A 71,659-nucleotide genomic window follows, 5' to 3' on the forward strand; every position below is an offset into this window, starting at 1 on the left:
AATTCTTCGGATATTCGATCTTCCCAGGTATTCCTTTTTCCCCCCACTAAGAGTGTATCTTTGTGAAAGTACATTTTGTAATGGGTTGTTGCTGCTACAAAGACAAGCTATTGAATTTTGTATAATTCATCTTTGACTTACCAAAGTAATTGGTTACCGGTAAATCTAGTAACTCTTCTGCAAAGTCTCTTTAGTTTTCTTTATAATCAATCACATTACTTTTAATTATCTGCAAATAGCAATTCTGCTTCTTCCTTTACGATCATGACCCTCATCCATTTTCACACCTTTCGTTGGCGACTAAGCACCTCCAGCAGGTGTCCTTGAGTAGCCCCTGACTGTAAGGGACCCTCCGACTACTCTCAGATCAAGGAAGCTCATTGCTGCCGTCCGGCAGATACACGATTAGGTTCACATTCGTCCCTTGGTTTGCAGTCCCCTTTCTTCATTCATGAGTTTTATATTATCAGTGCGTCTGCAGCCTGTGTTATGGTGGACACAAGTTCCCTCAACGTCTCTGTTAACCAGGTAAGTTATACTAATAGTTTTTCTGATATAAAATATCCTGGCTATATTGGCCTCAATTCTCCTTGGTCACGATGTGCCTTAGTGCTCTTGGTACAGCCGGCCCTCTGTCGGCCTTCCTGCCTCCGCACGGCTTGGGTCAACCACCAGGGGGCCCCAGGTGCCCCTGACGACACCTCTTCCTCTCACTCTCAGCACTCAGCACCCTCAAAATGAGTTTCAACCTGCCCTACATCTTTGTTGATCTCCATTACCAAAAGAAGCCCAGGTCTTCTTGATGGCTCTCTGTCACCCAGAGTCTCACCTCTATGTGGTGACACATCTCCTAACACACCTCAGACTTTCATCGTCTTCAATCTTACAAGTTCTTCCATGGCCCAGAGTCGGCAAAATGCTCCACACCTTCCACTCTCTCCTTGAACTGCTCTAGGAAACTGCATTTGCTGTTTGCCTTGAAGGCCTCTTAAGTGGTAGATGTTTTCTCTCCACACTTCTCCTGCCATCCGCCCTGGAGCTAAGGTAGGTGGTTGTGGCAGACTGCATTCTACAAAGACGACCACCTCCTTGCACATCCCGTCCCGTGTGCTCTTTGCTCGACAATTAGGCTGACACGCTCCTGCACTGGGCGTGGAGCCTACGCTCTCCTCGCTTGAACTCAGACGGACCTTTGTAACTGCTTCAACCACCAGAATGGAACAGAAGTTTTGCCGCTTAACTTCTAAGGCCAGGAGATAAAAGGCAGGACAACTCCTGTCTACCTTTCTCTCTTTCAGGGAGCTTGCCCTGGGAGGCCAGCCCCACGCTGTGAGCAGCCCGGGCCACCTGGAGAGCCACCTGGAGAGCCACCTGGAGAGCCAGGTGCGGGGACTGCGGCCGGCAGCTCCCGCCGGGCTCACAGCTCGCTGCTGGCGTCAGGGAGGGAATGAAACGTCGCATGTTTTCAGTCTTTGTTTTCAGGATGGGGCCCCGGTCCTCGTGGAGTAAAGATTACTGTCTCCTTGGTGGCTCGTCTGAAGTCTTGACTCACAGAAACCATGAGAGATAATAAAATGATTATTGTTGCTTTAAGTTGTGAGTTCATTTGTTGTGCAACAGTAAATAGCAAATAGGAGCCCTTGATGTTCCCCACGACCGTCTCCACATCAGTATCCCGGCTTCTTCCTGATAAAGCCCAAGACGCTGCAGCTGGTGCTCCGAGGGTGCATCACGCATTACTCGCATTTCCCGCTCTCCCTCACCCCTGGGACAGTTTAACAACGAATTTTTCACCTCCTTTTCTAGCAACTCATGATTTAGACTTTTTGGTTATATCGATATTCTCATAGAAGATGCTCCCAATGCCCTGGAGCCTCTCATTTCCCTGAGGTCTCCACTTCTAAGAAACTTGTCCACCATCAATGTCAGCCTCTGTTGTCATCGCTAGTGATCGCAGTCCCTTCACGACCTCAGCTCCAAGCTTTCTATTTTCTGACTATGCACCACTTCAAGTCATTCCGACGTGCTCCCCCCTACACCCCAGTTTCAGCAGCTTTCGTCCCAGTGAGCCTTCCAATCAACTGACCGGTGGCCTTGTCATTGTCTTTCAAATTCCAGTCGTGCCTCGCTTTCTTTCCCGGCTTGGCGTCCTGCTCCATCACTGTAATCACTCCCACGCCTCCTGCCGCGCTTTCTCTTCATTCCTGGCAAAATCCGCACCTCGTTAGTTACAATTCTCCCTCAGCTCTACACCTACAACCCAGAAGGTGAAGCAACCAGGGGAAAACAGACGATGGTGCTGACCGGTCTCACCTCAAAGTCATGACCAGTACACTTAGGAGAGTTTTTGGTGCTTTGGGCCAGTCAGAGTCCATTTCCTTTATCTTTTTGATCCCCCATTCTTCTGGACATTTTTTAAGTTCCCAAACCCCCTTATTTCTCCTTACTCTCAAGTGATGACATTTTTTAAAAAACTTATTTCTATAAGAAAATTAAAAAAAAATTAAACCAGAACTTTCACAGCTCCAGCCAGCCCTGATCACCTCCATTTGCAGGCACATTTCCTGCCATCCCTTTGTTACACCGCATGAACTCTCTGTGCGCCTAAACCAGCTCCTCTGTTAATGTAATTGCTTCCATTTCCTCTTTCCAACTAAAAGCTCACGCTCGAACCAGTTCTCCTTTGTATCATTCAATTTCCCCTCTACTGGGCCTTTTCCGGCAGCCGGCATGTAGGCTTAAAAAAGCTCCTAAAGAAATAACTCCCTTGACCCCATATCTCCCTCCAGCAATGTCTCACTTCTCTGCCCATTAAAATTTTTCTTTTAAAAAATATACTCTGTACTTTCTTTCCCCGGTTCACCGTCTCTCACTCTTTCTCGAAGCTGCTCCACTCAGCCTCCCTCCTGCTCGCCCCCCGAAGCCCAGGGACGGGTCCTCTGCGACCTCCAGCTCGGCAATTCCAACGACGACGTTCCGCTCGTCTCTCCACCGGGACAGCAGCGTGCAACGCGATTTTCTCTTCTGTTCTGGCCTAACGGGCACGGACTTCCAGGTATAAGATGAGTAAGTTCTGGGACCTGACGCACAGCATGTTGATAATAGCAACCAACACTAGCGTACGCTTGGAAGCTGCTAAGGGAATCGATCTTAAAAGCTCTCCCCAAACACACAGACGAGGAAACTGCGAGAGGCGATGGGCGTGCTAACTGACCTTCTTGGGGGTAATCATCTTGCAGCATAAGCGTCTATCAGATCACCTCATTGTAACACCTTAAATCCACACAAAGCTGTGTGCCAATCATATCTCAATAAGCTGCGGAGATTTTCCTTTCCTTGGCTCCTGGGAATGATGTCAGTTAACCCCCCATCTCATCACATTCCTGCCAACCACTGTAGAATCCCTTGGGGGAAAACTCCCTAAGAGTCTGGACCCTGTAGGGGATTATTAAACAGAGGCCATTGTTTTAGAAATAGGAATTATCTTCATTCACATAAATGAAACAAGTGAACAGGTATCAGCTATTTTTTTTCCTTTAATTTTTTCCCCTCCTATTTGGCTACCTGAGAAATACGGCATTTTGTGGTCAGCAGGCTTCCCCCTTGCTGTACGGATGCAATTTCATTTGCTGTTTTGTATCGTAAGAATGGAAAGCGCACAATAGGACGTGGGGAGGGCTTTCCATTCGGGTTTCACAGGAGGATGTGTCCGTAAAGTGCGAACAGCTTCAGGTGGGCAGAGTGTTCTCTCTGAGGCCACTCGCCTGACCCCACCACTTACACAGGCCACACCTTTTCCTAGAAAAGATTTGTGGAACCTTCAACGAAGACTCAAATCCAAGTAAATGATAAACGTTAAAAGTGGAAGTGTCAAAGGAAAAATTAAATGGTGCCAAGAGTGAGGCAAATTTGAATGAACTAGGGGTTACAAGCTTTTCAGCAGACAAAACAAAAGGAAAATCTCTTAATTATATGATTCAGTTTCCTGGAAGTAAAACTCAATTTTCAGAAGGCGTACAACTAGTCTCTTACGGGCGCGGGAGAGGACTTCTTCTCGGGTAATCGCTACGTGCTGTGCATAAAATCATCCAGCAGCATCACTGGCACAAGCTTTACTAGTTCGTTTACAGCTTCTTTACCGTTCATACCGACAGTTATTACATGGACGTGCTACGGCTCCGACGTGAACTGGAATAACAGCAGGAATTCTCGTGGCCAGTGGGCTGTGGTCCAGCCCCGCTCTCAAGTTTTTATTTTTGTTTACTTAGAAAATGAATGGCGAATGTCAACAGAGGAAGGTGGCCATCCTTCGGAAGCGCGGATGACCTCCACGGAGCTCCGGGCCAACGCTGGGTAGCAGTGTGTTCAAGGTCATGGGCCCGACGTGCAGTGCGGGTGCCTCACCCATGTCTCCAAAGGGGACCAGTCCTCATGACTTCACACGTAATGACTTGTCGGTAGAGCTGATGTTCTCTTTTGAAAGCTTGAGATTAACAAGGCATCTGCCTATATAAAAACATGCTTTTACCTGTTTCAAAAATACCATCTGTTTCAGGAGGACAAAGTGACCAGGGAAACAAGAATGACCAAAAGGAGGGTGGCTCATGGAGTGAGAGCAGAAAATTACAGCTGTGTTAGGGGATGGGCATTGGCCGAGGAGTTCTGACACCTCACGTCCACACAGAACAACCGACTCACAGACAAGTTAAATATTTACTGAGAGTGGGCAAGGTTATGGCATCGCTTTGGAAGCTGAAGATACTTTGGGGAGTTCTAGATGGGTCCAGATGAAAACCGGATGCTTTTTCTGTTCATGCTTCTAAAGTGCCCCCATGTTTCCAACACCTTGGATTTTCCATTTCCATTTTCGGATGTGTTGTTAAACCTATCGTTGTCGAGAAAGCGTATTTGAAATACTGGAGTCTTCTAGATTGTGTTCAATTAAACAAATCACCGGTGCATAACAAACAGCCTCCAATCCCATAAAATCACTCCCGCCTTGTTAAAATCTCATTTGTTATAGGGACTCTTAAAGACGTAAGGTGCCTCCGAGGAGAAATTATTACCACTCATATTGAAACAAGAAAGAAGGCTCCCTATAAATCAACACCAGCGGGGATGGTCTTATTAAAAGGGACGCAGAGGTCAATTGCTAATTTCCAGCTGACAGCGTAATTTAGTGAGGCAACTGCGCCCTCACGGTGGCTGGTGATCACTCACGGAGGGAGCAGGGGCTCTGCAGGCAGGTTCTGATGGGAGCAATTTGCAACAGCAATAAAATAGAAGCAACGTTTCATAGATCATCTTGTTTTAGATATTTTCTTTTTTAAAAACAGCTTTATTGAGGTATAATTGACCTACGAAGAACTGCGTGTATTTAATGTGTAAAGTTGGATGTTTGGACATGTGCAAATGCCCATGATCCCATCACAATCAAGGCGATAAACACATCCCACGCTTTCCAAAGTTTCCCTGTGTCTTCCAAAGTTTCCCTTTCTATCTTTTGTGTGTGTGTTATTTTGTGTGTATGTGTGTGCGCATGCGGTAAGAACACTTAACATCAGATATGCTCTCTTAACAAATTTTGAAACAAACAATACTGTGTTTTTAACGACAGGCACTGTGTTGTACAGCAGATCTCTAGCATTTGTTAATCTTGTGTGATCGTAACTTCGTATTCCTTGAAAAACAACTCCCCCCATTCCCCACCCCCCCCAGCCTCCGGCAACCACTATTGTATCCTCTGATTCTATGAATTTGGTGATTTTAGATTCCTTGTGGAAGTGGCATCATGTAGTCTGTGTCCTTCTGTGACCGGCTTATCTCGCTTAGCACAGTGCCCTCCAGGTTCGTCTGTGTGGTCACAATGCTAACACTAAATTATATATATATATATATATATATATACTCTTAATCTTTTACGAGTTTGGTATTTCTTTTGCTATCTTACAGGCTATTTTAATAGAAAATTTGTCAAGTGTGAGCCGGACATCGGTTTGACCTAAACCTTGATTCGGCCTCTAGCAGGGACCTGCGTGATCCCTGACGTTACTGGTTTTGTTTCACAGTTGGGAGAACACTGAGCTCAACCGGGTGCACTTTTTGCCATGGTTCAGGTTCACACAGGTAGCAACAGGGTAAATCTGGTGTTTTTAATCCCGGTGCTCTTCAGCTGTCTTCCACGTGATGATAAAATGACACTCATTTTTTTTTTTTAGCACATCAGAAACTCCTTCACATCCTTTGTCTTATTTGCTTCTTGCAGTCGCCACACGAGATAGGCAGGCAAGACTCATAACTCCCCCTGACAGGTGGGGAATTGGGGATCAGAGGGTAAGTGCCTCGTCACGGCCACGCTGCTTCTCCGGTGAAAGGCATCATTTTTTTGTAGGAAGGAGCCTGGTATGGGGAGAAAAGACACCAGCCTGGGAAAGGGCGTCTGAGAGGCCCGTCTTTCCCCATCCCCTGCACTGTCACTTAAATTCCCGGAGTCTGTGGCTTTCAATGAGAACGAGACACCTGAAATGACACACACCGAATACAATAACACCTTACGTACAACCCCAGAGGGATAATTTGAAGCTTGAGATCATAGAATGAGCTGCGAGCGGGGGAGGCCAAGAAGCCGGGAAAAGTGACAAGCACAGGAGATAACAATGCTGAAAATGGAGAGGAAAGGCAACTTTGACTGTTATTTGCATTTCTTTCCTTTGCTGGAACCCTCTCTGGGTATATAATTGGTCACAGACCTAGGACATTGTTGGTGGCGAGGGGCGTGTGGACGCGGTGCCGTCCAGGACATTATTACACTTCCCCTCAGCACCTGCGTCACGTCTTAGAGGGACAGACTGCCCAGGTGTCACCTGGGGAGAGACACTCTGGAAACAGCCTGAGATGTGGAGCCCTGGGGTTTGGGCGATGGGCTCGGGGATCGCAACATATTGGCTTGTGTTGAATCAGGGGGTCCTTGGCTGGACCAGAGGGCGTCTGGGAAGAATCACTGTCGAATCAGACTCAGATGTCGGGTGACCCAGGCCCTGGGGACGCCCGGGGGCCTGCGGATGTAATTTATTCTCTACTGGCAAATTCTGAGCAAAGCCATACTGTGAACTCGCTCAGCGCATTCACCCGTTTCTGACCGGGTTACGCAAATTAAGTGACTTTTTGAAATTCCAAACTGTGCTTTATATATAGCTGTAACTGTGTGCTTATTTCTAGTATGTCCTTAGATGTTTACGACAACCAGGTAGACAGTCTAAGACACCCGCGGTCTGGTGCCTGGGAGCAAGAGGCCAGGAAGCTGTTCGCCCTGCGTTCTCTACGGGGCGTTTGGAGAGGACGGCACAGGATCTGGAAGGAACAGCATCTACTCCAGTCTCACTTGCTGCGGCTTTAGCGCATGTCGCCTCTCCCAGGTCGCACGCTGTCAAAGTAATTAGTTTTTTTTTTAGAAAAGATTTTTGATCGAACGTCTTCCGGTGATGCTTTTAGATCAGTCTCCCGGGGCTATTTTTACTGTTGCCCAGCGCCGAGAGCACGCTCCTGTCTTCGTAATTTCATTTCTATAAATTTACCTGCTCGGGCCCAAATGCACCCTCTTCTCAAATTTGTGAGAGTTACTCTTTTTCACCCTCACTCCCGGAAGGAGTAGAAGGAAGGTGCTCACAGCACTAGGCAACAGGAATATATGTGATCTGAAGGCATATTTAACATCGCCCCAGTTAGGTGGAGTTTTAGAAGCTTGTATAAATCACAGTCACTACCTACGAATGGCAGGTGAGAAATGCAAGGACGCATCACAACAAACATTTGAAAACAAAATGAGGCTCTTGCAAAAATAATGATAATAATAAGACATCCCTGTGTTACTATAGTAAACTATTTTAGTCTGTCAGTCTTATCCACAACGGTCAACACATACACAAAGTACATGCTTTAAGAAAAACCTGCATGAGGGTGACGGGGAAGTGAGCTCAGTCCCAAAGCCACCAACAGCGCACGCAGCTAACACTTGCTGCATAGCCTCAGAAATTTGGAATATAAATCCAAATCGGAAGAGTTTGACTATGCTAAGACTGACGGAGGTTCCTGGGCTGTCCAAAGCTGAAGACGCCTGCAGGGGGTTAGAATACTTGGAGCTCCATCCATTGAGCTGAGACAATGAATCAGGTGTTTGCATAAACAGCCTAATCAGGGCATCTTCTCCGTTCCTGATCTTTCCCTTGGTCTTTTCCTCCCTCCCTCCCTCTTGATTCCCGTGCAAGCATTGCCTTTCTGCTCCAGGCAGAGCCTGCACTGCTATTGAGGACTCAGAGATACAACTCAAAGACCAAAGTGGGAAACATCCATCAGCTGCCTCCTGCACGTCCCAGCCCCGCCAGAGATTGAACCTTCAACCCGGGCCCTGTGCCCTGACCTGGAAGGGAACCCGAGACCTTTCGGGGCACAGAATGATGCCCAACTAACTGAGCCACGCTGGCCAGAGCTGTAGCATTTATTAAAAGGACTTTTATCCAATGAACTGTCTTAGCGTCTTTGTCAAAGATCATTGACTATATTTGTGTGGGTCTATTTCTGGGATCTTTATTCTGCTCCGTTGATCTATTGGTTTATCCTTTTGCCAGTGCCGCACCGTCTTGATTATTGTAGCTTTATTCTAAGTCTTGAAGTCGGACAGTGTCTGTCCTCTTGTGGGAGGCAGTTAGATAAGAGCAGAGCAAGGGCGATGGGCCAGGTACAGAAGGTCACCAGGATGGAAAGCCCTGGGTGCTTTAGCAAAGGACAATTGTAGGGTGAGACCTCTCCTCCAGGGTGGCCTTTCCTCCCTAGCATATCGCTGGTCACGTGGTTTGGACCCCCTGACCCTTCCTCCCTAGAGATAACATCTAGGCCTCAGTTGTGTTTCAGCTCCAGGCCCAGAAAAGCAACAAAACCAGCCACAGCTGACCTCAGGATCAGCTGCATTGAATGATGGCCCCACCCTGTTGCCGACCAATCAATCAGTGGAGACCACAACCCTGAAAGGACACACCTGGAAAGCTGCTGAATATTCTATTGAGATCTTCCCCTGGGACCTCCCATAAGATCGCCATGCTTAAAACCATTAGGATGGAGGACCCAGCCCTCTCCCTCCCCGGACCTTGCCCCCACTCGCCTTTCCCTTCCCCCTTCCCCCTTCCCCCTTCCCCCTTCCCCCTTCCCCCTTCCCCCTTCCCTTCCCTTCCCTTCCCTTCCCTTCCCTTCCCTTCCCTTCCCTTCCCTTCCCTTCCCTTCCCTTCCCTTCCCTTCCCTTCCCTTCCCTTCCCTTCCCTTCCCTTCCCTTCCCTCTCCCCTCTTCAGGCTCCTTAGCATTACCTTCCTCACTCCCAAGCTCCAAGGGCCCTTCCTTTGCCTCTAGAGCTTGTCTCCTCAGCCCATTTCTTCTACAAATTACTTCTTCCACCTCAGTGATTTTACCAAATAAATGTCCTCTCATAGTTCGGGTCTCGCCTCTGAATTCTTTCTTAGCCAGAGCCCAAGGACCGAGGCTGCTGAACCCAAGTCTGGTGTGAGCACCGAACTAATACCCGGTGCGGTTCCGCGCCTACCACACCCTGACTTTGTTTTACTCCAGCATCGTGGTGACCTGAGCCATCCTTTCACTCGCTCGCATGGTGCTTCCCCAGAGGCAGGTTCAATGCCGTATCAGAAAACAAGCCTCATGTTGACGACACAGACATTGAAATCTGGGCCATTCCCTGAAACAACCTTGTCATCAAAGTAACAGTAGAAGGAAATACTTATTTTTCATTTACTGTGTGCTAGAACCTGGGCATATAAATCACTTTTGGAAACTTGTGTTAAAACAGGTAACAGGGCCTGTCTGTGGACTGCTTCATGATTTCTCGGTGCGGTCACACAGCTTCCTGCACACCGTGGGGTCTGTCAGGGGCTCAGACTTTCAGCTGAGAGCAGTTCTTCCAACCACAAGTTTTCAGAACTTCTCTTATGTCTTCCAGCAACAAAAGCGACAGAAAGTAGTGACATTTCAGTTAAGGTCAAACAGGTAATTCAGGTGATAAAACTATCTTCACAACAAATTTAATGTTAAGAATACAAACCATATAAAAAATAAATTTTAAAAAAAGGGCCCTAAAAGCTTCTGGGAGAAAAACAGTTGACCAAACCAGAGATAAAATTCAGGTTGGCTGCAGATATTTTATTTTCTTTATAATGCTGGATAGCAAGGGTCACCTGGGAAATACATGTTGACAGGGCATTGAGTTGATGGAAAGAGCACGTCCTGTCTATATTTCTCCCAAGTTTATTTCAAATATATTTGCATAGCTCTATGGAAAGTGTTCTCTTATAATTTTAATTCCCCCTATATCACTTGTCTTTTCCCCTTTTCTTCCTCTCTTAAATATTTTTTTCTTTTGTCTAATAGCTATTTACCTTTAGCTAATTTTCCAGCTGGGGTGTTGATGTCTTTTTTTCCCATATTTATGATCCCCTTAAATGTTAAGGAGATAATCTACTTACTTGTTTCTCTTTGCCTGCTATCCTTTCAAGTTGTTGCCTTTCAAAAATTATCTTATAAAAATTTTGTTGGTTACTTTCCTTCATGATTGCATAGTCATAATGTTTTATGCTTAGACGATTTTTTGACCATTTTTTACTTCTTTTTTCCCCCATTTAATTATCTAATCCACCTATAACATTCATGGATCCACAGTGAACAGTGACCACGCAGCCACCTCTCAATCAAATCCTAGTTGCTGACCGAATGACCCCACACTCCCAGCTGCTCCCTCCTACGACCTTCATCCCGTGTTACTTTTTAGGTCACACATGGGTACTTTCTGGAGCTTCCATTTATCTTCCTGTCACTACATGGGGCCAGATCACATTATTTTAATTATTTTACTTTCAGTATCTGGGAGATTCGCTCTCCATTCATTACTCTTTAAAAATTTCCTGTGGCTATTTTCCCTCATTTCTGCTCTAAGATGAAGTCTAAAGTCATTTGGCAAAATTGCAAAGACAAAAATACAACAAAGCAAAAACCTAGCTGGGATATATCGGGAAATGCACGGCCGCGGGAAGGATTGCCATCTTTATAAAAACTCGTCTGGAACATGCTACGGTTTCCAATTGATTAGTTTTCTTTTGTGCTCTCAGTATTTTTTATTTTTTTAGTTTTCTTTATTTAGGTCTGGCATCCTTCTTGATATTGTCATTCTTGTTTCATTTGCTTGGGTCCTCAATGTGAATGCATTTCTTGTTCCATTATATTTTTCTAACTGGCCTAGAGGAGAGTGCTGTCTTGGTCAATTTATATTTATCTCCTATCATATAATCAATCGCTAGCCCTAAAATATGTCCGTTTACCCTCCTGTGCTTTACAGCAGATAATTATTTGCCTCCAAATTATGATAATTAGGTTCTTCTCCCTAGTTTTTTTTGGTCTCATATTTTTGTATTTTGCACCAGCTAGATGATCAGATCAGTGTTAAATGTCAAAGAGCAATCACAGGGACCCTGCTTCTATTTCTCAGCTTAATAAAAGTGTTCATGGTGTTTAAATGTTAATCCCATGTTTTGTTGCTGCTGTAAGACATATCTCATTCATTTTATTGAGAAAGTATCTTTCAAATCAAAGTTTACAAAGTTGTTTTTAAAGAAGTTTGGGCTTTATCACGTGATTTTTTGTCTAAAGAGGTGGTCTTTATTTTCTCAGCCACGTTATAGTCTTCCCTTAGATTACCTCTCTCATCCTCTATGAACACACACGCTCGGCTCAGTGACCGGCTTCCCCACGCACAGGCTGTCCGCGTCCCACTGCCAGGGCCCGACCTGCCCGTGGCAGGAACATGCTGAGCCCCTGACCTGGCGCCACGCCCACGAAGGCCTGGGAGGTGGCAGTTGCTTTCCTTGGATCCCTTCCATCCTGGGAGGACGGCCACTTGTTCTGTCTGGAGCACATGAGCCTCCGCATGGGAATGCTCTTCCCCCGGGTCACACCGTTGCCAGCGCTGTCATCCCAGCATCGCCTCTGCTCGGGGAATCTTTCCACAGCAGGCCTGTGCCCAGGACGCCTGCCCACTCAAGTCCCTGGTGCCGCCCAGAAGCGGCTGGCCTGACAAAGCGGAGACGTGGCCCTCGGAGGACTCGGGTATGCCCTAATTAGCACCAATACCCAGAAGATGATCTAGGACTTGAATCAGGATCTGACGCGTGGGGCCGATTTTTCCAAAGCCAGCGCACGGCTTCCAGGAACGAAGGCTGGAAGAGGGGGTGGCTCCTCCTGTTACACCATTACCCAGCCACAGAGGTTGGGCCCTCCATCCCTTTTACACTCTGCTCATTTGGAGATGTTGGTTCTCAAACGAGGGATGCTCCAGCAGGTGACAGACAGTGGCTTCAGGACATTGAAAACTGAGATTGCCACTGGCCATGTTAAACTTTTCATGCCCTTGAACCTGCCATAGATGACCCTAGACATGCAGCTTGTGCTCTCTCTCTATAAAATTGATTTCAGAGAGAGGAAGGGAGAGGGAGAGAGAAACATCAATGATGAGTCATGGATTGGCTGCCTCCTACACGCCCCCTGCTGGGGATCGAGGAGCCTGCAACCCGGGCCTGTGCCCCGACCAGGAATCGAACCTCGATCTGCTGGATCCCAGGTCGATGCTGAACCGCTGAGCCACACCGGCCGGGCTGCAGCTTGTATTCTTGTGTAAATTTTAGTGTTGGTCTCCTGTTATGTCTTAACATTTTATTTTCTTCCATTTTTTAATTTTTTTTTAGTTTCTCACCCAGAATTATGCCTCCTGTTCCTTATTTCAACAGCTTTCTCTGATATCTGCTCCCTAAGGTTTTTTCTGTTAATCATTCATTATCTTTATGTTTATCTTTATTTCTTTTTCTTATCCTCTGGTTCATTTAAATGAACATTTTTACCTTCTCTGGTCGAGAATATAATTTATACTATTTCTCATTTTATAGCATTTAAGAATATCCATTTTTATCAAATTCAGATTTTCATTTACAAAGTGTTAGTCTTGTTATTGCTTTTTAAATTTTTAGTGAGATTGAATATTGTCATGATTACCGGGTCTCTATTTTTTCTCTTGAAAAGTGTTGGTTATTTGCCCATTTTTAAGATGAGATTTTTTTCTTTTGCTCACTGTTTACGTTTTAAAAAAACATGGAAGGATATTGACTTGGACATATCTTGTATGTTGAAGTGGTTTTTCCCTTAGTCTTCCTTTGATTTGGGTTTTTACCTACCTACATTTTAAGCTTTATACTGCCGTTTAACGTACTCTTTCCTCACTTTGTTTTGCTTGAATTTTCCCCCAGATAATTAATCAGTTATTCCAAGTCTGCTTACAGAACAAACCTCCCCCAGTGGTTGGGAATGATGTCTTTACCCTATGCTGATGTGCACCTTGTGTTATGTGTACAATTTTGATTGTCAAGGATCTGTTGTTGGGCTTTTCAAGTTTTGGATGTCTTCTAGGTATCTTAAAAGAAGAGCATTTTTCTGGTTGTAGAATTATCCGCAAGTTGAATTTGGAGCACGGTTTCCTCATGAAACCATAATGCCGGTGGGTTGAGGGCTCAGAGTTTGGCAAGAGTGAGGAAACTGAGAGCGCGACGTTTTATGCAATTACTTGTATCTTCAGGGTCTTCTCAGATGCTTTCTCACGTCTCGGGGGTGGTGGGATGTTGTGGTTTGCTGGGCTTTACAGGCAACGCTAAGTCCTGATAGGTGGCATAATTGCCTGGTGTCCCACATTTATTTAACCTCTACCAGCCGGCAGTGGCAAATGGTTTCTTAAAAGTAGATGAGTCACTTGCCACTGAAGGCAAGACTTTCCTACAGAAGTCTAGCGATGCTTATAGTGCTTCTCCCAGGAAGATGTGTTCAGCAGGTCCCACAGGGGATCCTGAACTTAAAAGGGACCTCACCATTGGACCTGTATGGTTCTGAGTGTTGATGGGCAGAGCTATTTCCTTCATGGCCTGGACCAGATCAAAGGTCTTTTTTCCTCCTCTGGTTTACACTCAAACCTGGAAAACTTTCAGGTTCCTTAATACATGAAGCAGAGGAGCACACTAGGCTGTGGCAAGCATTGTTTCCAAAATCCAAATGGGCCCATGAAACCTGGGACCATTGGTTAGTGTGAGGAAGGGTGAGGTGCGACATATTTCTTCACCTTGGATGGAATTTTCTAGCACACATCAGGCACTGATTCAATTTTCCTTTCTTGAATTTTGCCAAATGGAATCTGGCCATATGTCTGTCCTTGTGTCTTCAGTCAATCAAGTGCTAATTACGGCTTTAAGGGCCATCCATAACCCTGTCAATAGCTTTAGGATAGCCTTTTACTTATATATTCTACTCTCAATGGTCAAGTGTGTTCTTTCCAATTACAGATCATTACAATGCTTCTAAGAACATCATTATATGGTAGATACAGGAGGGATGGTGGGCTCTATGGTCTTGCTCTTCACTTCTGACTATAAAGGAAAAAATATTCAATGTGTCATAATTGAGTACGGGGTTTGCCACACAGTTTTGAAAATACCCATTACCCAGGTAAGGAAGGACATTGCTAATCCTAGTTTTCAAAGAGTTTCTAGTCATGAATGGATGTTGGATTTCACCAACACCTTCCTATCACCTACTGAGCTGCATGCATGCTTTCTCTTCTCTGTCAGTGTTGTAGTGGAAACATGCGGTCCATATCCAGTGGGCCGCGGCTCTTCGGTGTGTTCAACCTTTCCACTGCCGACACCTGCAGCTCTTTCCCCAAAGGCGGTCTTGGAAGTTGCACAAGGCTCTTCTGCTCATGCCCAAGGCAGGCTTCAAGTGCCTGGAAGTGAACCTTCCTTCCTCCTCCCCACAGGGCCGGCCACCTTCAACCAGGGACTGGTAGGAGTTGGTATTTACTCCAGGTTCTCCTTTGGATGGGACACGTCTGAGGCCTGTGTTTTATACCATTTGCTTAGCTCCCCGCGGGCTGGAACTCAGGTGGCCCACGCTGACGGCTGGCTTGGCAACACTGTCTTCTTTTCTCCGTCTTACCCCCCTTCCTCTACTCGCGGTTCTGGAACCTCCCATATAAATCCACCTCACTCGAATCCTGGCCCCACTGTCTGCTTTGGGGCCACTGTCTGCAATTTAAGACCACTGAGAACCTCATTGTCGGTTTTTTCCAATCTGGCGTTCCTGAAGTAAAACACAATTATTCCATGTGGCGTATTATACATTGATGGCCTTGTTCGGTTACTCTAGAGGATTTTTGCACCCATATTCATGAGTTAGATGAGCCTGTAATTGCCCTTTCTCACTGCCTCTGTGGGGTGTGCGAGCAAGGCAGTGCTAGTCTCGTAGAACGAGTCGGAGAGGGGCCAGGTTGCTGTTCACTGGAATGGCCTGTGAAAGACTGGGGCTGTCACGTCCTTGCGTGTGTAGAGGTATGCTTGAAGCCGTCACGGCCCAATATTTTTTAGATTTTGATTTTCCATCCTGTAGAGTGTATGCATATTATGAAGCCTCCAGGGCGCCGTTTCACCCCGACCTCCAGACCCTATCGGGTGATGCGGTCATTAGGAGGCCTGAGGGGCTAGTGGGGAGGACTACGCTGGTGATTCAGGCCCGGAGGAAGGTCAAAGGAGCGGTGAGGCAATTCATAATCTAATCATTTTCGGAATCAATGAATGTGCAGGGCCATCTCCAGAAAACAGATACACATCTACAGAAATACAGACATGGTTTCAGTGGGCTCACGGGCTTCACCATGCTCACTTACTAACTCAGGTTGAGAGCCCTGGTTTTAGAAGATATTCGATCTCCTGCTTTATCCTCAAGTGTTTTCATCAGCTTGTTTCATTTGTAAGTCGTTAAGAAAGAGCCAAAGATTCTGACGTGGATTTAGGCAAGCAATTCAACTTTTTATGATTTCATCTTTTAAAAAGACATTACTTAACCTTGGAAATCAAGGTCGAGAAAATCAGATACCTTGTTTATTCCATCTTTATTTGCTTCTATAGTCCTAGTTACATACAAAGTAATAGTCCCAGAGGGATGCAATATAAGGTGAAAATGACTGGAGGGTCTCCTTAATTTGTTATAGCTTCTCTGCCATGTTTTTTTTTCCTCAAAAAGGCCAATGGGTCAGATTTTTGGTAGCATAGTGACAAAGACGTCTTATTTTGGACAGTGACACAATGAGTCCACTGAGAGTTTGCCCCCAGCTAGCACATGCCCCTTATTATGAGGGAGCATGGTCAACATCATTGGTACAGACACAGATCTATCTTGCCTTAGAGCTGACCAATCTAAGGGCCTGATCTTTGGATAAACGTGAATTACGTGGTGGATTTTCCTGGACTGACTGAATTTGAATCAGTCTACTAATTTATGCTTGAATGTATAAGATCTTTAAAGTCCGGATAGACTTAACACATAATATTTATCTTACCATTATTTTATGCATTTTAAGTATTAAACTTTGAAAGAAAATAAATATCTAAGTTAATAAAATAGTGCAATCAAATCCTTTATTTATTTTTCTCATTAGACTGAAATAATAAACCAAATGACCAAGAAAAATGTCAATCAAAGGTTTAGCATGAAACATTAATTCTCAGAAGATAATGTCAAGAATATTATGAAAATATGCACATTGCCTGTAATTGAATTGCAGAAAATCAAATGCATTTACCTTCGAAAAGCAGAGGTATTCATTGCCTTCAAGCTTCCGCTTAAGACCTTAGGCTGGGAGCTGAGGGTCTTCTGGTTTTGTTAGGAAAGGAAAATGGAGCATCTCTCTGGAAGGGAAACTTAGGTCATTCCTGTCTCAACCCGCATCCATTCCACAGTGGATGTGGACCGTGCAAACAGTTCTGCCCACTAGAGTAGAAAACAGGTTCTCAACAAAACAGTCTAAATGACCATAAAACCAAAAATAAGCCCGGAGCATTAAAAATTATAATCCACTTAACAAGCGAACACCGAACACAAGATCTTCAATCAGAAATTTGTCGTCCTTTGCATATCTATTGAGCCAACGACCACATTTTAACTTTTAATGAGGAGACATTAAGATGTCATCAGGAGCAAAGAACAGAATGACAAAGCTACAGAAATTCACAAAGCTCGAAGGAAGCACACTTTTAGCCTCAGCAAGAAGTGCTCTTCCGTGAAGTCAGGGAATCCCGGTGACCCCTCTGTTTTCTCCATTCACCTCCAAGGCAAACTTTCCAGGAGCAACATTGCTTTTCGACAGTAACAATGGTGATTATAATAGCGGACAGCTGTCAAAACCAGAGTGTACATTCTTGAGTCAAGAGACCCTTGGACCTCAATAAACACCATATATTAAAGAAACATAGCAAGTTCCAACAAGCATACACACAACAAAATCAATTCATTTATCAGAGACTGATACAATTCTGAATATGCATTTTCCAGAAGGAGGCAGAGGCCAACTGAGGCCGCCTGCAGGTGTCAAACCTGTGGAAGTGAAACAAGGCATTACAGGGTCCACACAATCTAAGGATCATGTGAGAAACAAACGCTTTATCAAAAAGAGTTGGTCAATGACCCAACATATAGATATTTCTATGCATATATTTATATATATAATGATAAAAACCAGCTTGCATGAAGGTCATAGTCTATCTATTTTGAAGTTATAGCACACATACTAGAAGCAATGTACAGAATTGGTCAGGTTTGCATATACAGCAGTTGCAAAATGAATTAAAATACATTGAAATAGAGAACACTCAAAATGTATTTATATAAACCTCCCAGGATGGACAGGGATTGGCCGCAATCAGTAACTTGCCACCATCATCGAACAAGAACTGTAATGAAGAAAAAGGGGGAAAAATCCAAGAAAAAAGGGAAAATTAAGAAGAATTCTTTCTTGTATTATTTCTTATCGAAAATAAGGTTCTCCTTGCCTCGCAGCGTCGATGACTTTGCTCCTGCCCCCCCACCACGGGGGTGCCGCTTGATGACAGTTTATGCTCTGTAGTCTTTTGATCTGTTTGCTTCCTGCAGATAACGGGTCTTTTAGTAGGAAATGGTGGTTTCTGTAGTAAATATTTACTATCCCGGTGACATTCAGGCCAACCCCTGAGCGGTCGGGCAGTGAGATGATGCTTTAAGTCGCCGGAAGGAAAGGGGGGAAAAATAGATCCTGCTATTAGAAGATGTCCTATCACTTCTCACTAATTCTCTTGAAATGAAAGACCAGTGATTTGCCCAAGAAAACAGTATGAACAAAGCGTGTGAGAGCCTCTTCGTGTACGCTCCGGAAGCAGGTGCTCCTGGTCTAGGAAATTAGCCTATTGTGGGTGCGGAGTGGTGCTTGGAGTTTAGGGTCAACTTTGCTGTCCGCTCCGTAGAGTTTACAGGCGATTTGCTCTTTGCTTTAAGAAGAGAAAGTGATATTGGAAAAAAGTCAGCACTTTAGACTAAAGCAAAGCACCCTTCACAAAGCCACAAACAAGAAGCAGGACAGAAAGTCCATGGCTTGTAGCTATCCTGGCACCTGCGGAAGAAGTTATAAGATATTCGCTCATCTTGAAGATTTCCAACGCTCCTTATTAGGCTGTTTTAAACACATACACATATATATTTAATTAGCTGGCCAGCTTGGCTCTGGTGCTCATGAGTGTCTTGGCATGCACTGCAAATGACAACACATACAAAGCAGTTCAGTCCCGGGAAGTGGGTCGGGCTGGTGTGTTTTCAAACAATGCCACTCCACAGTGGGGGACAGCGAGAGGAGCGAGCCCCAAACACCTCCCCCGTCGCTCCGTGCAGGTCGTTCCCTACCGTCAGGGGCGGGACCTAGAGACACAGCCTGCGTCACTGTCACTGCCGCCTGAGCCTGAGCGGAAGGGGGCACAGCCCAGGCCCAGCCGGGCCTCCTGGGCAGGGCCTGCGGCCTGGGTCGGCTGCGTGTGGCCGTTCTCCTCCAGGGGACCGTCCTTCTCAGGGTTTACCCTTAACTCTGAGGACAAGCTAGTGCTCTCAGGAACTGACAATTTTTGGAAGAGCTTGGAGACTGTGTAAGGGGGAGAATTCAATTGTATTTTTGCAAGTTTTCTTCATATGTTTTATCTAATAAGCTTCTAGTTACATAATGTGTGAACTTCCTTGATCAGTAGGGAAACAAGAATACAATCAGGCTCAAAGCATTTTTTCTTTCTTTCTTTCCTTTAATTGGAGAAGCTTAAAAGGGTTTGAAGGGGGTAAGGGTGGAGAAATCCAACCTTGCGGGTATTTCAGCTAAATCACGTTAGGCCCACAGTGTCACCGAAAACAATCGAGGCAAAAACTTGTACTGTCAACACGTCACTGTGGCGGGAATGTTTGGGGCTCGGTTCTCCAATGATCACCTGGTGGCCCCGCCTTGCCGTGTTTCTGTTAGGGTTCTTTAGAGCTGTCATTGATTCATTTGGTAGGTGGGCCATACGTTAAACACAGTGTGTCCCCACAGAAACCTAAGGACCGAAGACCCAGAGGTTAGCGATGGGCCTTGGGAGAGTGATCTTTCTCTCAAGCTGGGCACTAAGGTTCAAAACTGTGACAGTGACAGCACAGTAAACGTGCAGCTCTAAGAGCAAAGGCCGTGCAAGGGAAACACGCTCCATCTATGCAGAACCCAGCACCGAGCTTCCAAAGCTAACCAGCGTTCTCGCTGTCCTTTGAGGGGAGATTCTTGCCCAGGGATTCATCTTTCGAAAAACCCAAAAGGGAATGATTGATCACAGGGCTCCCTAGGTAGCCAGTGGCACGGATGCAACGTCTGATATTGAACAGGAGTTTGAAAATGCCAAGACCAAGAAAACTAAGTAACATGGTTCACTCTTCAGAAAAGGTATTTTGTGAAACCATGGTTCCCTTTCAGCGTGGGCATTGCAAACTGGCTCAAAGGCACCGAAACTGTGTGGTCATCTCCCCTTTCTAAGGCAGTCAACCCATCAGAGGAAACCCCTCACCCATCATCCCTGTGGGATATACAGGGAACATTATATCTTACATAACGTTCATTATAACATTTCCTACCACCCTATGTCCAGCATGTGCAAGTTAAAACAAAATTCATGTGAGCAGTGTTATTGCAAAGGAGTCTAATAATTACACAGAAAAGAATACATTTTTTTACTGTTCATGTTCTTTTTCTTAAAAAATTTATCTTTGTTGTTAAAAGTATTACAGATGTCCCCTTTTCCCCCCATTGATCCTCCCTCCCCCCAGGCCTTCCCCACATTATTGTCTGTGTCCATGGGTTATGCACAGATGCACGTAAGTTCTTTGGTTAGTCTCTTCCTACCCACCCCCTTCCCTCTGAGATTCATCAGTCTGTTCCATGCATCTATGTTTTAAGGCTCCTCAAACTCTGACCTGCCGTATTATAGCCAATATACCATCGTAACATAGTACTCTCCTCCCCCCGCCCAAATTATTCATCCACTCCAGGCATATCCATTTCCTGGCATATTTTTAATTAAGTGACATTTCCGTCAGGCCAATTACAAAATTTTCCTTTCCTGCACAGTAAATTAGAAAGCAAATCACTGATTGTTTGTCTCTTCTTTCTATATTTTATTTATGCCTTGAATGAAGAGGTGTGTACTTTATCTTTGTAATCCCAAACACGTAGACAGTGAAATTCGAGAATCTAAAATGCTATAATTTGTCCTGTGAACGCGTCTCAAATAGTCGTCATAGTCAATTTCATTCAGAGGTTCACTATCCTGGACATAACATTATTCACTCTTCTGAGTACAAACCTTGTTTATCAGACACACTATGGTCTGTTTTATAGACAGTTATTATTATTTTTTTTGTAAAAAGCAAACTTTGGCCCCTCATCCTGCTCTATTCTGTCACAGGTAGAAGCGTTTTACTTTTGTGAACGAACGGGAGCCAGGATTGTAGTCAGGAGCCGTGGGTTCCAACGGTCTCTGCTCCACTCACCTCTAAGAGCCCAAATAAGGTACTTAGTTCTTCCATGTTTTCTAAAGTGAGCGGAATAACTATTCATGTATTTTTTTCCTATTAGTATGCCAGAGAGTGTGTTGGAATAGCCCTTCCCTTCCCTTCCCTTCCCTTCCCTTCCCTTCCCTTCCCTTCCCTTCCCTTCCCTTCCCTTCCCTTCCCCTCCCCTCCCCTCCCCTCCCCTCCCCTCCCCTCCCCTCCCCTCCCCTCCCCTCCCCTCCCCTCCCCTCCCTTCCCTTCCCTTCCCTTCCCTTCCCTCTATGCCCAGGCCAAGCAGGACGGCCCGTTACCCCCTACTATGACCATGCATTTAAGCGGCTCTTGCCCTGACACAACCTGCCGTCCCCTGTGTCTGTCCCCACCAGCTCCTTGCCATCTCTCGTCTCTGACCTTCAGCCGTCCTTCGGCGTTGCCTTTCCTACGGCCGCCGCGTGGCTCACACTGACCTGTAATCCATCATTTTCATATCGTATCGCAGTGGTGACCCTACGCACTCCTTCAAGGCCACAGGGGACATTTACGCATCAGTTTTCATTACACTCAGTGTCTAACACGTGCCTGCAGAGCCTTTAAACGTTTGCCTCCAACACAAGAGGCTGTGCGAGGAGGGACAGGAGATGCTATTATCTAAGAGCACGAGCAGAGACGCCCGGGCGGGGAGCCGCCCACGGAACCTGGAGATTTCTCTCCCCCCGAAGGACGTTTCCTGACCTCCTTCGACTCCTCGTGACAAAGATGCCTGTCGTTTGTTTTTTTTTTTTAAAAATATATCTTTATTGATCTCAGAGAGAGGACAGGAGAGGGAGAGAGAGAGACAGAAACATCAATGATGAGAGTCATTGATCGAGCCCGCAACCCGGGCATGTGCCCTGACCGGGAATCGAACCCCTGGATCCTAGGTCGACGCTCAACCGCTGAGCCCCGCCCGGCCGGGCCCTTTCGTTTGTTCTTACGCTTAATTATTTGCGCAGCGCTCTCTCGGGCCTGATTCCCTAACCCGTTTGCTCCGCGCTGCAAGCGGAAGAGCCTAGGAAGCCTTCCCGTGAGTCCCAGGAGCTAGAAACCCAGCTTCCAGGTCTTCACACCACACGCAACACGCAGGCAGCCACACCGCCTTCCCTGGGATGGGACGAGCGGGCCTTTCCCAAGACGGTGTCTGACCGGTGAGAGTCTGGCCAAGAGAAACATGGAAAGAAGTCTCTAAGATTTTACCTTCACGATTACAGTGATTTCACAGAATAACAGCAAACTCCATCTACTTCTTAAAAACAAAAAACACAAAGAAACGACAGCTCAGTAGTTGAGACCGTGGTACCTCAGCCATCAGGTAGAGACGTTGCGCAGTTCACCGCCATCTCATGATTGTCATTGTCACTGACTGCTAAGTCCCCGAGTCCCCGCCCCATTGAACTCAGCACAGGGTCCCAGACTGAAAAGTCCGCCTCGGGCGCCTCACCTGTCAGCCAGAGGGAAGAGCTTAGCTGCTTTAGCACCTCCCTCTTCAGACTGTGCCATCTGCTCTGCCGAGTCTTCCTCGCTGGGCCGACCGGCCGGAGGCTGGAACGCGGGGCCCACTGAGTCACGCTGCACCCCCTTCCTGCTCAGGACTGGGCATCTCCCGCGTGTCAGGGAAGGTGCAGTAGGCGCGTCACATGCATTGTGCTAGTTCAGCTCCACCCCCTGTCACCCCACCGATCAGGAGCGTGGGGCTCAGCCACAGGGAACAGCGCCCCCTAGGGCGCAGGCAGTAAAGCAAAGGAACAGGAACAGGAAACAGCGATGCAGTCAGAGCGCCTGGATGCAGATGAGCCCCCCTCTGTACCCCCGGGGCAGGCAACCTGGCCCCATTCACTGTCTCCACGTCTGCTAAATCAGGACCTGAAGCTAATATTTATATGAACACTAATCTTTTCCGAGAAAATGCACTGGCCGTAACACGCTTTAGAGAAAAACATTATTTGATATAAAACTTCTTTTCCCAACTCTGAGCTCATAAATACTGGATATGAAAACATCAGCCTCCTAGTTTTCCTAAACATTAATAATAAATGCAGTTTGTTTTGCTCCATGTAGTGGACCAAATGTCTTATGATTTAATAATATTTTGAACTTTCCATATAATAGACTTTTAGAACTTAAAGGCTCCTCCACATTCATTTAAATACTTGGGTGAGAGATGGCTTCACCATTATTCTTACACGTCTTCTTCTTTCTAAGAGCTTGTCTTTTCCAAGCTTTTTACTCAAATTTCATAGACTGGGACCAAAGATTTAGCAGATTGTTCAAAGTGCCACCATTAGTGATGCAGAGAAACACCCAGAGCTCTTGGCTACCAGGAAAGATCATCGCAATGGGGCTTGAGTATTTAACTCAAGGGACTGAGTGTTGACCAAGACCTAGACAGGTTACCCCACCTAAAGCTCACCAGCTTCCAAACACCCACTTTCTCTGGGCAGTGAATCTCTGATGCATTAATTTCCAACAAGAGTTCAACTTGTAAGTGGTTTAGATAAGATATGGGAACAGTCACAATTCAGGATATCTGTAGATTTAGGTACAATTCTCCATCTGTTTTTCTGTTTTATTTTTGGTTTGAGCATCTAGCAGAATCGAAAGAAGCAAAAAGAGAGAAAGACAACAATTTCTCTCCTGCTGGGGCTCCGTGGTCTGACTCCAGAGCCTTTATTTTGTAAAATCGAGTATTAGTGATGCTTATCACATGAACAAACCTACAAATGGAAACCCCCCAATAATGAAAGGAGCCACCATCCAGTGATGTTACTTTGCCCGTGAAGAGGCCCGGCTTATACAGAATGGGGTGTCCAGCTCTGGGACAGACTAGGCTTTGACACACCTCTCCTTTGTCACAGACGCCAGCTTCCAGAGCTAAAGTAGCTGCAGGAGAAAATCCGAGCTGGCTTTTAGTGCAATTTTCATTCCAGCTCACACACACTAAGCCACCATTGAAGGGGAAAAGTCAAATAATAGCATAATTCTATCCTATAATTTTTTGAAAAGTATATCTTTCTATTAGAATTTGTATGGGTCCAGTGCCAATTTCTTCCAGAAATCCTCTATTTTTTTAAAATGTGCTTCATTATGACCCAATATACAAACTGCTTATTTTATTGAGCCCGGGCATGCTGGCAGTCACCGTTTAAATGTCCTTTCCTGCTTCCCCTTAGTCAGCAAATGTACATTCTCTGCTAGTTATGAGGCCTCTTATTGCAGCTCAGGGAAGGAGGTGCGGCTGCCCACGCTGGCAGGTCTAAATGACAAGGAGCATGGGGACAGCCATTCACCTCAGAATGTTCCTGACTCTCTCATTTACAATGAGTCCCTGCAGGCTTTCAGGATTTCAGTCTCCTCCAGTGACTCAAAAAGGGGACACATCAAAGTGATCCTGCCTCCCACCTGCTAGACCCACAGTGCGCGTTGCAACAGCACAGTGTCACTGTAGTTTTCTCATCCAGGTAGGAACTGCTCTGGGTGCAGACAGGACGATGGTGATGATGATGACAATGATGTGATGACAATGATGATGTAATAATGACAATGATGGTGACAACAAGGATGACGATGATATGATGGAGATGATTATGATGTGATGACAGTGGTAATGGTGTGATGATGATGACAGTGATGATGATGATGTGATGATGATGATGTGATGATGATGATGTGATAACAATGGTAATGGTGTGATGATGACGACAGTGATGATGATGATGTGATGATGATGATGTGATGACAATGGTAATGGTGTGATGATGACAGTGATGATGATGTGATGATGATGTGATGACAATGGTAATGGTGTGATGATGACAGTGATGATGATGTGATGATGATGTGATGACAATGGTAATGGTGTGATGATGATGACAGTGATGATGATGATGTGATGATGATGTGATGACAACGGTAATGGTGTGATGATCATGTGATGATGATGATGACAGTGATGATGATGATATGACAATGATGTGAAGATGAGGTGATGACGATGATGATGATGTAATGATGACGATGTGATGCTGATGATGACAACAATGATGACAATGATGTGATGGTGATGACAATGATGATGTGATGATGATGATGATGTGGATGGTGGCAGCAGTAGCTAATATTCCTTGAGCACCTGCTATTTCTTTATCCCTGACTGTGGTCTCCGAGGCTGCTACAATGGTTCTGCTGATGGAGGAACTTTGCTGAGAGGGGAATGCAAGGTGGCCAGGTTTCCTCAGCAGGCAGGTGAGGCAGCTGAGGTTCAAAACCAGTTCTGTTGGACTCTACAAGCTACTTCGCGTCATCTCACCTGGCGATTCGGCACACCTGGAAACCTCGCTTTCTCAACTCTGCCTCTTAGAAATGTGTGGGAATGTGAGTGGCTTTGAGGAAGGGGAAGGAGAACATATCACTGAGTGGAGAAACAAATGAAATATTTTCAAGCAATGATGCTTTCATGACATATTTAATAACTGCTTAATGCATAAATAAGGATAATTTATGATTAGCTCTGCATTTACAGGTATATAGATAAATGCTGTTAAAGTGATTGAAACTATTTACTCATGGAGCTTGAATGAACCTGCCTCCAGCATGTATGTTTTCTTATTAATCAGCAAACTCGATACTCATGATATGAAGGTAGATATCAATCCACACCTTGCCGGAAGGATCGCAAATCCCGTATTAAGGATTGCCCAGACCTGTGTTTGCCGCACACGGTTGAAAAATGCCCAATTTGTTTAAGGGCTTAAATAAGTGCGTTAACTTGGGGACGGTACTGGAGGAGACTGTGAGGAAAGCTGGGACCCATGTGGGGTGACTTTGCCGCAGGCCCCGAGGCCCCGGGGCACTTGTCCCAGGGGAGGGTAGGAGAGCTCGCCCCGAGGGAGGGGCTGGGGCTGTTCACTGTGGAGCAAAGAGGCCAGAGGGATGTGTGCTCCTATCGGAGCCACCACTGTCTGACGGGAGAGACAGGCCTGGTCCCACCCACACTGCCTGCAGGTCATCCTCGAACCCGTCGCCAGCCCCACCAGAGGAAAACTCCTCACCAAGGAGGGAAACACGCCTTGTACTTAGGGAAATGGCAGCCGAGAGACTCAGTCAAAGATCCGAAGTAAAAGAAAGAAGGAAAGAGACGGAGTTGTGACTATGGTCTCATTTTCACACATTTTCTTATATAAACGGAAATAGAGAAAGCTACCACCATACTTTACAAGCACAGCGATTTGCTAAGTTAAAAATTAATTTTAATTGTTCAGCAATTTTTTTTTTGAGGAAAAATTGTTTGAGGACCTAATGCCATAGGATACAAAAAAGCACCAGTGATACAGCTTCAGAAAACGCACTTGTTTTAACATGAGTAAGATTTCTTAAGATGCCCACATAGTTTCCAAGTTTGAGTCAATGCTTTCACCCTTTTCACTAAAGTAGCTATTTCAGAATTATCTGGATTAGAATATTTTATACCTTATCCTCATAACAGAAATTTTCTTAGCCATTGGAATGAAGCCAGTTGAAGCCAGAGATAGTTGAAGATTTTAAAAATCCATATCCTACTTATCAAGGCAAATAAAATGATACAACTACATGGTTGCAAGGGACTGCTCCTCAGACTTCCTACAGGGGATTTTTTATGAAACATAATCTAAAATAGAGGAATATTGTTGTCATAGGTGTGGAATGAGGGATAGCCTAAGGGCTATTTTCTAACCCTCTCTCCCCATTGATGCCCAAGTGGTCTGGGGTTGTTTCCTTAAAGATCGACCAAATTACATAAAAATGTATGTATCTTCTTAGCAATATTCCCTCATAAGAGCTCTGTCAAAACATAGCGTTCAATTCCGAAACATGTATTTAACTCTAACGACGTGCTAAGCACAGTGCCAGGTGCTTCAACACCACCAAAAGCATCGGCCCCTGCCCCCCGCCCCCGCCCCCGCATCGGCGTTTTATTGAAACTGTTCACTTCCTCGAACCTCATTTGGGCAGCTGTGCGGGAAGTCTCACACCCCCCGGGGCAGCGGGGTGCCTTGCGGGGCACAAGCTTTCTCAGGACCGTTACTTTATTTCTTTAAAAACTTTTATATTTTCAGATCTTTGGAAGGAGAGTGAGTTTTTATGTTCTAAAGTTTTTTATTTTTCTATTGAGTGGTTGTGATTCTACTGCTTGGTCCCTAAATGCAGCATTTCTCAAGTCATCTCTTTACAATGCCAAGAGAAGTGAGAAAATTGCCTTCATAACAAATACATTTTTTAATCAGAAAAATGAAATATGAAATATTTTCCAAATGGCTGAAGAAGATGCTGTTAAGGACGTAGCTACAGGGCTTGGCACCTTTGTATTTTGAAGTCTGCGGAATCTGACTGCATTATTTAATCTTCATTACAATTCCTGTGTCCGTGAAGGTAATCAATGTGCTTCATTTGAACTTCTCATTTTTACTTTTCCAACAGTCCCATAGTGGTAGGCCACAGGGAGCGAGCAATTCTAATTCTTAGCTTTTAAAAAAATTTATCTTTATTCTAACTCCTAGCTCTCACAATTCCCTCTAATTCAAGCACTCAGAGTTTAATTTAGATCTTATATTGAGTCTGTTTTGTGCACACAAGGCTCTGAATTCATGCAAAATGCTCTCTGAGACTTTCTGAAGCAGTCATATTAAATGGAACATAATTACCCTTTGTAAATATTCCAGTGTATTGATTTTCCTTGACACTCCCAATGACCACACCATCGCTCATCACTTTGCTCCAGCTCTGAATCGGGGACTGAATGAGTCATACCATTGAGAGGAAAAATGACTGCATAATGTTTTCTTTATGGACTTTATATGCGCTTGATTTATTTAGTCAATATATATTTATCAAGCTCACCCACTTTGCTTAGAAAAATAGAACGAATAATTTGATGGTCAGATTCTCCACTCAGATCCCAGGAAAGAAGAGAGAATGTTCTTAATCTCAATGCTACTAGCGATTTCTGAGTACCCCATCTTCCTAATATACACACAGACACACGTGTACGTGTGTGTCTATATACACATGTGCACCTGTAAATACGTGATCATGTGTGTGTATATATATTTAATTTGTCGTGAGCTCCACAATCACACAATACCATTGTTTCACTTTACCTTTCTTTCTTTACTTATTAAGTATATTTTACTTGATGGTTTGGTTTATTTTCCCTCTCACAAGCTGTCATTGCCTATTTTTAAAGTTGGAAAATTTTAAATAATGTTTTTTCCCCTTATAACAAAAGCAGTAAGTTATCATTGTTCAATGTTATCGATAGAGACACAAGAATCAAGTAATTAAAAATCATAACTTGAATTTCTTCCTGTTGTCTAAGCACAAGCCTCGGATGGATTTCAAGTTTTGCATTCTGTATTTCTTTACTTTAAAGTCTTCCTTCTTTGACTCATCACTGACACCCCCTGCAAGGCCAGTTCTTGCCCCGGTAGGGCCAGGTGGCGTGTGGCCCTCAGCTTCCTCATTTCACTGCTGCCGTCATGAGAATATGTGGGCACAAGGCACCAATGGGCATGTAAGCCCAGCAAGTGGGTATCACTTGGGAGACCTGGGCAGTGCCGTGGTCTCTCTGCACATATATAATTGCATTTAATCCTCAAAGTGAGGACATGGAGACACACACAGCCCTGAGTGATGGGGCTGAGATGTGAGCCGTCTCCCTCCCTCGCCGCTGTGCCTACGCCTCTAGGAGCGTGCGGCTGGGCCACAGGCAGGTCAAAGCAGCAGCTTTGTGTTCCTCTCTGCTCTTTGCAGCTGAGACAGATGCACTTGTGTCAAGAACAGCTGGCAGCGTGTTCCTTGGGAGAAGGCGCACTCACCTTGCTTTGAGGACCTGGGTCACCTTGACCGGGAAACTGAGATCTTTGCCGCCACTTCTTCACCCTTTGGTCATCTACCCAGAAAGTGCTTCTCTGGCAGCTTCATGAAATCGTTAGAGACAGGAGCTCAGGACACTGGCAGACCTGCAGCGTGTCCCTCCTCGGCTGCAGAGCTCCTGCTCGTCACGGGTGAACCTCAACGTGGCCATCCACGCACTGGGGAGCCCTGCAGCCCACAGCGAGGCCTTGGGTTTGCAGACCCAGCTAGTTACTGAGTTTCAATGAGTTAAGTTAAATGTGGTTTGCGGGAGAACCTAGCCAATCTAGACTATTTATCTACATAATTCCAGTTCAAACAGATCTCCAGCGCATTCCTTGGCCTGTATTATCCAGAGCATTGCCTCAAATCTGTGTTTCGTCTCATTCGTAGACACCTGGTGTACCCAGCAGCCACTTAACTGATAGAACTGTAATGATGAAATTAATTTTACCAGTGTAAGCAGCCAAGTTGGATCATTTACACCAAAATCAACATTAAGGTCCGAATTACACGCCTGGCTCTCTCCCTGGACGCGGACCGGTTCCTGATCAGGAAAACCACCTCCTGCCAGCGCCTCGGCCCCCCCCCCAGCAGCTCCGGCTTCAGCCCGAGGCCGTCCTGCCGGCCGGGCAGTCTGGAAAGCCGCCACGCTTACCGGGGCCGCGGCGCAGGGCAGCGCTCGGCTTCTAGCAGCTGGAGCGGCTGCTGCTCCCGCTCGGGCTCGCATCGTGGTGGGAACGCAGCCACCGTATCTCAGAGTCCAGAGAATCAGCGGTCCCGCGGAGCGGCCAGAGGCTCCCACAGACGCCGCCCGGGGAACGTCGCGACACCTGAGCCGCGCCAGCTGCGGACCGCGGGGCCGGCAGGGCACCTTGCCGAGTTCACCTCGATACCGGAGAACAGGTCCCAGCAAAAGACCCGCTTCTAATATAGTATTTAGTGGCATATCTCACACACACACACACACACACACACACCCCCCATAGTCAATGACAGAAGAAATTTTCTCACCCATAAGAACTTTTTAGAGCGCACGATTCTCATAATTTACCACTCACAGAAATGCCTATTTCTAGTTCTAGGCTCAACTTTTGATCCGATAGGTGCTGCATGAAGTCCTGGAGTATGGATTTTCACAAGCTTGAGTCTGGCACAGTCGCCTGCCCACCTATTTGAGAAACACTGCGGAGGAGTCTTGCTCCGTTTTGGGGTGGTGGTGGCGGTGGCGCTAGTGATGTAAATATAATCATAAGAGAAAGAAGAGAAAAACAAACATATATCGTTCCTCTCTCTTTCCCTGTGTTCCACCAAACATGAGCTCTGCTTGTCCTGGGCACTTAAAGAAAGTGAGTGCAGCCTGTCGTGTTTGCAGCCAAGAAGTCCTTGTTAGGGAGGCGCCCACCCTGCTCTGCCTGCCACCGAGAGGCGCCCGGAAAGCGGGACTCCCCGCAACGAAGGAGGGAAGTCCCAGGAAGAAAGTCCTACGAGGCCCGCGGCGGGCTTCAAGGTAAACACACAAGCTGCCTTGGGGGCCTGAGTGACAAAAATGGATTCTCGCCGTGACGATACCGCGAAGCTGTATAGAAGAATTTGCATCAGCAAATAAGGAATGACCCACGCCAAGAAAACGGCATTTCCTAAGTCACAGAAGTAAGAAAGTGTCTAAAAACACTCAGGAAATACCACGTAGGGAGCCGATGTGTGAGGACGAGGGACTCAGGAGAAACGGGGCTGGAAATCAGGCCATGAGCGTCGGCGACGGCGCTGTGGAGACACCGTTCCTGACTGCTTGCCCTGCCGTGGCCGCTCCGTGTTTGAGAAGGGGGACAGGCATGTTACCGGGAGCCGGTTAAGCAGAGGAGACAGAGAAGAGGCCTGTGCTGAGAGCTAAGCCCACGTTGGCGCAACAGAGAAGATCCATTGGTCAAGGACACTCTGAAGAGGCCCCTGGTAGGACCCGATGACTGGCTCGCTGTGGCAACTGACCGAAGAAGGGGTGATAGGACATTTTCAAGGTCTCAAGACCTGTGGTTGTGATGATGTTTGTTATTAAAAGAGTTTGGGAACATCGGAGGGAGAACATTGTGTTTCGGCGGAAAAGCTAAGATAATAAATTCAGCTTTGGATGCTGGGGTTCAGGGGCCTGACTTGGATATTGTATTGCTATGAAACAACCCCCCTGAAGCCGAGTGCCTGAGAACAACCCTCGGCTATGATCTCTCAGGAGTCTGTGTCCCGCTGGCTCAGGGGGCAGTGCCAGCTTGGGATCTCTCCCAGTGCCATGACGTGGCAGCTGGGGCTCAAGTTCAAGGCTGGGGGCTTGGGGCTTTGCTGGGGAAGGTGATGTCAAGGTCACTGCACTTCTGAAAAGGTTGCTGGCTTCCAAGAGGCCACAGAAGAAGCTGCCAGTCCTCTTAAAGCGAGGTCTGCAATGAGCATAGCTTGACCTGCATAGCATGACTTCACCTCTTACTGTGAAAGTGGTCACAGGACGGCTCAGGAAAGGCGCTGGGGGGCCTCTCCATGGTGGAGTGTCAACAAAGTGCAGCCCTCTCTACTCTGCCATGGTGCACATATGTGGAGAAATATTGGGGGGCAATAGTGAACCCCAGCCTGGCTCTCCAGAAAGAGGTCAGAATTGGAGATGTGAGTGATGGAGAGGGAATGAGTGAGTAAATAAAGTGTGGGTGCTGAAATCAGCTTTAGTTGAATACAGCCTGAGAAATTATAAAGCAAAATTATAAGTCAGGATGTGGGCAGTACAGTGAATTACTGTATAAATATCCATCCCAGATACTGCGTTTTGTATAATGATTGTGCAAGTCTAGAAACTTACACACGAAGAGAATGGGTGGCTGGGCCCCCCAGCTTCTGAACTAGAAGTTAGAAACTTTGTTACAGGTATAAAAAATGTTTTCCAGTATTCACTGGTAGAAAAAAATTAGAAATTTTGATATATTTCGGATTAATCTTTGCTGTAAGCAGATAATGTTTAGTGAATAGAGACTTCCATGAGTCGGCACCCCTTCTCTCCAGTCACCTTACTCCAGGAAAAGCGATGGGTGAGCCTGGGAGTGGGCTGCAAAATCAGCGGTGATCTTCACTTGAAAATTGTTAGAAGATCTCTAGAGTTTACCGTTTAGCTCCAATCTCAATACTAAGACAGATGTATTAAAATAAAACAGGCATTTGTAGAGTACATTATATAATCAAAAGTTAATAGTTTAGAAATAGCTGGAACATTTTATTCTATGCTTAGAATCCTCCACTGGAATAGGTAATAAAACGTTCGATTTTATTCCGCAGAGCGGGTTTCTGATATCTAGCTTGGAATATTCTATGTGGGTTAATAATTTCACTTGCATGACTTGGAGTTTTCTCTAATTAGGCTGTAAACTATCTGTAGGCTACTCTGTAATTTGCATATAGTGTCTAGCTTCGTCTTTTGATGGCACTAAAGGGAGGGAAATGCCTTCAAAGACATGAAATCTCTATCAAATAATGGCTGCAAAAGTTATAACCGTCAGCCTGGCGGGTGGAGCTCAGTGACTGAGAGTCCACCCAGGAACCAAGAGGTCACCGGTTCGATTCCCGGTCAGGGCACATTTCCGGGTTGCGGGCTCGATCCCCAGTAGGGGGCGTGCAGGAGGCAGCCGATCAATGACTCTTTCTTACTGATGTTTCTCTCTCTCTATCCCCTCCCTTCCTCTTTCTCTAAAAATAAAAAATAAAAAAAAAAAGATATTGATTAGAGTGTGGAGTCAGGGAGAGAATTCTCTTTAAAAAAAAAGGTATAACCATCAGGTACACATATATGCGTGTGCTATGTATGTACAGGCACATATATAAGCATCTAATGCACATATATATATATATATATATATATTCTAAGTGTGGTTTTGTTCTTTAATTTGGGGAACAAAAGAGACAATAAAGAGGAAAATGAGACAAAGCCACACAAACTGAGCTTTAGTGAAGGCAGGTCACCTATTGATAGGCCGACATGAATCGCCGTGACCGAGGCGTGCGGAGATGGCCACTCCCCTACCCTGCAAGGCACTGCGAGCTCACAGGGACCCTCAGCCAAGCTCTCCACAAACACGCCATCAGCACACGAACCGTGAGGAGGAAATCTAGGGTGCACACACTGTTTCAAAAGTACTGGTCACAAGGAAGGATTTAAAGACATAGCTAAGATCAGATGATAAGAATGTATATGTTTCTGATGAAATGGCCAGATTCTTAAAAATTTACTGGCTACAGAAACCTTGGAAGCTAGCGATGTAACGTTCTATGACCAATTCTAGTAGCAATACTTTTTCGACGGTAAACTGTAAAGAGAAAGAACATAAAGAACTATAAATATTTTTACGCCCCCCCCTTGCTACAGCCTTACGTCAAGTGCTGGAGTGGAACCCAGAAGGTCCCGAGAAGCCTGCATCCCACCCCGAGGTGGGAGCTCCACCGAGTTCCCACGGGCGGAACCGCCGCGTAAACCACTGCGATTCAGAACCGCTTTAACTTGCACAGCTGGCCCTGGGGACGTGTGACTAAGCTTCCCAACGGCGTCGAAGGCGCATCTGCGGGAGCTGCCTCGTCTCCGGCCACTTCCTGCCGTTACCGTCACCGCTCACCACCGGCAGCTGACGTTTCTCTCACACGCTAAAGCCCTTGGGGGACAGCCCCGCCTAATGCTAAGGGCTGCTGCAAATGTGTCCCTCTCTCATCTACATTTTTGATGAAGGGAGAGGGTCTTAATTTGGGTCATTTTTGGAAACATAAATCTGTAGAGAAAATGCACATGCATTTATAATGCAACCAACATCGCGTGATTTATTGTTCTTAGCGTGTGTAAATACAGAAGGTAAACAATTAAAAGTCCAGCTCTTAGGTCCCCCGGACAGGAAACACTGCCAGCCACTAACGGGGCAGGTGACCTCCCCTGTGAAGGCCAGTCTCAGGCCCACTGGGTCCCGTCTCATCATTTCAGCTGAGCTAGGTCCCCAGTTTCGTAAACCGTCATCGTGAACCCGTCTACCCTCCTCGGGCCACCGTCCTGGGGAGGGCTTGGTGAGTGGTAAAATGAAGGCTCGAAATGGGTTCGCATACCTGATTGTGGACTTTGCTTGGGGATTTTGGCTACCGCTTGAGGGCTGGAGGTGGAGGGCGCGCGCTGGCTGGCAGAGCCGTGGGTGCTGCTGGGCGCGGCGGCGGAGCCATTCTTCCGCGGCTTGGCGTCCTGCAGCCACATGGGCGAGGCTTCGAAGGCCTGCACCCTCCGGGCGTGGCCGCTGGCGGTGACGTTCAGGAAGGCCTGGGCCTTGTGCTCCCGAAGCTCTCCGTAGCTGGCGTCGGTCACCCTGCACTCGTAGAGGCCCTGGTCCTTTTTCCGCACTTTGGAAATCTGCAGCTTGTGGGAGATGTCGTTGCCTTGGACTTTCACTGTCTGCAGCATTGCGGGGAAGGAAAAAAAAGGGGGGGGGGCCTGCATGAAATGATGGTGTTTCCAGACTTTGTCCTGAGCTTGCTCACCTTGGACAATGCAAGTCTTCATGGCTACGGTCAGAGAGCTCCTGAGGGTCTCAGCTGTGAAATCTCAAGGCCTCGTTGACCCCGGTCTACTCCAGCTCAGGGCCTAGTGAGTTCAGTTCAGCCTGCGCCCGATCCCACCAGCCACACCATCCCCGTTCCCCAGATTCTGGCGACACCTCTGCCGTTTTCCACTCATGGGGTCGCCTCTGCCTGGTTAGCTCAGCGGAATGAAGCGTGAACCGAGTGAGGTCAAGTTTGGACTTTACACAGTCTCTCTACTTTTGGCTCCACCTCTGAGAGGCCACAGAAATATCCGGGGGGCGGTTGTGACCAAGGGCGAGTTCAACTGAGAATGAGCTTTTATCCTCACGTTGGAATAACTGTTAAAGGTACTGACAAAATGGACTTAGATAGTAACGATTTTTCTTCTCGATGTTTTTGGTACACTCTGACCTATAGGCATGGGGTGGCATGGCCCAGGGTGCAGACTGATACCACCCGAAGTCTTGGGGCTCAGGGTACACCCCTCCCCTTCCCCTCACCATTACAGGGTTTCTATGCTACTGGAACTTTATAATGCTTTGATTTTCAAAATTGAAATTGGCTCCCTTATTTCTTCTAATAATTTGTAGGCCAGATTAATAGCAAGATTATATATATGTGATTATGTATATAACATAAAATTCTATATAATATGTAATATATGTCCCTAAGCATCTTTATCAAAACAGCGAGATTTGATATCCATCATATATTATGCATGATTGAATGATGACGGATTTCATAAGACATTCAGAATGCTCCACACACAGTTACGACAAGTAATAACCAGCAAAGCGGAAAGATATCTGTATATTACAATGGGTTAACCTCTTCAATGATGCGTCTATGTCCATATTGGCTTTTGATTTTCTACTCATATGATTTCGTGTATCCAGAAGCATCAGTGTCCCCACAATGTTGAATGGACAGCAGCATTGCAGCGCTCTGCTCTTACAGTTATATAACTGTTAAAACCAAAAAAAAAAAAAAAAAGTCTCGCACACCTCTTGCTAGAGAGCAGAACGATTCCCTGGCCTTTATGTGATTCCAATAAATACCTCCACTGGCCCCGCTCGGAACCCTTTTCAGTTTTTATGCGCCGGGGAGGGGAGAGGCGCGGGCTCCCGCCCTGCGCCTGGGAAGCGGCCGTGTCCAGGACAGAAAGTGGCAAGGCCGGACCAGAGGACCCTGAGCTGGAACCCCGAGCGCGCGGCTCTCGCGGGCCGCCCGGCAGCGCCCCCTGTCGCCGGCCCGCGATACTCACACTGATCTTGGTCCCGTCGTTGTCCGGGTCGCGGTCGGGCAGGAGCTCCACCTGCGGGAGGAGACGGCGGCTCAGCTCGGACCCGACGGCCCGGCGGGACGCGCCGCCGCCCGGTCGCCGGAGCCTTGGGGGGCGGGGGGGGGCGGTGTAGCAGAGGGAGGAGCGCGGGCCCGGCGGCGCGGGCGAGGCCGAGCCACCACCGCGCGGGGGCGCTGCCCGGACGCGCGCCGCTCGGATGCGCCCCGGGCGCGCGGTGTCCCGGAGGGAGGGAGGCAGGGGCGGGGGCGCGGGCGCGCGTGCGGGCGGAAGTTTGCGGGGTCGGGACTCTGAGCCTTTGCCCCGACTGCGCCCCCTCCCTGGGGCCTCATGGACGGATTTCCTTTCTCTGGCCCCCGCAGTCCCGACCCGTCTGCGCCTCTTTCGCTGACCAGTCCCCAGCCTGCGCTCCGACCCCCTCCTTCCCGTTCCCTCTCCCCTCCTTTCTCCGCCCACCTCCTCTCCCCTCCCTCTTCCCAGCCACGCCCCCTGCGCCCCGCACCCCCCGCGGCCCTTCGCCTCTTCTCCAGGGGCCTAGGGTCCCTCCCTCTCGCCCCCTCGCCCCCTCTCCTGGGGCCCTCGCTCCCTCCCCTCGCCCCCTCTGCCTCCTTCCACTCTCACTCCCCTCTCTGCGGGTCACGGGCGTGGGCCGGCCCCAGTATTCCCCCCGCGGGCCCACGGTCCCCGAGACGGGGCCGCGAGCGTCCCGGACCGGCCAACACCGCAGAGCCAGCGCTGACCGGAGGGGCCGTTCCCAGCTTCCACCAGAAAGACTCGCAAGTCTTCCTCCTGGGCTTCAACCTGGAGTCTCCAGGACACACTCAGGCGCCCCCCCGGGGTCCCTGGGCCTCCGTCACGCCGAGGGAGCCGGGGTCCCGAGGGGCACCCGGGCACCGCCTTGGGCCGCGGGCCCCCTGGCCGGACACCCGGAGGACGCGGGGAGGGAGGGGACGGACGCAGCCCCAGGGCTACCTGCGCGCCGGCCACCTCGGCCGCGGGCTCCGGGTCCTCGGGGCCCCGCAGGAACCACCACTGGATCTCCAGGTACACGGAGGCCGAGCCGCTCTGGAAGGCGCACGACATCTCCACATTCTGCCCCTCGGTCGCGGTCACGTTGCGCGGAAACTCAGTAAATTTTGCTGTAAAACAGAAAGGCGTCCTTTTAGCGTGTCCACACCGCCCTGGCCGCCTCTCTTCCCTTGAGAGATCGCTACATTTTTCTTGGCCTGAAAAAAAAAAAAAAAAAAAAAACACCCAAAAAACCGAGAACAAAACCCGCTCTGTGACATCCCGCCCCGCCCCCTCGCCACCGCTCGCCCGCCTGATTTTTGGCATCCTGCCTGAACCACGTCGCCGTCCATCGGGTCTGATAAAGGAAAACCTAACGAGCTTGCCAATAACGCCCTCTGTTAGCCAGGCTGCTCCCCAGAAGCAACGCAAACCTCTTGTCAGACCGCAGTGCTCCCCAAAACGGACTGAGGTGCGTTTTAGACGCATCTGTCAAGTTGATGCGTGAGGACAGCCTCTGGCCCCCAAGTTTCTAAACCATCTGCGGTAACTGCGTGTCTCACGTCCCAGAGAACGGACCACGGTCACCTGTCGAGACGCACATTCCTGATTTATCGAACCATCAGCAACTGTGAATCTCAGGCCGCAGCCCCGAAACCAGCCTCGCACTTTCTAGGCTGTAAATGTTTCCTTCTGTCCACCTTCACCTTCACAGGGGTTCCCTCAAGCCACTGTATTGTAAACTGCCACACGTCCTGGGGGGTCAGGCTCACCCCTGGACCTGGTTCAGATGAAAGAGTGTTGTGAAGTCACTAGAGAGACCCCCCCCCCCATCTTCATCACCAACCTCGACCCTGCTAGTTTGCAAGATTCGTGGAACCGTAGCCAAACTCACAAGGATGCCACGCTCCCTTTCTCCCCAAGGCATCCCTTGCACACGGCTGCTTTGGATGGTGGTTCTTTATCTTGTCTAAGGGACAGTTGGGAAGAGCGGATGGTTCCCTAAAAGTAGCGTTAGAGACACCTGGGGCTGGCAGTGGGCACAGACACAGCGCACACGCCCGGAGAGGGGGCCCAGGGGCTGCAGGGCTGGCGCAGGGGGAACGCACATCCCCCCCTTCCCCCAATTTTTAAGGAAAGACACCGTCAGCGCCCCTTTTCACGATTTCACGAAATCCCAAGTGACCTGCATTGCAATGGACCTGCATTTACACCCAAAGCGAACGGGGGACGCGAGGAAGGCTTCAGCCGGGAGAGGACTTTTCGCTGGCGCGGGAGGGAGGCGCGGCCTGCGCTCCTCGGGGCCGACGCGTCCTCGGGCGCGGGGCGAGCTCTGTTCGTGGTGCTGAAGCGGCGCCGCAGCCTGCGGGTCCTGACCGGCCGCGTTCCCGGGGCTGCCGCCCTGCTTGGGATGCCGGCCGTGCCTTTGAGCGCGGCCTCCGCTCCGAGCAGGACGCCGTCCTTTGATACACACACATGCACACGAAGTCACAGGGACCCCGAAAAAAGACACTTATCTAAACCCATCTGCCGGCAGGGAGCGGGAGGACTGGCCGCCGAGGGTCCCTGCTCGTTTGCGGTGATTAGCTGCGCGTGAGTGGTTCCCTTGTGCATGCACACGGAGGCACACGCGCGCACACCCCTGCGTGTCTGCTCGCCGGGCCACCTCGCTCACCGTCAGGCACCAAAGAGACCTGCTCGCAAGTCCCGCTTGCCGACCATTGAATCAACTTTAAGGAAAAATGCCCAGCAGAGCCGGATTCCGCGGCGCCTCGCAGGAACCTCGCATCCGCCTGGACACGCGCGCGCACGGCCCCAGCACAGGCGCATCTGGCAGCGAGCACAGACTTACCTTGGGAAGCAAGCCCCTGCTGCACGTAGACCAGCGAGAAGACGAGTCCGACATACGCCCCAAAGATCCCCATCATTCCAAAAAATACAAGGGAGGAGCCGGGGGGGGGGTCACATCGGTGTAGCCAGCAGCCAAGAAGCCCCCGAAGAGAGGAACGCGCCCGTGTCGGCGGCGTCTCAGAGCGCGGCGCGCGCCGCCGCCCGCATCCCGCCGCGGGCTGGGCCTGGCTCGGGGAGGCGGCGCGGGCGCGGCGCGGGGCTGCGGCGGCCGGGGCTGGGCAGCCGGAGCGCAGAGCCGCCGGCCGCGCGGAGCGTCTCCGCCGCCTGCCCGCCGCGTCCCGCCGGCCGCCCGCGCGGCCCACGTCAGCCGCGGCTCGGGCTTGCGTGGCCGCCGCCCCCCCACGCCGCGCCAGCCGGGCGCGCAGAGTGGGCCGGGCGGGCGGAGGACCTCGGCGGGCTCGCGGCGCCGCAACTTTTCCCCCGAATGGCTGCGACGATGCTTTAACCCCGTGCGCGCCGGGCCGCCCGCGCCCCAGCCGGGCCACGCAGCGCGCGGGGGGCGGGCTGGGCTCCGGCTTCCTTGCGCAGAGCAGAGCGTTTGATGTCCCCCCGCCCCCCCAATTTGTTCCGTTCCCTCCCCGCCCCCTCGTCGAGTGATTCTTTCCAGCATCAGCTCGCTGTGCGCTTAAGGGGCCAGAGGACACCGGCGCGGGGCTGCGGGGCAGCGGGGCCAGGAGGGGGCCTTGGGGCACGTTGGGGGTGGGTGGGGGTGGCTCGGGCGGGGAGGGGGCCTTGGGGCACGTTGGGGGTGGGTGGGGGTGGCTCGGGCGGGGAGGGGGCCTTGGGGCACGTTGGGGGTGGGTGGGGGTGGCTCGGGCGGGGAGGGGGCCTTGGAGCACGTTGGGGGTGGGTGGGGGTGGCTGGGGCCGGGAGCGGGGCTCGGGTTGAACCCAGCCGTCGAGGGCACGCGCTTAACCAGTTACCACCCGCGCCCACTGGAGCCCAGCGGCGCCCGCGCCCCGCAGGCCGCAGAGTCACGCACCGAGGGAGCCCCTGGAGCGGAGATCCCCCCGCACGACGTTTACTTTTATTTATTTTTAAAATCCACACGCCCCACTGCCTCCGCCTCGAGTGTATTTTGGGACGGGGGGGGGGCAGGGGGGAGGGAGGGGTTTTAAATACCATGTAGTCTTGGTTAGTTTTATTTGCTTTTCTTTGGCCGGACACGATGCTGCTTCAATGCTCCCCAGGAACACGGGAGGTTGTTTTAGGGACAAAACGTACACAGCAAGTTTTAGAATTTGGAGCAAGTCTAGCTGTACCTCCGCCCTGGAGAAGCTCCGAGGCGTCTGTTCTGTTCCTCAGCGAGAATTCAGGAGCAGGAGCCATCACGTCAAAGACTCTGTCCTTAGGAAGTCCAACCATTAGTCAGCGATGCTAAATGTCTTTAACAGAATCAAAGTTACCTGCTCTCTAAGCAGAGAACCAGATATTTCATCCCACCCCCCGTTTCTATCAACACCTCGAATCTTCAATCCTGTTTGGAAACATGACTCAGTCTTAACAATGTGGCCAGGAAACCAAATGCAGTAAAATGCATTTTCGTTTTACTTATAAACATTTGTCGTTGGCTAATTTCTCCCCTGACCAGGAAAAAAAAAAATAACCTTAACAGAGCGGTTGGATTTTTAAACCTCTGTGTACCGCCGGCCGGGGAGGTGCCTCACAAGATCAGAAAACAAAGCCACAATGTCTTTGAAGCAGTCGTATTTGTTTCCCGAAGCCGCCCTGATTTCTCACCGTGGGTGGCGGCAGAAGAGAACATCTGGAGAAAGTCGTGGGGTTTCACATCTGTTCGTGTCTAGGCCAACAAGCAGCTATTCCCTTCTGGGTCGAACAAATGATCCTGAAGTATGTCATCCCCCCGAATGAGCAAGTCTCATGGGCAATGTGCTCAGAATGTAGATGCAGACCCAGGTTAATCCGTCTACTCCATGCCGAACATTACCCGGAAAATAAAACTCCCCTCTAGGCCCCAGAGGCGAGTCCTCGCCGGCCTTCAATGCCTACCTGGATGTGCTCAGTGTTTACCACAGGCTTTGGCTTCATGAGAGGGTTCAATGTAAATATGTGATTAATGTGTCATGAACGTGGGCTGAGTTCAAGGTTACCTGCTGCTGGAAGAGTTTCCAATGTGAAGCAAAGGGGTCAGACAGCACTACTGTGGTTACCAGAGGGAAGGGGCCCGAACATACGGTGACAGGAGGCTTGACTTGGGGTGGTGGGCACAGTGCAGCACACAGATCATGTCTCATAGAATCGTGCACTTGAAAGCTGTATAATCTCATGAACCAGTGCCACCCCAATACATTCCATTAAACAGATAAAAAATAAAATAAGAAACGTGCTAACCGTTTCGGAGCAAAACAGAAGGGCCTCCGTTTTAAGCAAGGGGAGTTCTGAGTTCATTTAGCAAAGCACTTTAACTGCTTTTAATGGAACTTGATGGCTCTCCCTGCAAAAAAATTAATAAAAATAAGTTTAAAATGTGAAAAGGAACGTGTGAGAAAGGCGTTTATGGTACAGATAAACCATCAGACGCTTAAAATAGAAAGTTACAACCTTAAAGCAGGAAGAGAGAGAGAGAGAAGGAAGCAGGGAGGGAGGGAGAACTCGAAAAGGAGTCAAGTTCTTCTTATGAAGAGTGCCTGGTATTTTATTTTCAGTTTTGCCGATGTCGACCAAAACTTTTATCTTAAATACCATCTGTTCTATCATCTCCAGGGCTGTAAATAGTGCTGGTAAACAATTTTGCATGATCTCCTTTAGAACATTTGCTTCCTTTAAGACAGACTGTCTCTCCATTAAGAGTTTGAAGTGATAAGAAAATTTAATTAAAAAGTAAATATACCCAGTATATCAAACAGCACAGTTCTGAGACCGCCTGCATTATTTTAAACGAATCCTCGTAGACACCGCACTCTCCTCCCAGACGGGCGGTGACTTGTTCGGGAGGACAGGTTGCCTGCTTCCCCGCGTGGGGGGGACGCGTCCTGCCTGCTCCTCCTTCCCCAAGGTGATGGCCGACGCCCGCTTCTATAAAAGTGACAGCAGGCCTCTTCTTTAAAAAACTAGTTATGAAAGACCGCTCCAGAAATAAAATCCTACAATCTCGTTTTAAATATTGCTTTCTTGCTCTCCGAGTTAACTTTTGGTCGTTTTTCTTTCTGTTTTAAAATTTAAATATCTTTATCATTGCGGCTATTTTGCTCCTGCAATTTATGATACGAATGCTGACTCGGACCTGCTCCTTCCTCAGGCATAATTAAATCTGAGTTCATTCCATTGCCTTACTTTGGTATCTTACTGCATTTTATTATTTTCTTTTCTGTTTTTGTATATAAATACTAGTTTGCCCAGCTGGGCGTGGCTCAGCGGTTGAGTGTCGACCTAGGATCCAGGAGATCGCAGCTGGACTCCTGGGTGGGGCACAGGCCCGGGTTTCAGGCTCCATCCCTGGGTGGGGGCCTGCAGGAGGCAGCCGGTCAATGACTCATCACTGATGTTTCTCTCTCTTTCTCTCTCTCCCTTCCTCTCTCTGAAATCAATTAAGATATATTTTTAAAAACACACACATGAAATACCAAAAAAACTAGTTTGAATTTGTCTTTCAAACACTGCTCCCTTACGGTGTCTGCAGCTGGTGCACAGCTTTCAGAGCCATTAGTCCACCAAGAGCTGAACTGGGGGTGGGGCTCCTCCAGTTCTGTGATTACCAACAGCATCACCCCCTTTTTGTCCTAAGAGGGCCTTGAACTTGAGGAGGATACACCTTCATCCCAAAAATCTCATCACAGAACCACTTTCCACACTGCACTCTCATAATCTGTTCTAAATTGGGGCTTAAGGGCCCAAGGTAAACTTTTCTGAATAATTGGAAGACACAAAATTAGGCATTTTTTTTAGAAATAAACTTTAAAATGAAGGAATTAGAAGATCATCCCTAGGGATCCAGGGGCATCACTGCATTTCTTCACCTCTCCCCAGGCACCTGGGGGTGGGGGGCAGGGGAGCTGCACAAGCCTTTCCATCCATGCTCCAGGGGCGCATCCCACTCGGTTCTCAACAGCATCTTTGGAGAAGCTCGAAGCTGCAAAGCAGGTAAAGAGGAGGAAAGGAAGGGAAGTGGGAACAGGAAACACAGAAAAAACCCCAAGTCTTTTCCAAAGTGGGCTTTGAAAAATATCTTGACTTTCAGAATGGGTAGAAGGCTACTCCCAGAACTTGTTAGGAAAACATGTTGGTCATTGGAAGCGGTCAAGCACCTTGCCAAGCCAGGAGGCCTCTACGGACTCTCCCTGCCCACTATATGGCTCCTGCTCGTTTTAACCTTCCAGAGCCTCTCTCCCTTTATCTTTGCCTTTCATTCATGGCTGAAATGTAAATCACCTGGGTCTAGCTTATACTCCATGGAACTCCATAACTTTCTAATTGAAGTTCACCCAGTTAGAACTCAAATTATTCATGAGGTCATGTTATGTTATTTTAAAACTCTAATGTCTGGCCCAGAGGCGACCTCTGAAAATGGCAGCGGAAGCTTCACCTTTTCCATAAAAGTTAATATAAAAATCTGCTTAGATGTCCTCTACACAACTCACCAACACTTACACCCATTTTTTTTCTCTTGGGAGAGATTAAAATGGGCTCGTGATTAGGTTATAAGTTATGTCTATTAATTTCTTCATTAGCAAAGAAAGTTGACATGAATATTACGTGTCCATTCCTTACTGAAAAATCTACAGCGAGGCCATGAAGCGAGAAAAGCTGAGGGTGATGGAACTGAATTGACTACCTCTGGGAAGTTTCTTTTTGCTTCAAAATTATGCAGCAGTTAAAGCTGAGGTTTTCCTTCCCCGAGTACTTATCTGTGGTACAAAACTAGGTATGGAAGGCAGTTATTCATGTCGAAGAAAACCCATAGGATTTTTAATGACAAAAGCATCTATTGAAATGAACAAATATCACCAAAAATAACTGTAAGAGCTACTCGTAAGGATCATTATTTTTCTCAATTAAATTTAGAACTCTTACCCCCAGAGTTCATGAAACTGTAGGAAAAACCAGCTGTTAGGACGACAAATAAAGTCCTGAGAACTTGCAGGGCAGTTTCTGTGTTGAAGCCCCATCAAGATCATCTTGGAGACAAAGACTGAAAATAAGAACCGGGCGGTCAATACTACAGTCTCTAAAACGGGGAGATTTAACTTAATGGAATTAAAGAACGGCCCAGTAAGCAATCAGCTCCCAACCTTTTAAAGTATGTGTTGCTTTTAAAAATAAATGTATGGTGTACAGCTTATATATACAAAAACCTGCAGTCTTCACTACGATTCATGAACTTTCACAAATGCACACACATTGAACCAACACCCAGTCATAATATTATGTCTCCATCATACAGAATAGTTCACCACCACCACTCCCCGAAATTCAGGCGTCTTCCTGAATTATGTTCCCAAGAATCACTATCTTCACAGATCTACAACTATGTTTTCATTCTTACCTACCCACATCATCCGTGACCCCGATCAATCTCCAGTCCTAAGATAATTGACCTAAATTGCTTCTGATGTTATTATGAAACACAGCTGGTTAGGACCAGTGTCCTGCGTTCACACGCCCCGCTCTCTGATTACTCATCCCTAGATTTCCTGCCTGTTCTCCGGCCCATTCCCCCCAGTACTCGATCCCATCGAAGCCTCCAGTCCATTAACCCAGTCGCCTGTTCGTGGCCCACCATCCTGATGAGCTCCTTATGTCTCTCCTTACCCAGCTTATGGTTCATAATCCGCACCTTCACCAGCTCCTGTCCTTTCTTCCTCGCCTGGCAAGTTGACTCCCCACTGAGAGAGCAGAACGCAGAGCCTCCCTGTGCTCCCCGAGTCCCATGGTTGAACCTACAAGCTTTCCTGCATCCGCACTATGCTTTTCTGTCTTTTTCTTTCAGTAGATTCATTTCTATGCTCTTAGATAATGTCAATTCCTGCTCTTGTGCCCGAATTCCATCCTTGTGATACAACTCTGCCCTTTACTCAGGGATAATTTTTTATTCTCTGCTGTGTCACCCCCAAATAGCTTAATAACACATGGGATATACCCAAGATCCACCTTCAAAGACTCTTCCCCTGATTCCGCATTTCCCTCCAGCTATGGTTCTTTTTGTCTGCTATTTTTGGCTACTGTTTTATAAAAACATATCTTGAGCGAATGGTTTGTCTCTGCCTTTTCTATTTCCTCTCATTCTTTCCATTTCCTTTTTTTTTAAAAAAATGTTTACTTTGAGACAATTTAAAATTTGCCAGAAAGTTTCAAGTACAGGACAAGTAGCCTTTTTTCCTGAATCATTTGAGAGCGCGTCACGGACTGAAGCCCGTGATTTCTGAACACTCTAGTGCATGTTTCCCAAGAGCAAAGATTTCCCCCTGCAGAACCACAAACAACAAACTAAACTCATGATACGATGAATCCATCTGATCCCAGACCCCAACCAGGTTTCACCGACTGTCCCTCGAATATCCTTTACCACAGAAGGGTCAAGTTCAGAATCACACGCTGCAATGAACTGTTCTGTCTCTTCCGTCTGCTCGAACCTGGAATGGTTCTACGTTTTGTTCTTGACTTTGTCACCTTGACAAGGTTGACAAGCCATCTTATAAGGGCACTATCTATATTGGACCAGGGCCCCACCCTTATCACCTTAGAGGTCATAACTCTAAAAATACAGGCATACTGGAATCTGGGGTCCAACACATGAATTCGGGGGTCACAAACATTCAACGCATAACACCCACCCATGGATATGCCCCCTTCGTGTCACGCCGAGCCCCCTCCTGGGCCACTGTACCTCCCTAAACCCCACTGCTCTGTGGACACCTCCCTGATCAGCCCTAGGCAGCCTATAGGATTTTGGGCTGAATTTTTCGGGAGGAAAAGGAAGGAGCTTTTCTTTTCTGTAATTCATTCTCCCTCTTCTCTTTCTCTCCCTTTTTTAGCATCTTGAAATTACCACCTAACCCATAAATAGGAGATTCTCAATAACTGGCACCTGAACATGTGGTTTTCCTCCAGTCCATTCCCCTGTGACTCCCCCACCAGGGGCAACAGGCTTACAGAACCTGCTCACTGAGTGGACCCACCTGCCTCACTCATTCCCTTAGATCTCGGCTCAGAGTCACCTCTGCAGACGGCCTCCCCCGATGAGCTTCTGCAAAGTATCACCTCGCAGGCCCTGTTGCTCAATAAGTAGTCATATGGGTGTATTTGATCAGAACTCTATCGTCTGTCTATCTATCTATCATCTATCATCTATCTATCTCATCTATCTATCTATCTATCTATCTATCTATCTATCTATCTATCATCTATCATCTATCTATCTCATCTATCATCTATCTATCTATCTATCTATCTATCTATCTATCTATCTATCTAATCTATCTATCATCTATCATCTGTCTAACATCTGCTGTGACAACGTGAGCTGTATACATGTTTGGCGTGTGCATTGGCTCATTAGCTCTTCCTTTACTGCTTCTGTTTCTAGTGCTAAGAACCCCCATATCTGGCACAGAATAGGTACTTAACACATTTTTTTAGATGAAAGCTATTTTGCAATGATGTGGTGGAGCTGAAAGCCTCAGGGCAACTTAAGAAAAAGAGAAATCAGGGTACTAACAAATACTTTGAGAGACAAAGATTCAATTTAAGAATTCGAAGAGATCCAAAATAAAAGGTAGGGAAATAGGAAAAAACAAGAGTTAAGTGACACGAAAATATTTTTGGTAAGAAAACAAAACAAATGATCAATAATTTTAAGAAACATTCTTTAACCTAGAGGTCAGACAAGTGCACAGCAGGACGCACCCTGTGGCCACATCGGGCCTCTGGCGAGGGTGAGTCCAGGCTGGTGGCCTGTGGAGAGGCCGGGGGCTGGCTGTCGGCGGCAAATCCAAACACGTGGCAAACTTGTGTTAAAAGACTTACGGGCCCCGGCCGGGTGGCTCAGTGGGTTGGAGCCTCACCCCAAACACCAAAAAGGTTGGGGGTCTGATTCCCAGTCAAAGAACTTACCTAGGTTGTGGTTTCCATCCCCGGCTGGGGAGACCAGGGAAGCAACCAATTGGTGCTTCTCTATTACATCGAAGTTTCTCTCTCCCTCTCCCTCTCTCTCTCTCAAATAAAGAAAAAAAGACTCAGAGAATCCACACATTTTTACCCATTCCACCACTTAGGATCTAGTCAGAAGAAGAAAAAAACTACGCAAGTTATTCTAAGGGACAAAATTGATGATAAGGAATTTTAATTGCATACTGGAGACTGAAGCAAGATTAACGTTAAGGTGTTTCACAGTTACACCTACAGGGACTGGGGGAAAGAGGGAAAAGGTGGTGATAATTAAGATTCTGAAGCGGGGAGGAGCGGCCCAGCCAGCCGGAGCCGGGCCCGGGCCTCTGGAGGGGGAGCTGCTTGCCTGGCCCCGAGGCCTCAGGAACTCGAGGTTGGTCCTTTGCAGCCGGGACCAGAGCTCTCCAGGGGCCAGGGAGGAGCTGACACTCAATGAAGCTCGTTCGGGACTGTTGGAAACATGGCCAATTGTGATCCGCTGCTGCTGGCAGCACAGGCCTCGCCTGGGGGAAGACACCGCGCTGGAGAAGCGCTGCAGGTAAACGAGGCAAAGTTGGAGCAGGGAGGAAACAGGCCAGAGCGTCCTGGTCCCCTTCCCGAGCCTCCCAGGGCCCCCAGCGCCTGTCGCGGAGCCTCGCCAAATGCCAGCGAGCAAAACAGAAATGTGGTTGCAGAGTCCTGGCCTTGGGCACGCGGCGCGGCGCGGACGGGAGCGGGTTCGAGGCCGAGGGGTAAGCTGGCAGCCTCGCTGCGTCCGCCTCTGGGCCGTGGGCCTGATGCAGCGGCCAGGGGGCCCCGTTACACGGGTGAGTTGCGTAAGTCAACGCCGTCGAGGCGCTTGCGGTCGTTGTGTGTTTTATCTACAGTAATTCCCAACGGGCGGAGCTCTATGAACTGAGGCCCCTGTTTAGAGCGTGGTTCCTAGTTGCGTTTATGCAGACGGGTGGCAATGGGTGTCCTTCTGGGTGGCGATGGGCAATACAGGGATAAAGTACCAATGGTGTAATATGAGGTAATAACTAACATAATCGCAGTAAAATAATAAAGAATTATGATGGCACTTCTCGCTAATACTTACTAAGACACTCCTCACTTTTGCCAGGCAGTTTGCTTTTCATTTATTATCTCTTTCAAACACTCCCCATGAACCTGGTGGCCAGGGCGCTGCTGTGCTCCCCAAGGTCGTGTCCCCAAGGCGGCAGGTGGAGACGTGAGCCCGGGTGCCTCAGGCTGGACCCTTGCGCTTCATGGCTGACATTTCGATCTCGCGCGGGTGGCGTGCATCACATGTATGTGCGTCAGACATTAGTAACGTGTTTATGACCCACCGGGCGCCGTGCCGCACACAGGAGCCCAGGGCTGGGGTCTCTGAAAGGCGTCCGCTTTCTCCTGGGACCGTGCGGAGAGGACCATGAGGACATGCGGATGGCTTTCTAACTTTCCTAGCGTGCATTTGGGCGGAAAGAACTGCAACAAATCCCTACCTTGTGCCACTTAAATATTTGATTAGGAAAATATAAGGAATGTGTTTTTTTAAAAAAATTATCTTTAGTTTCAAACATTTTGAAGACTCAGAAATTGAAATGTAATGTCAACGAAGACTAACGTGCTTGGCCAGCGTGGCTCAGTGGTTGAGCATCGACCTATGAACCAAGAGGTCACGGTTGGATTCCCGGTCAGGGCACATGCCCGGGTTGAGGGTTTGATCCCCAGCAGGGGGCGAGCAGGAGGCAGCCGATCCATGACTCTCATCATTGATGTTTCTCTCTCTCCCTCTCCCTTCCTCTCTTTGAAATCAATAAAAACATATTTTTTTTAAAAAAAGATTAACGTGTACACGCGCACGAGCTAATGAGTTGTAAGTCACGGTAATATTCAGGGACACGGTCGTGGATTCGGCCTCTTCATTAGCATTCGCTCCAGGTAAAGGCCTGATTTTTCCACTCGCCTCTGTGACCAGCTGTGGCAGGAGCAGGGCTTCGGTCCTCTGCACAATTCCCGGGACTTATTTCTGGGCCAACGGGACCATCTTCTGAGGCTGGAGGCGTTGATCTGGGCTGGCAAACTTTCCACTGAAGTGCTGAAAATCAGCTACTTCGCCCGCTTCCCATTACAAAGTAGGATCTGATTTTAATACAAAATCGAACGGAAGGACCGGCTCCACTGTCTTTTGAAAGGCTGCTCCGCACTGTGGGCACTGCCCGCCCAGCAGAGGGCATCGCTGGAGGTGGCCGGGCACATCCGACCAGTGGCTGGGATGTGGAAGGATTTTCCGAGCCCCTGGAAGCGGGACTGATCTCGCACTTATGGGCCAGACAGGCCGTGTATGAGCGTGAAGCCCTGTGCTCCAGGTCTGTACGTCACAGTGCTTCTCTTTTCACTGTCTGACGGGTCACCACCCAGGGCCCACTCATTTGTCACTGCCGAGTGCCAAGGCTACTTGAGCCAGGGCCTCGGAGCCACCTGGGAATGACAGTGGTGACTGAGAGCCGCTGCCAGCCCCGCGAACTCCCCTGTCCGGGAAAAGCGGTCCTGCGGAGGGAGGCTGACGGTGGGAAAACTGGTCCTAAAGCTCTGAGGGGACACTTGGTTGCACGGGCTGAAGGGGTGGGGGCGATGTGAGGGCGAAGCCGGCAGAAGTCTTCTGAGAAAGGTCCGTCTCTGCCGTGGACTTGGCAGGTTTCATTCTGAATGAAATCTTATGTGCCTGCGTCTGGCATCCCAAGAGCTGGCCTTCCCGCCCGTTCCATTGGTTTACTGTGTGCCGTGTCTGTGGCTGCTTCGTTGAGCGTTTAAACTATAGGAATAGATTCCTTAATTTTAATCCATTCGTAACAGATTTTCGGGGTCATTGCAAATATATATATTTTTTCCATAATACTATACGCAGTGTTTACTTAGAATTTATGCATCTTACGTGACGTGTTTCTGTGAGCTATCTCCAATGGGTTGTATTGCGTGCACCAATTAAAAAAAAATAAAACACGTAGCAACAAAGCCATTGAAGTATTACAAACATTAAAAGATCTATTTGGTAGTTATTTGTTTGTTTTTGTCCCTTTATGAAAGTTAAGACAATTTGAATACTTGGGCCAACCAAAGTAGTCAAGTATAATTTTCTGACTCCAAACTATTAAGAAGTTTCTCCTAACGGTGGTGCTAAGATTAGTATGGATTTGCCTTAAGCCAGCAGGTGGTCCCTATTGACTGGAGTCTGAATATATTCTTTCTCACTTCCCAGTCCCCACGACTGAGGAGACCTCTGAGATGACAGCCGGTCCCTCCAAAGATTCTTCCAAAGTCCTTTGTGATGAAGCTGCAATCGGCTTCCTCAGCTCATCGCGTTCAGGGAACAAGGCGCTTGGCGCAGTTCCGCAGTCGCCGCTTTGTTACGAGCTGGGGATGAACGTCAGCTTTTACTCCTGTGTCCCCTGACTTCGTCCTCTGAGTGGGAATCCGGTTTAGCCAACTGTGCCTCTTGCGCCATCCCCACCCAGCCCTTCTGTGTTTCAGCGGATCATCTCTTGCATGAATCTCTTAACGGGCCCTTAAAAGGCCTTTTATCTCCATTCTTACTCCGTTACAATTAATTATCAAGCCCAAGTCTAACTAAAATTTTCAAAAATGCAAATATGAACACGCCTTTTCTCCTTGTAAAGCCCCAATACTCGCCCTTTGCCTGAAAATAGCCTCTGAGCTCAGGTTAGCACAACACAGGCAGATCCTGAGCGTGTGGCCCCAGCCGCGCCCCTTCCCCACACCCTGCCCCTGCTCCTCCCGGGCGCCCGTCCCACGCTGCTGGCGCAGGTCCTCCCCTGTCCCCGTGGCGCCGTCTCGGGTGTCCCTGTGATGCTCACGCCCTCTCTTGTGTGCATTGTCAGGGTCTCTATACCGGAGACGACAAAGTCACGTGGTCCGTGCTCAGCGCCCCTAACGTACACCAGCGGCAGGTGATCGAAGCAAATTCCTGGTTACGTTTTCTACCCAGGGCCAAGTAATGCTTCTAATTATTATTATTATTATTATTATTATTATTATTATTATTATTATTATTATTATTTGCTTCACTTAATCTGCTCCTGGGTGAGGGGACTCTTAGTGACAGAAGCGATCTTCCTGTTCTCTCCTCATGCCTACAGTTACCACCGTCAACGCATTCTTGAGCAGGGACCCTTGACATTGCGCCCCAAATTCATTCCATTTGGGGGTAATACTCCTTGTAAACGAGTTCTTGGCTTTGATGAGACAGTGATTAAAATATTAAAAGATAAAAGGGGGGCAGAAAAGATAATACGATTTTGTGGGGAAGTTGTCTTATCTATGAACCTCTTTTGCTCATTGCCCCCCTTCCCGGGTCCTCATCTCAATCAGAGCTCAGTGATCCAGCTCCCCCAAACCCGGTCAGAGTGGTGGCGGCCCAAGGGCACGTTTTATAACGGTTTCAACCTTCTGCACAAAGAGGTTGTGCTCTGATTGGCACTTAGACCTGATTTACCAGCCCTGATAATGAGCTGAACAGCCAGTGAGTCAGAAAGCAAGTCTCGGACCAGACTGGGGAAAAGCTGAATCAAATTAGCATCATCACACTGCTGGGCAGCCTCCCATTGTCAGTGCAAACGAGGGAACTTTTGATTCAACATTTCCACGGATGCGCTCACTCACTCATCCAAGGCTCACGGGATACGTACAGCACGTGAGGCCCGGCGCCAAATTTATTTCAACATGCTTTTCGCTTTCAAGCTATCTGGGGACTCCCGAGTAGTAGAGTCAGTCACAAAAGGCTATTTTCACTTCTCTAATACGCAAGAAGATTTTTGACATGAATGTTTGCTTACCCAAAAGAAATCCGCTACTTGTATTGTTTTACTAAGAAATGCTGAATTATTCTGCGCCCTTTTTTAGATCTTCTTGGGAAGTTTCATCTATATTTAGGTAAATATAATCATAATAGACCATCTGCAAAAAAAGGAAATTAGCATTTTCTGAAAAACAGTAAATGAGCAGGGAATAGTTAATAATAAAAATACTTAGAACTGTGCAGATTGGGCAATAAATACATTTCTTCGTTTGAGATTTCCCTCCAAGGAGCACATCTCAACAGCTACAAAGTGTGTGAGGCAGCAAATATTTTCAGCATCTATGTCTCATTAAATAAGTATGTTTCTTCCTGATTGTTTCGAATTTTGTCCCCCCTTGTGCAGGCGGTTATGACGTTCAAACTCGAAAAGATGAGTTCTTATGCTTATTAATCTCCAGAGGGAGGGCGAGTCGCAGGTGGGCACAGTGGAAATGGTTTCAACCTTAATTTTCAAGGAAGAAAGAGCCTAGTTCTTTCCTTTTAGCTTCTGGGTACAGGTAATGCCTTTGACGTCTCGAGTTCTGAAAAGCAGGCGGATTTCATACAACGTCACAGAGATCGTCCTCTTCGATGTTCCAGGAAAAAGGTAAACAGGTTCCGAGCTTGGCGAGTTGGGTTCTGCTGCCTCTCGGCCTCTTCATCATTCGATAAGGCAATAAATATAGAACTTGCGCAGAGACAGAGCGGGGCGGGACATTGGTGCATGAGGCAGCTTCAGATGGTGTCTTAGGACTCACGGACTATTATTTCCCGCAGGGAGAAATGGGGGTTAAGAGCTATAGCCTGGCTTGGTCAGAAGCCCCTCTCCTGCCCCATCTGTGGGCCCCGAGCTTCCCCCCATCACTCGCAGGTGAACCTGGAGGTGACCTCAGAGCGGCCACACCTGAGGCTTTTGAGAGGCAGCCGGAGGGTGTCCCTGGGGTGTTCAGGGCGGCAGGCCAGCGAGGGCCAGCGGGGAAGCACGAAGGTAGGATTATTCAGGGCCTGAAAGCTTCCGGCGCGGCCAGGTCTGCGGTCAGCGCCCAGGCACAGCTGGCTCCCTGGAGAAGGCTGGGACTCGCGAGGCAGCCTCCGAGGGGAGGCCGGGCTGGGGGGCGGGGCCGTGTTAGACGGGCTTCGGCGAGGGGGAGGAGAGCGATGCGTCGTCCAAGGGACCTGTGGGACCTGCTCCCTGGCGGCGACAGAGCATGACGGGGGCTGTTTGCGTTGAGGTTGGGCCGGAGAAGAAGCCCAAACAGAAGCACCCCGACCACACGAGTGGCCTGAAAGCCTCTGTGGGTGGTCAGCGAGTTTACTGTTTCCACAGAAAACAGTCCGGAGCGTCGGCACCGACACTGGATGCGCCAGCGCTAAGCGGGGAGTCGGCGGGGACACGGAAGCGCCCGGGTCTTGTCCATCTGGCCTCGCGGAGAGCTTCAGGCCCAGGGGGACAGCAGGCCGCTCAGCTTTACACATCGGGGCAGGTGGCCACACCCAGGACTGCGGTCCCCGGTTGAAACATTACCCACTTGTGTTTGTTGACATGGGGTAGACCAGGGACAAGACGCAGGACTGCGGAGAGGGTTGCCTGCCACCGGGGGCCCAGTGGCGGCCGCGTTGAGCAGTGTTCCCATCGTCGCATGGGTGTAGGAACTCCCTGGAGAGCTGCCTGCGGCTCCGTTTCCAGGCCTCTGTCCCTAGAGATCCCGGCTCAGTGGCTTGAGTTTGTGTTTCTAACAAACTCCAGGGACTTCGGGAGCCCGCCGCTCACGCAGTGGACTCCACACCTCAGCGTCTATCTCCGCGTCACCTGCGGGGCCCGCGCACCGAGGGCGAGGGTTTGCCCACGAGCCCAGGCGGCGCCGGGGCTGACGGACGGGAGCCACCAAGCGAGGGCACGGTGCCCTGGTAGCCGCGGGCAGCTTCTTAGACAGCGCATCTTGTCTTCCATCACCTACCGCTTGGAGTGTCCTCACTAACGATAGAAAATGAAAGGGAAGGTAACAGTAAGCCACGGTTCCTCCGTTCAGCGGGTCCTGGTTAAAACCCACACAGCTGGCCTTTTGTGACGAGAAGCCTCGGCCACCGCGGGGCCCTTCCTCGGGGCCGGGGCTGGGGCTTCAGGCTGGGGCGTGACTTCCAGCTCCGGGAGGGCCAGCTCCCGGACGAGCCCTGGAGCCCTGCAGCCGCCGTGTCCTCCGTCGCGCCTGCTGTCCCTGGTTTGGCCACCGTCTCGCGTGCGGGGAGCCGTCCCTCCCGCTGACGCCAAGATTATCCGGCCATCGCGTCCCCAGCTGCCTTACTGGCCTTATTGCCTGAGGACAGAGGCGGCCAAGGGCAGTCTGCTGAAGGAGCCCCGCCAACGAGCTCCGTGCACAACTGCGTGGGAAGTCGAAAGATGAAAGTTTATTCTCTCGTAAAGCTCGGTTATGGAAATGATAGAAAACCGAGTGGAGAGTCCACATAAGGCGACACTTATTAGAACGAGGTCATTGAAAGCAGGACACTCATGGGTGTTTATCAAACATGTTAGAACCTCATTAATTCAATTCCTTCCTTTGAAAAGACAACCCTACAGGGCTCTTAATTATTAATATGTTCAAATATTATTTCCCCCCAAATTAGTCATGGGTGAGAGGAAGCCTACTTAGAAAAAAATCTGTATGAAAAATAGTCAAGTAAACATTTGTAAGAAGGCACTTAACTTCTAGGAATAGAAATTAGATTTATACATTGAAGTCCTTGGTACTTATATGTTAACATAAAGGCTAACCAATGAGGTCTAGGTCTTCAGGCGACATCTGATTTTATTCTCTGGGTACCTCCTGCGTTTTACTTCTAGTAAGACATTTTATGTTAGAAACAGCTAAAACGGCCTTTAAAATTATTTCCTAAAATAGCCTTGTTTTTTTTTCCAGAATAGTTCCTCTCCTTTTGCCTAAAACTCGGCTCCCTCTCTCGCCCAGCCCGCTGTTCTTGCTGAGTTTCCTGTCTCCGTTTACGGCCTCTCCAGTCTTTCAGTTACTCGAGGCAGACACGGAATCTCTTGGAGCACGTCCTTCCTCTCGCCCTCGCAATAATTCGGTCCCGAGGTTCCCTAAATTCTGCCGCCTGCTAACGGCGAGTGCTGCCTGGGTTCCTGCCCTTCCCGCAGATGGTTGACGGTATTGCAGGATTCCTCTCGCGCCTCTCCCTGCCCTTGGGGTTTTAGTTTCTCTCTCTCCACACCCCCCTGGGGTTATGGACCCGATGGTGTGTGTATACTGCAGGCTGAAGAACGGGGTCTTCCCCGGCTTGAATCCTCGCACGGCCCCCCTATGCCTCGCTACGCAAACCAGCTCCCCCAGCTGCACCCAGAGCCCGCGTGCTTAGCCCCCGCCTTCCCGTACTTGGGGCTCTCTGCTCTCCCAGTCGTGCCCGGTCCCCTGAAACTCTGCCATGCATTTCTCCATTTCCAACGACTCCCCCAAGCTGTCAACTTTCTGCCGTCTTTTAATAAACAGCCCAACCGTCAGTCCCCCTTAGAGGCCCTGCCTCTCCCGGGGCGAGCCGGCCGAGTGGACTCGCCCACAGCGAGCAGAGGCCTCGTAGCTGCCTTTTCACACGCTCGCCGCTTCCGACGCGGCTCCCCGGTGTCGGCCGGCTGGCTGAACGAATGAATTCAAGTATCTTGCTTTTTAAAAAAAGATAACTAAGTTTAGTTTATTATATAAAAGATTCCAACAAGGTGCATCTTTAGCAATCTTGATATATCTTTCGGCCCCATTAGAATGTCACTCATACTTAGTGCTTTGCTCTTGAGATTAAGTCCATATTTTTCTGATAAATAAAACAAAAATAAAACATCGATATGCCCAATCAAAGGAAGCAAACAGGGCTGAGAGAGAGAGAAGGGAAATGTCTAGCATCGATGCCTCCACGATTCCCACACACGAGGGGCTCTCATATGAGTTTGAAAGACTTTTTTTTAAAAAAAATTAGTGTCTGACCTTGATTTCCAGCTCTAGCAGGCTCAGGGAATTGTTCCACAGGGAAGCGGGATCCAGTGTCGCCCGCATGCTGTGCGGGTTTAAAAGCTGAAAGATGACTCGGATTCTAACAGAATCGCACTTGGGGAAGTTCATTCACGAAATTTTCATCCGTTCCTGTAGGGATTGTTTCCCAGGGAGGCTGACGGGCAGCATGTCCCCTTTCCGAGGACTGCTGGTCACACCGTTCGTACAGAACCGGTCCTCTGACTATGAAGGTACAGCCACTCGGCACCGCTCGGATGTAATCGCTCGTGTGAGACACGGGATGGGGAGCCGGCACGAGCCCATGGCTTCCACGTGACATTTACAGACACATCCTGCGCATCTCACCAGAGGTCAGATGTGTTTTTCCGTTTTTTTCTCCCTGGATGTGTAAAACTGTGGGTTCACTGCAAGGAAACCTCCAGAACTGCTTTTGGGCGAGTCAAGAATTCACTTCCAGCTTTGCCTGAGTCAACTGTCATCTCTCTGCTCTTTTGCTGCGAATTAAAGCCAAAGGGAGAGGACTCGAGCCCCCGGCGGAGGCGGAGGCTGCCGCCTGGCTGGGCCTCGCCTCCCTCGCCTCCCCGGCCTCCCCCGGCAGCCCTGCTGCTTCACCGACGTCTTTACGCTACTTCCTTTGTCTGCTGGGTTTGGCTCGGCCTCGATTCGCGATATGATCCAAAGCAGAAGCATAAATGGCTTCTGAATGCATGTAATTATCATTTCAACTTTAATTTGGATTTTTTGATTCCGTTAACACAGAGGAGAACATGAACTTCACCATTTTGAAGGCAAAATCATTTCTAATTACCAAGGCCTGTAAGAAACGGAAATTCACTCCTAGACATGAAAGTAAGAAGGAATTTCATTTATTATACATTCTGTCTTGCACTCAAATATTTCAATGCAGGCGGCAGGTCTTGGTTGTTTCCTTTAATCTGGTCTTGTGTTGAAGGGGAGTGGAGAGGCGTTTTTTTTACAAGAAGCTCGGGACCCATTTCTTTTGGACAGTCCCCCCGCCCCCACCCAGCACAGAGCAGGAGGCTCTGCAGCGTGGAGAAGCACCACTTGGATTTATTAAATGCATGCTGTTGGACTATATGGAAACTTAGAGAACTGTTTTTTAAAATATTTTCATTTAATGTCTTCTCGATTTACAACCAGGAGCTTTTGAATGCTGCCTGACGTGTGTGTGGCGTTGTTAGAGTTTCCGTACAGAGCAGGGACGTGAGCATCTTTCGTTGTAAACATGACAAGGGCAGACTTTCCGAATCCGGCAAAGGGTGGAAGTAGCAGGGCAATAAATTACTCCTAAGTAGCTGGATTAAAAACCACACACAACAAAACCCAACTCCGCGTCGCAGGGTCCGACTGTGATCATTTATTTTTCCTTTCCTTTCTTCCTTTCTCTCTCTTTTTTTAAAAAATAATATATGTGCAATCATTTCCCCCAGAACGATCACAGCTTGAGTTGAAATAATTGCTCTAATTTGTGTGGCAAAAAAAGCACCCTTGTTGGTGCTGATAAAATGCAGCTCATGGCAGCTCCAACCCCGTGGTTTTAATGGGACTCAGAAAGCTGCCGCAATAAAGGAATGCGCTGGGGATGTGCAGAGCGAGCGCCATTTCATTTCTGTTAAGTTTTGGGACAATTTGGCTGATGGGGTAAAATGCTCACTAGATTTCCTGATAAGTAATTTTCCACTCACACGCATTTATTTCCAGGCCTGGGAGCATTATTCTGCGGAGACTCGCTGATGATTGGGGCACTTAGGAGCTTCCAGGCAGCATGTTTCATGCAATTGCACGTTGCACGGGCCTCTCGCAAGGGCGACGCGGAGTTGTCGGAAGGTGAAAATTAAAGCAGCTCGTGTGTGAATAAAGTAAAATGTTCCCACGCGGTCTCATTCACTTTGAGAGTGTTTCGAAGGACACTCCAAGAACAGAAACACGGAGGGGGTTACTCACCTGGCACTAACGCCCCCACTGAACACCGAAGTAACAGCTGAAGTGACGCTGGGGCTTCAGGCTCTGGGCGCTGGGAGTGTGGGAGCCCTTTGTCTTCCCAGAAAAAGGGCTTTAAGCTCGTCGGGACTTGGAAAAGTCAAATGGCCGTAGCCACATAATTAAATTCTATTCTGACGTCCCAATAGCAACGGTTTCTATCTCAGTTCCTCCTGGCACTGGCTCGCCCAGTCCCTCTTACAATACCTTCCTCTGTACCTCTCGTCTCCTTATAACACTGTAAAATTTACTTTCTTTTTATTTTAAATATGTTTTTATTGATTTCAGAGAGAGGAAGGGAGAGGGAGAGAGAGAGAAACATTGATGATGAGAGTCCTTGATCGGCTGCCTCCTGCGCGCCCCCTGCTGGGGATCGAGCCCCCAACCCGGGCCTGTGCCCCGACCGGGAATCGAACCGCGACCTCCAGGTTCTTTAGTTGATGCTCAACTGCTGAGCCACACCGGCCGGGCTAATGTACTTTCTGTGGTGCATGTTGTTGAGCCTGCCTTTCCCACTAGATTGCGAGCTCCGTAGGGCAGGGTTTTTGTCTGTTTGTTCCCCTGCGCCCATGTCCCCTCGGTTGGTTGGTCCGTCTGCACGGTCGACTTCGGGCCGTGACCTGGTCGAGCCTGGAGGTGCCCCCACGGCCGTGCTCGGACCTTTACACGTGCACAGCTCCCAGCATGCGTTCCTCCGTGTCGTCGCATCCGTTCGCTTGTTGTTATTTTTGTGCGTGGCATCTTTTCTGCGTTCTTCATCCTTCGTTCCTCTGCGCTCTGTTCTGGAACTTGGGTGAGGAGGACTTAGCAGGTGCTCAGAGCACAGTCTCCAAGCTGCTCTCCCGTGGGGCCACCCTTCAGCCTCCCGCCGGCTCTGGCTTCCGAATGGGCCCAGCATCCTGACCGTGCTGCCTCTTGGCCCCATGGGTGGGTCTTTGCAAGACACTGTTCATCTCCTCAGCTCTGTGATGGGCAAACTCTCCTAGGAAAAGCCCGAGAGCCGGGGTTCGTCTCTCCAGGTTTTCTTCCTGGGAGCCTCAATGACATAGGTCTTCACCATCTCTTTCACTTGACTTTGCTTTAACACACATATTTTAAATATTTTATTTTGCTTTTCCGGTTGTCCTTGGGGGGAGGCCTGCTCACATTCCCTGTTCTGCTACTACTGGACGCCGGTCTCCCTCCCCTTTATTTTCTACAAAGGTTTTATTATTATCTTTAATGCAAGAGTTATCTAAAGCTAAAATCTGATTATTTAAAAATATTTTTTTAGACACTTAATGTTAGGGACTGTTCATGTGCACATTTGTGTGATGCAGGCTGCATATCACCTCCATGGTCAGATTTGTTGTAAATAAATAGCCTTGACTTAATTTTTTCTGTTGGGCAATTCCTGCAATCTGCCCCAAATACAGAACAAACAAGCAGAACACTCTTGAATATTAACGTTTTCAAAGATGGCACAGGGTTTGAGAGGGGCCTCCCTTTCCTATTGGAACAGCACGTCCATGTATTTCCTCAGACCCTAACAGAGGTGGGCTCTCTCAGGACTCAGAGGCTGCTGCTCAGATATATGTCACATAATTAAATTTAGTGATTATTTCTTTCACAACTTCTGGGCTGACTAGAATGAACTCCCTGACACCACAATGCAGTGTAGAATGTTTCTGTAAAATTTCCAAAAGCACTGTTTGATTTGTATAACATTTGTTCATAATTGAAATGCAGATAATTAGAGAAAATAGAGACATGACAGAGAGTTAAAGGTTCCATTAGTGCTCCTGGCACCTGATAAATCACCGAAGAAAATGCTGAAAAATACCAACCTTGGTAGAATATTGATCTTCCCAAGGTACTTCAGCATCTCTGTAAATAGTTTTCTTAAACATACAAATTAAGTGGACTGGAAAGGGAAAGCCATCTTTGGTTTGCTAAATTGTATTGGAAAGAGTTTCACAATTGCTTTCCTCCAAAGCTTTAACGGATACCAGAGAATTCACTTATGAGGAGCAAGGCCGCTCCCAGACAGTGTCACAATTCATTAACTCAGCTAATCTCCACAAATGAACGAATTACTCAATTTTATGTCAATTGACAATGGTCCTTTAATTTATAAAACTTTTTTCAAGTCAATACATTTATTTAGATGTCCAGAAGCTGTTACTTTAATGAAATTAATCCAATTAAATCAATCACATTTATTAGAATAAATATTCTTTATATAAAATATAAAGTTGCCAAGCGCTAGAATTTTTACATATTTCAGGAGATGTTTCACCCAAAAACATATGAAAGAATAAAGTAAAAACAGAGAGAAAGCACAATAATAATTGTCAACATTTTAAAGTGTTGTGTTGCACTTATGGGGGCGTTTAAGGAGGAAGACAGGGCTGTAGAACAGGGAACGTTCTACCCTTTTTGTGTGTGAGGATTTCCCCTCTGTCCCCTCTTAGGTAGCAATAAGTCATAACATTACACAAAGCGAATATGCAATTTTGACTTCACTGACGTCCCTACACGGCTACTAGAGTTGATGACCTCAGTCTTTATCAAGGAAATATGCATTAGCATGAGGCCACTACAGATGATATTCTGCAATATCATCTAGGCAGCAAATGGCAATGGAACTGCGACAAAAGCAATCAGTTTTCTGGAAGGTGAGTTCCTATAATGACAAATATTGAGGTACAATGTAAAAAATCCTATATTAATTTGATATTTCCAAATACTTTTCAACCAATTGTTGAATACTTATTGGACATTTTCTGGTTTCTCCTGGATTCTTTTTTTTTTTTTTTTTTTAAATATATTTTATTGATTTCAGAGAGAGGAAGGGAAAGGGAGAGAGACAGAAACATCAATGATGAGAGTCATTGACCGGCTGCCTCCTGCACACCCCCTGCTGGGGATCGAGCCCGAAACCCGGGCCTGTGCCCCGACTGGGAATAGAACTGAGACCTCCTGGTTCATAGTTCAATGCTCAACCACTGAGCCATGCTGGCCGGGCTCTCCTGGATTCTTGATATAATTTAGACATAGATTTTGTTTATATTGCAACATAATAATATATTATTGGCCATTTTAAGCATTGCTTATAATTAATACCTCTCTCTAGAATCTATTTAGTTTACCCTGTTCAGTTATTGCTATTCACAATTAACAATGGGTAAGAAAGGATGCAGTTAGGTGCACAGAGCCCTCCCCTCTTCATCCACAGAAGCAATATTAAATTAAGTGATTAGAGTATACTGTTTAATGAATTGGATAAAAAAGTATATTCATCAGGACAATTCTTGTCTCGGAAACATTTTTCAACTTCAAATAATCCACTCTGGCATTCTAGACGGGTCAAGCCTCTCAAGCAATCACTCACCCTTGCTTTATTTCATTGTCCGTTGCGCGCAGTTCCAAAATTCAATTTCAAATTAATGTCATTCTGTGTTTAGGGTTATTTATATTAGTTGTCTGTGTTCATTCTGTTCACTAGATACTTTATAAAGTTCTACTTTTCTGTACTGCTCAGGTCCAGAGTAATGAAATCCTCTCTCCATTAACAGCTCTTCAAAATGTGGGGAAAACTTGAGAATATGAAAATCTATCATGAAACGTTCCCCTTAAAACAGAGCAAAAGGAGGTGTCCTGAGTTTTGCACAAGTGTGAGGTGCCAGAGTATTTTTTATCTCAAGAGAAAAACTTCCCATCTGAAGGTAACAACATTCAGTAGGCGGTTAATACATGATGCACCCTGAGGGGCGACAGAGGAGCGGTGAGGAGACTTGCGGATGACGTAAGAACAGCAAGGAGAGAGAAACGGTCAGTCGTGAGGGGACAGAGGCAGAAAGGGACTGTCAAACAGGATGGCCGAGCAATACTCAAGGTGCCAAAATAAAGACTGAAGGGAAAGGGTAGGAAATAACATGAGAGGGACCAGAAAAATGCCCTGAATAAAAATCAGATTATATCCTCAAATGAAAGATGCAAAAAATCAATTAAAAACATATAGCCTCATAATAAGGGAAAGAAGGAGGGAATAAGAAAAAATGGAATCATTTTGAAATCACATTAAGTTAAACATTTTATACACATTTCCTCTTACAAGCTGCCCCCAAATACTGCAGTAGGCAGAAGAGAGGAATATCCCCCGAGATGCCCACATTCTAATTGCTGGAACCCGTGACTGTTTCAGGCTTCAGGGCAAAGGAAATTTGCAGATATGACTGATTATCTTGGGAGGATTATGCTGGCCTGTTGGGTGGGCCCGCTGGAATCCTGGGGGTCTGAGAAGGGTGGTGCAGCGTGAGGAAGACTCGATGGGTCCCCGCTGGCTGGACGACGGAGGAAGGGGCCGAGAGCCAAGGCCTGTGGGCAGCACCGGGAGGCGGAACAGGCAAGGGGATGGGCTCTCCCCTGCGGCCTCCAGAAGTCAGCCCACCTACTCTAGTGCCCTCCTTTCAATCAGCCACTTCAGCCCAGACGCAGAAATGAATTAATTGAAAAAATAAAATTTTTAACGATGAGCACCTGGAGATACCGATGATAGTTTATTGGTGTTCTTGCCAACTACGAGCGCTTACGTGTTTGTACCCACTCACACGCAAGAGGAATGATCGGGTTTGTTAAATGAATTAAACGAGGCCCTTTGACGTAATCCTCTCTAAAGTCAAGAGGGACAATGTAATCTAAGCCCCTGAAGGAAGTAATTGAAACCTAAAGACAACTAATCACAAATAGTTAGCAGGCTTTCCGTTAGGGCCCATCTATAATTCCCTTGTCTGCTTCTACCTTTTCTCCCCAGACTCCTATCCACTTCTGGGTTGGCTCTGCTCTATTCAAATCAATCTTTGCTCAAGTAAACTCCTAAAGTTTTTACTATGCCTTAATCTTTTAACAGGTTTTAATGAGCCTGTGCCCTTGAACTGTGACCTTTACAAGTGCTTTTCAGTATCAGCACCTCCCTCGCTGCCTCAGGTGAGATGGAGACCAGGGGTCTGGATATGGTATTTTCCTCCCACATTAAAGACTGCAGGGGGGTTGATTTAGGCGGTTCCCTTCTTCCTGGACAACCAGGCTCTGGTAAAGTAGTTTCTTCTGACGGCAGATCTTTGTTTAGGAGAACACAGTGCTCTGGGCCCATTTCAAATGACTGTTTTCCCAGTTTCCTGCTGGAAACACAAGCACAAAGGAATTTCTTTGCAGGCCTGACCCTGAGAGGTGGGTAGGGCTCCTGGTGTGAAAACTCACTAAAGTGTGAGAGGCGGGGAGACTTGGCATTTTTAAATCTCAAGCTAGTCTGCACCGAGAAATTCCTCAACTCTACTTGAGGCCCCGCCAGCATTGGCTCCACCAGCTGACTTCCGCTCCCAATAAACTGTGGGTCTCAGTGTTTCCAGGACCCTCCAGTTTCCAGAGCAACAGTGCGTCTGGTGAGCGCAGTTCTCTGATGGGTCTCAAAAGTCATTGATGTTCAGCGTGTTCTAGCCTTTTCCTTGTGAGGACAGGAAGCGATGATATCCAAGCTCTTTTGATGTTGGGCCAAACACCAGAAGTCTGCTGGGTCCCTTTGGCCTGACTCTTTGGCCACCCTGCTTACCTCTGGTCTAGTATATTTCTTGCTCAGCCTTAGAACCCAATTTTTTTTGAATGCATTTGACACACAACATTGTTTAAGGTGTAGAGCATGTTCTTTGGATGCATTTCTATACTGTGCGATCACTGCTGTGTAGTGATATTTATCACATCACATAATTATTATATACATTCCTTGTTCTCTGTTCCTGTTCTGTTAAATACTGAAGAGAAATCACTGAGGGATCAGAAGTAGAAAAATAATAAATCTGAAGATTAGAACGGAGACGAGGCTCTCACGGTAATGACGGGCTCTCACGAGGCCAGGTGATTTATGCGGGTCTGACCCTTACATCCTGTCCTGGATCAATACCCCACCACCGGGAACGCCCAGCACGCTGTAAATCACACATCCTTCCCCTGGCGCCATCTCAGGGCACAGTTACAGAGAACGCAAACACTGTTCAGTCATTAAAGCTCTCACAGAGTGATCGACAAGTCTCGCAGGGTGCATGTGGGAATTGGAAAGCAAGCAGGGAAAGCCCCAATATTTCAGTCTCCATAGTGTCTGTTTTCCAGAGGCTGTCCCATCGGCCTTTCTTCCAACGTGGGATCACGTGGGCTTCCAGCTTCTGGTCTGCTCACTTAGCTAGTATGGCATGTCTGGTCCCTGACCCCTCATCTTAGGGCATCATTGATATTGTGCCCTGATCCTTCATTTATCTTGACACTGTTAACATTTGGTTCGCCACTTAAAAGACTATTGGACTTTCAAACAACAAATGAATAAAAAATATAGAGTAAGTGAACATTCCAGCGACGTCTAGTTTCAACAGTGCTTTCTATTATTGTTTTCTTATATCTTTTCTCCATTCAAAGAAATGGGTGTTTTTCTGAAATCGGCTTAGAAGAAGACATTCCTTACCTCTTTATGTAGAGGGATGAATCCTTTACATTATTTAGTTATATTTGGGCATAGCTTAACTTCCTGTATTTATAGAAGAACAAACTAAGGGGTCAAACAATTAAATTTATCAATGATTCCATTGATGTCCCGCAGAGTAGAAAACACTAGTGAAATATTGAGACTAATATGTGCATAAATCTGAGGGAAGAAATAGAAGATAGGGTTGTCCTCTATATTAAACATCAAATGTAGGCAATATTTCAAAGTCTAGCCAAGGAGATTTTGAAGTGGACTTGTGAGAGCAGGTGTGTCACATTGAAAAACCCAACTGCTGATAAAAATAGGACCAAAAGGAAACAAATCGTCATGATCTGTGGTGACTAGGGGGGCTTGTCGTCAACAACTCTGATGAATTATTTTTTCTTTTATTAAATTTATTGGGGTGACTTTGGTTAATAAAATTAAGTCGGTTTTAAGTGTGCAATTCTATGATACGTCCTCTGTGTATTGCGCTGTGTGCCCACCACCCAAAGCCGTATCTTCTCCCGTCACTGCGTATTTGACCCCCTTTCCCCTTTCTGACCTCTCAAGCCCCTTCCCGCTGGTAGCCGCCCTACTATTGTCTGTGTCTGAGTTTTTGTTTTTCTTGTTTGTTCATATGTTGCTTTTCCGTGTTATAGTCCACATATGAATGAAATCACACGGTTCTTGTCTTTTTCTGTCTTACTTATTTCTCTTAGCGTGATAGCCTCAATCGATCTATATTGTTCCGAACGGCAGTATTTCTTCTTTCCTTTTGGCTGAGTAGCATCCATTGTGCATGTGCCACATTTCCTTCACCCAGGCATCTATGGGATGAGCTTTTGAGGGATGTATTGCCACCAGCACCATATAGAAGGTGGACATGAGAGGCTGGCTGGCAACATTTTCCTCTACAGAAATGAGCATCTACAGTAAGGGAGTGGATGCAAACTCATCCTGTCCCTTAATTTATAGTTTGAGATTCAGAGAACACTGCACACAGCTCTCATTTCAGATGGATAAAGCGACACCATTGCAAGCGGCAGCCTGGGAGAAACCAGGGCCTTCTCCAGATTGTCCTGCAGAGAGGGGTATGTGACGCCCACATGGCCGATAGAACCACTAGAAAGAGTCCATTGTGGGGTCACAGCCGGTAGCTGGCATGTACGGTAGATACCACGGTCCTGTCGCTTATTCAAACCCAGGGAGGAATGACCACCGAGTTGTTGAGAACCTTAATGAATCAAATGAAAGTCAAAGTTGTGAAATAATCAGTAAGAATAAAGCATGGTAAGGAGAAAAGATACATGGCGAACACATAAATAATACAATAAAGGGGGAAATGATTGCATTTCTCTATTCTATAGGCCCTTAATGTTATCAGAAAATACAGGAGACTCTAGGTTCAGCCTTGAGGAAAGGCATGTTTATTATAAGCACAACAAAGCTCATAAGTTATAAGAAAATTAACATTTTGATAGGAAAAAGATATCACTAACAAATAAAAACACTGTGACAGAAATTGTTTGCAGCTTATTTGAGATAAGGCTACCATTCAGAATGCATTAGAACTTCTGTGGCTCAGGGAACAAAACAAAATAAGCTGATGCTGTTGGTGTATAAATAAACTGCAATGTGTAGAATTAGAAGAACTTGATGATATTTACAGGAGTAATTGTTCGGTTTTATTAGTAACATGACTTCTACCTCTAGGTTTCTATTACATAGAAATAATATCATGCACAGATACTTGAAAGGTGGCATGTATTAGAATATTCTTTTAAGAACTTATTGTAATTGCAAAAAAAATGGAATACTCTATAGATCTCGATAGAAAATTTGTTAATAAAGTTCTAGTGTATTGGTATCGGGCAACACCCCTGTTTAAAAGAGTGATGCATATCTAGTAGTTCTAACATGAAGAGAGCTCCTATGGATGCTTTTAAGTGGAAAACAATTAAAGAAATTTAAATTTTATATAAGCAGATAGTATAGTGAAAAAATTATCATCAAAAAGGGATCTGGAAGTAACATATAAAACATCACAATGGTAATTACTTCACAGAAGATAAATTAGTTTTTGGATATTTGAAGATCTTTCTATATTTTCTCTATATGATTTAAAAAATATTTTTAACCTCCTACAAAATCATTCATGATGATTTACCTGTACAACATTACACAAAGCATAGACAAAGAACTTTAGGGGAAAATAATAGACACGGAATTCTTTAACACGACGATCACTTCTTGACCAATTAATTAGGCCGTAAATAGTGCACAAGCAACTTGAGGGACTAAGGTAACAATTCATAAGTGGGGGGGGGAGTGGTAGGGAAAGTGAGGGGAAGCGTGGAGGAAGGAGGGGAGGGAAGCGGAGGGTTGAGAGCACGGGTGTTGCGATCAGATCACACGGACGCAGGCGTCACCTTGTCGCTTACTGTGCGACCGTGGGCCAATCATTGACCACGCTCGTTTCTCAGTTTCTTGGTCTTTTAAATGGGAACGATAAGAGTAGACATCTTACGAATTGCATTGTTCTTCACCTGAAAATTAGTAAGTCTACAACATTCTCTCTCTCTCTATGTATATATGCCGTCGAGCGCCCAATCTGCTTTTCCTTAACTTGCAGTTTTACTTAAGTCTATTTCTGCCTCACAAACTCGTGTCCTACTTTCCTACTTTAATGGGCATTATGTCTTTCTTGATATCATCCAAAGTAGACTTATTCTGAAGTCATAGTGTTCTATAAAGTTAATTTCATTTGAAATGCACTTACGTTTCAATGATTCATTCTGTCGGTGGCCTTTCTTAGCATTAGGGTGCGTCGAAGCTTTGTGCTTTGTACTGTGGCTCACGGACCTACTTTGAGCGTCAGCTCCTGAGCGTTTTCAGTGTCTTCCGTCTCTTTTGGTTCATCTGTTCCACCCCACGCTTATCTCTTCTAACTGTGTCTTCACAGCCTCTCTCGTACCTGGCACCCCAGGTCCCAGTTTAAGGGTGTCTTGGAAAGGTAGGTGAGGGGCTGTGCCCCAGGCAGATGCCATGCAGATGCCGGCGTGGAACCAGTTCTAGGCAGAGGAGAATCAGCACTTGGAGGAACAAGGGAAGAAAACCCGACTAGGTCAGGGGAAGGAGACTCCAGACTCCAAAGGTTCGAAACTTCACTAATGGGCATTCAGAACATTTAAAGAGACCCAAACTTAGACACGTATCTTGGCGTTTTGGTGAAAGGTGGGATCCCCTTTCTGACAAGGAAATTATCTTTCCGAATGGATGACTTAGATGAAATATAAGTAATGGATAAATATGAGAAGTAAATTATGTGATGATGAACTTTAAAAATCTGCGATGGTGGGAATCAGAATTTCTTGAAGAAAAGCGTTCACACAAAAAATTAATTGATTTATTTTGAAATCTTAGAGATACAACATCGAAGGCCTGAATCCCAGGGAAAGGTGTCGCAGGCAGTCGTCCATGCCCCCTCCCAGGGCGGCCAAGGGCATGATAAACTCGAGCACGTGGTCGTGGTAGAGATGCCACAAGGCAGCGGGCAGATCGCTGCGGAAGGCGGGACTCAAGAACGTGCACCTTAAAAAAACTAGAAACCCACCCTTAATCTTGGATCATAGGGTTCCGAGCAATGCTATTAAATGTGAAACTTCAATGTACGTATGTTTTTACTGTTTCCAGAATCCTCTGGTGAGTCCCTTCCACGGCCGCCTCTGAAGGCGGAACACACCTACGTGTGTTTACTCAAGTGTGTAAAATGAACACAGCGCTTTCCCCCGAGCCCGTGCCCGGCGCCGCAGTAAGTCAGAAGCACAGCCCCGAACTCGCCCTTCCCTCGTCCGGCCTGCCGGGACCGCGGGAAGCTGGGCGAAGGGTTGTGCTGTCCGCCTGCCGTGACAGCCGGGGGACGCTCGCTTGCAGAGCGGCGATGCCCCCTGGGCAGGCAGAGGGGAACCTCCGCAAATGCCAGGGAGGCTGGCGGGCGTCCTCAGTTTTCTCCGTGTCTAATGAGAGGTGCGTTCAGTGGGCGGACACGCGCGTGGGGCCTGGTGTGACGCTGGAGACCTGGGGACGCCTGGTTTCGTCTTCTCGGTGCAGCGTCAGAGCAGAAGGCCGCAGGGCAGTTGGCCGCGTGGCCGGTGAGGGCGGCCCCCCGCTGGCAGAGGCAGGTCCCACCCGGGTCACAGTCCCGCCAGCAAAAGGACAGGGACGGCTGGAGGAAAGATTAAGAGGAACAAAATCTCCTCTCAGTTTTCTTGCGTGTAAACAGTGGCGATGACCTACAAGAATAGCAAGCCCGGGCCTCAGCTTGCGTTTTCTCCCTTCCCTGCAAAGTCCTGGAAGCTCAGACAGAAAAAGGCCACGACCTCCAGTTTTCTGTCGGGCATGCGAGGAGTTGGGAAGTCGCCCCCCTGCGCTAACAAGTAAAAAGCAAACAAAGGGAGAAGTCAACACTCCTGAGACCCATCAGAGGGGGGAGGTCACGGGGCCAGTGGCTGCTCCCCGGGTCGGAGACACAGACGGACAGAAGCTGAGACTGACCGGCCGGCAGGGCAGAGCCCCAGGTGGAAACGCCACAGGCGCCCGGCCCCAGGGCAGGGCAACCTGACCGGTTCTCGCGTTGCAGGGGCACAGGGAAGCGTGGCAATGCCAGCTGATGAAGCTGGATACGATTTCTTGTCCATTAGATGTGAAAAAACCAGCCAATTCTAAATACACTGGCTTGGGGGGAGGTGGGAAAGGGGGTCAATGACTCTTACACGCTGTTGGTGAAAATGTGGGGTGATGCAGACTTTCAGAGCCAGTTGGGAAGCCTCAGTCTAAATTTAATTTATAATTTCAGTTTTAGAGTTTAGCCCTGCAAACATCATAACTTACGAGGAAAATAAAATTGTGCGCAGAAATACTTGTTGCAATATTGTTTGCAGAAAACACACACCACAAAACAACTACAAACAGTTTAAACACCCACCCACGGCTGCACAGTTCAAGTTAGCATTACGGGGCATCCGCGCCCTGGGACAGTGTGCGGCCTCAAAGAGAAATGATGTTATTTTGGCAAATATCCAGTATGAAAGAGCAAGTTGTAGGATAATTTATTGATCACATTTGACTTAAAAAGATATAACTAGGCCACTAATGATACGTGAGAGGAGGTCTGGAAATCTATATGAGAAATGTAGACGGAGGAAACCTCTGAGGTGTGGGCTCAGGGCGTGGGGGAGACGCAGTGGACTCACTATCTCATGTTACTCAAAGGCTTATCGCATCCCTTGAATTTTTTAAAGAGTAATTTTTTTTTTAATTTTAAAAGAAGGAAAAAGATAGAAAAGCATAAGTATATTCTCAAATTCTAACATATATATCAAACCAATTCTAATGGATAAAAGAGATGTAAGAAAGAAGTGAAGCCTAAAAGATAGAGTCTCTCAAAATTAGAAGGATTACTATACGGCTAAAACCCCGGAAAAAGGTGGGTAAGCAGATCTTTGCATTTTGGTATAACACGTGCATTAGCATCGGGGTGCACACATATTTTAATATATGTATAGAAAATTAGACACATAGGAAACGTGTCGACGGTGGCTTTTTGTGAATGCCAACCATTGTTATTTTTACATATTTCTGTAAATGTTCTGTCCCCCCCCCCCGCCCCCAGCGAGCAGTGATTGTGTTTCATACTAAGGCAGAGCCTTGACTGGCATTTATTTTATGCGACTGCTGTGTAAGGTCCAGGCACCTGGCCCTGGACACGAGGACGCGTGTCTCGCTCGGCCCGACCAGGAGCCGGTCACAGGCGGCAGCGGGACAGGAAGAGCAGAGCGGCCTCGAGTCCTGTGCTCGCGTTTGGCTCCGTCGGGTTCCACACAGGCCTGGAGCCGGGAGATTGGATATTGATTATGTGCAGCCTCTGTTTTCAGCTGCTTGAGGAGGGGGCCGGGGAGGGGACGGCAGCTTCGTCATTCATGTCAAGCTACCCCGACGTGGGTTGTTAGATCCCAGGCACTTTTCCTTGAAACCCTTCCTCTCCTGCTTTGGGTCTCCGTCTGTCCCGTGGACGGTGCCCTGGTCCACGGGGAGAGCACAGGTCACCTCAAAGCCACATGGACCGCAGGCGTTTTGTCCTGAGACTCAGTGTTGGGGAACCTTCCCGAGTGGAGGGGATGCTGGCTCCAGGCTCCTTGTACCCCCGTTTCTCCCGGCCGTGACCCCATCATTCCAGTAGGAAGAAAGCTCCCTTGACCCTTCCATGGGGCAGACGCCGTGGCAGGTTCTCAGACCCAGCGTTGAACGCGACAGGTGGGGAAGGCAGGGGCGTGACACAGGAGCACAGCGATAACTCTAGAAGCCCTGCCATGCAGACGCTTGGGTGCCCTGAGGGTTCCCCCCAGATCCTCCTGTGGAAGCCCTAAAGCCTGGAGCCTCAGCACGTGGACACCAAGTGAAGCGGCCTGAAGAGGAGGGATGGGAAGGGGGTGTCAGGAGATGGATGCACTATTTTCATTATTTATTCCTGCTTTTAGGTTAAATGGATTGGGGTGACATTGGTTAATAAAATTATATAGGTTTCAGGAGTGCGGTTCTGTGACAGGTCATCTGTCCGTTGCGCTGAGTGCCCAGCACCCGCAGCCGGATCTTCTCCCACCACCATGTGTTCCCCCCTCCCCCTGCACTCCCCCCCTTTCCCTCTGGTAACCGCTGCGCCTCAGCGTCCTCGAGCCCGCCACGTGGTGGCGAATGGCAGCATTTCCCCTTCCCGCCGTCCTTTCCAAACCCTTCCTTCGTTCATAGTTTCGAAACCTCGGCATCATCCTTATTTCTCCGGTTTTCTGCGTCGCAGCTGCTCTCACTCACCGGCGTTCCCATGTCTCGGGCTCAGATGAAGACTGAGGACCAAGCGTCTTTGTCACCGCAGTTCCAGTGCACGGCAAAGCCTTCGGAATAAATAAACTGCCGTGTCTTTAATCCAGGACCACACGCTGGACCCCAGGACGCCTGAGTCCACTTATCTCCACCCGCAACCTTTGGCCTCTCGTTCGCCACTATCCAGCCTCCTTCCCAGGCTCTAGCTTCTGTTACCACTTTTCCAAGATTATTTAGGAGCTTATTGATGACCGATCAGCCCTAGACATGATCTTCCTGTGGGCGCTGTCCCGGGAGCAGGAAGCACTCGCGCGGCCCCTGAAGGCTCCGGGCTGGGCTGTTCCTGGGCTGGTGGATGGTGGAGGCTTTGGAGTCAGGGACAGGCCAGGGCTCCGCAGGGCTGATTGCTCAGCAGCTCCCGGGCCTCCTTCCTCACGGCGCCCACAGTCCCGTCCCTCCCAACTGCAGTGGGTTCCCCCCAGCTCCCCAAATCCAGGTGTGTATTTGCTTTATGTAGGTTGTCAAATAATAGTTTCTTTTAGCAGGTTTTAATATGATAAAAATAACACGTAGAAAAGTTTTTTTTTTTTTGAATCCA

The 71,659-nt window shown here is 47.9% G+C and overlaps 1 protein-coding gene across 11 annotated transcripts; it reads right to left on the bottom strand.

Moving 5' to 3' along the window:
• Nucleotides 1-15,927: 15,927 nt before the first annotated feature.
• VSTM2A (V-set and transmembrane domain containing 2A) lies at nucleotides 15,928-38,939 on the bottom strand. Of its 11 annotated transcripts, none has more exons than XM_081147114.1 (5): nucleotides 38,656-38,847; nucleotides 36,768-36,934; nucleotides 35,760-35,810; nucleotides 34,031-34,367; nucleotides 15,928-18,557 (listed from the first exon to the last, which is right to left on the bottom strand). In XM_081147114.1, exons 1-5 carry the CDS (start codon nucleotides 38,729-38,731, stop codon nucleotides 18,481-18,483), a joined length of 708 nt encoding a protein of 235 aa, XP_081003240.1. In that variant the 5' UTR covers nucleotides 38,732-38,847; the 3' UTR covers nucleotides 15,928-18,480. The 11 variants fall into 11 exon arrangements, with proteins under 11 accessions (XP_081003240.1, XP_081003246.1, XP_081003242.1 ...); XM_081147120.1 differs by lacking the exon at nucleotides 38,656-38,847 and adding an exon at nucleotides 37,990-38,635; XM_081147116.1 differs by lacking the exon at nucleotides 38,656-38,847 and adding an exon at nucleotides 37,238-37,379.
• Nucleotides 38,940-71,659: the final 32,720 nt, after the last annotated feature.

This window comes from Miniopterus schreibersii (genome assembly GCF_964146895.1).
Source record: "Miniopterus schreibersii genome assembly, chromosome: 9".
NCBI lineage: Eukaryota > Metazoa > Chordata > Mammalia > Chiroptera > Miniopteridae > Miniopterus > Miniopterus schreibersii.

Excerpts from the sequence above, each read along its gene's own strand:
- VSTM2A (XM_081147110.1), bottom strand. The coding sequence starts at position 38,731 with ATGATGGGGATCTTTGGGGCGTATGTCGGACTCGTCTTCTCGCTGGTC. Across the intron at positions 35,811-36,767 it reads CCGAGGTGGCCGGCGCGCAG|GTGGAGCTCCTGCCCGACCG; the intron begins GTAGCCCTGGGG and ends CTCCTCCCGCAG. Across the intron at positions 34,368-35,759 it reads ACGACGGGACCAAGATCAGT|ACAGTGAAAGTCCAAGGCAA; the intron begins GTGAGTATCGCG and ends GCAATGCTGCAG.